At 50.8% G+C, this 69,671-nt stretch overlaps 2 protein-coding genes across 4 annotated transcripts; both read right to left on the reverse strand.

Moving 5' to 3' along the window:
- Nucleotides 1–4,806: 4,806 nt before the first annotated feature.
- On the reverse strand, nt 4,807–33,144 carry Foxn1 (forkhead box N1). 3 transcript variants are annotated; one of them, XM_063251183.1, is made up of 9 exons: nt 32,936–33,144; nt 18,756–18,892; nt 17,935–18,396; nt 15,773–15,883; nt 13,915–14,045; nt 12,494–12,590; nt 8,743–8,950; nt 8,098–8,592; nt 4,807–6,310 (listed from the first exon to the last, which is right to left on the reverse strand). In XM_063251183.1, the coding sequence occupies exons 2-9, from the start codon at nt 18,876–18,878 to the stop codon at nt 5,991–5,993; spliced, it is 1,947 nt and encodes a 648-aa protein (XP_063107253.1). In that variant the 5' UTR covers nt 18,879–18,892; nt 32,936–33,144; the 3' UTR covers nt 4,807–5,990. The 3 variants fall into 3 exon arrangements, with proteins under 3 accessions (XP_063107253.1, XP_023420823.1, XP_063107252.1); XM_023565055.2 differs by having other exon boundaries at nt 15,773–15,886; XM_063251182.1 differs by lacking the exon at nt 32,936–33,144 and adding an exon at nt 26,115–26,154 and having other exon boundaries at nt 15,773–15,886.
- An 8,747-nt stretch (nt 33,145–41,891) lies between these two features.
- Slc13a2 (solute carrier family 13 member 2) lies at nt 41,892–62,366 on the reverse strand. Its single transcript, XM_003469734.4, has 12 exons — nt 62,195–62,366; nt 50,169–50,297; nt 48,641–48,777; nt 48,359–48,558; nt 47,530–47,701; nt 47,300–47,422; nt 45,708–45,926; nt 45,407–45,495; nt 45,012–45,133; nt 43,762–43,923; nt 43,007–43,144; nt 41,892–42,520 (listed from the first exon to the last, which is right to left on the reverse strand). Exons 1-12 carry the CDS (start codon nt 62,294–62,296, stop codon nt 42,353–42,355), a joined length of 1,761 nt encoding a protein of 586 aa, XP_003469782.1. The 5' UTR covers nt 62,297–62,366; the 3' UTR covers nt 41,892–42,352.
- Nucleotides 62,367–69,671: the final 7,305 nt, after the last annotated feature.

The raw sequence follows: 69,671 nt of genomic DNA on the forward strand, positions 1-69,671 counted from the left end.
ACTGCCGGATGATGCTGTCAGCCCTCATCAGAGAAGATGAGAGGGCTTTGGCTAAGGCCTACAGCGGTCTCCTTGTCCTATGCAAACACTTCCTCATACCAGGCGTATACCTGTAATCCCAGCACTTGAGAGGCTGAGGCAGGAGGATTGCCATGAATTTGAGGTCAACTTTCCCTATGTAAGAAAGTTCAAGGCCAGCTTGCACTCTTTAGTGAGACCCTGCCACCAGGACAGCAAAAACCCACTGCCTCAGCCTCCACCCCTTCCCCAGGCCCAGAGGAGGGGGCTGCCTGATGGAAGTGATTCTGGAACTGAGGGAAGCAGGCTGTCTTTTTCCAATGGTGCCAGCCCTCTAAGCTGAGAAGCTCTGGTACTGAAATTCAGCTGGATTCTGTGGAACTCTTGCTAAGAACCAGTAATTCTAAAGTGAGTGGATACAGGCACAAATTCCTGTCCTTAGAACAAGATGCATGAGGTACACAAGGAACAAAAATTGTTCTTGCAGAGTTTGGGGCAGAGTCCCTGGAGAAGACAGCTTTGGAGCAGGCACTTAAAAATTCAGGATGATTTTTTTTTTTTTTTTGATCAAACTCATGACCGCCTGCTTGCAAGGCAGGTGCTTATGTCGCTGAGCTAGATCCCCAGCCCCATTCGGGATGATCTTGACAAGGAAGATTCGAGGAGAGAGCTTCAGGCACAGGGGACAGCTAAGCAAAGGCTTGGAGGAGGGTTTGTTGGGTGTGTTCAAGAAAAAGTAAATATAATGCAGAAACAAGACAGGACTGCAGAGCTTAGGCAGATGGAGCAGGAATGACTTGGATTGTCACTGGGAGCTGAGAGAAAGGTAGAATAGAAAAGAGACTAATCGTAGTGACTAGGATTTAGTGAGTGCTTGGCTTGGGGCTTGGGCTTTATATGTCTTTATAAAAGGCTCACAACATTGCTGAGGAAGGTGTTATGCCCATTTTACAGAAAATGTATGCCCAAAGAGGTCAGCTTGCCTAACCAGTACTGTGTAGGTGCTAAGTGGCAGAGCCAGGATTTGAATCCAGGCTGTCCACTACCAGACTGTAGGCAGGTAAACAGTGAGGAGGGTGTTGCAGGAATTGGGCTGAGGGATAGATGGAAGCTTGAATTGTGTCAGTATCAACAGAGACAGGTGAGCTGAGATTGTGAATGGTGAAATATTCAGGGTTGGTGGCTGAATGGAAGAAAGAGGAATAGAAAGGGCAAGATCAAAGCTAATGCTTCCTTTGTGGTCTGAGTGGTGGGTGGGTGGGGGTGGGATTGCTGGGTGTGGGGGCCCAGGTGGGGTCAGGTGGAAGCTAGGAGATGAAGGGTTCACCTGCTATGGTTTGCGTGGTACCAGCAGAAGGCCCTTGAGGAAGAATGTGCAAACCTAGGAGCATTTGGCAGCGAGGGGAGGGAGGGGAGCCCACACTGGCACCCTGTTTTGGAGCAGGTTCTATTTAATGCTAATATAGAAAGTGTTTCACCAAGAAGCCAGGGCTCAGGGGTTACTGGTTGCCACAAAGGTGAGGAAGAGGTATGTGGATGTGTGTGTGTGTGTGTGTGTGTGTGTGTGTGTGTGTGTGTGGTTTGCAGATGAGGTGTTCAAGTACAGAGGCTTGTACTCTTTCTCTTCAGATCCTGTACATCTTTTGCCTTTTACAAGTGTTGTTGTAATAGTTTATTAGGCTGAAGGTCGGTGGAGATGCTATAGCAAGGTGGGACCAGTGCTGGTGTCAGGAGCAGGACCCTCCCCCCCTACCCTGCTCATAAATTGTCTTCTTCACTACTGCTGCTAAGTATAACCCGCCTGAGGTTCCACCTGCTGGTATTCCAGACCTTGTCTGCTGCACTTCTGTCTTCCGACAGGAGGGGGCTCCCTATGCGAGGGTCCTCATCCCTGGAGCAGGCACCAGGTTGGCACTCATCCTAAGGACATGTGTCCCTTGAGCCCGGGAAGCCTGGCTGGGGAAAACCTTGGACTCTTACCTTCTTTTGAGTCTTCATGCTTCTGTCGCTGGCCCAATGGTGCAACTTGCGTTTAGTTCCTGGCACCTTCCCTAGGGGTCTGGAGGACCTCTGGCAGAAGCAGGTGTTGGCGCTGAGGTCCTTGAGCTACTGACTTGAAGGGGGCATTGGATTCTGGAGTGGGCCAGTCTTTTGTGTTTTGGCTTTTTCATAGTGTTACATCCGCTGGGTAGAGCGGCAAACCCAAGCCTTACTGGGAACCCCCAGCTCATGTCGTCTTGGGCTGGCCTGCGGAGTACACACTGAAACTGCCAAACCAGGTATTAGAACACTGAGATTCTGCTTCCTGCCACCTGGAAAGAGCTGCTGTCCCCTAGTCTGGCCCTCCCTGAGAGGTCACTCTCTACTTTACCATCCAGAAACTAAGGCAAGCAAACTTTACTTTTTTATGTGTCACAGATGCCTTTATCATCAGTCTTTAAAAATACATAGGCAATACAAGATTTTTGAGAGCATAAAATATATTGCAGCCTAGTATGTTGGCATGTGCCTATAATCCCAGTACTCAGGAGGCTGAGGCAGGAGAATTGCTGTGAGCCTGAGGCCGACCTGGGCTATTTAGTGAGCTCAAGGTCAGCCTAAACTTCATAGTGACAGCCTGTTTAAAAAAACTATCTGTCTATCTATCTAATATATATCCTATATATGCTCTGTAATACCGATAGTAGACTATAAAATATTTTTTTCTGTTCTTTGTTTTTTTCTGTGCTGGGGTTCAAACCCAGGACTTTAAAGCAAACATTCTACCACTTAGTCATACCCTAGCCTAATACCTGTGATTTCTCTTTTTTTCTTCTGATTTTAATTTTTATTAAAATATGTTTGCAGCACATAATATTTACATTCATCTGGAGTGTTGGTAATGTATATAACATTTCTCTCTCAATTTTTCTCTGTGTCTGTCTCTCTTGCTCTTTCTTTTTTAACACTTCATATACATGCAATTTATTCTATCATCAAACTATCATTTTTTGAAACCAGTGATTGAATTCATGACCTTGCACTTGCCAGGCAGGCACCTGTGCCACTGAGCTAAATTTCTGGCTCTTTCCTTTGACAAACTTGCTCTGTAGAGATGGCCTCGAGCTCACAGCCCTACTGCCACGATGTCCTGAGTGCTACAGGATTACAGGCATGTCCCACCATATCCGGTTATACCTGTGATTTCTAATGACAAAGTCACAGGAGTTGCTAAAATTACTACGATTTACTGCTGACATTCATAATCAAGGGAAATGTTAAATTTCAGGTAGAGGTGAGAAAAACAGAGATGTATTTCCCCCCGCCCCCCGCCAAATTCATGGATCCACGAATTCTAACCAGTTTTAGAGCCCTCTTTTGGATGTGCGTTTTGTGGGACTTAATTCCTCATAAAACTTGCAGACCCTGTGTGGGTTCCCACAGGCTTGTCCATCCTAGAGCAAACATTGTGCAGAGGGACGGATAACCAGCAGGGGGCAACATATGAGCAGGAGTATGGATTCATTTCCAGGTACTGCTGGAGCCTAGTGTTGAAAATTCAAGGGCCCCGTCTGGTTACAAACAAATGAAAAAAGTCAGATTCAAGAAACAAAACCAAACAAAATAAATCCACGCCACCAGATTCAAAGTCTTATCTGCTTGCCTCCTGTCATCTTTACAGAGTGATCAGCTATGCAACAGGTGTGCTGATTGGGCCCATGGGACAGCGACGTGCCTGAGGGCCCCTGAAGGGGATATGCACTGTTGCTCAGCTGGGCTGGGGTATAGGGCAGGTTTGAGTTTCTGGATTCTGAAGGTCTGAGGCAATGAAGTGAGTCCCTGTGAAGTTGTCCCAGGGAACCCTCCCTCTGTCCTTGGGGGCCTAAATGTCAGGATGCAAGCTAGAGGGGGGCCAGAGCTGGGTGCCATATCACCTAGGGACTTGGCATAAAGCCTTCTCCCTCTTCCTAGACAGCCAGGGCCAGACTGGGGCAGACAGGTCTCCTTCTAGGGTGTGCCAGCTGCCCATACCTCCTGCCACGCCCTACTCCACCTTGGTTCCATCCCTGGCCCCTGCCTTAGAGCCTCAGAGGGCGAGGTTCTATTATGGGATTGTTTGCAGAACCAGTAGGTGTTGGCTGGCCCCTACACCTGCCCCTCCCCACCGAAAAACTTTCCAAGTAGAGGCCCCACTTTCTACTAGTCCGAGACCGAGGTTCAAATGTGTGCTTTCGCTCCCGTATCTCCCATTCTTCTTGTAGGCCTGCCTTTTGGTGGCATCAGCCCACCTGGAGGTGACGGTTGGGTGGGGAGTGTGAGTCTGAAGTGGGACCCAGTGAGGTCCTGATCCTCCAGAGGCCACCGTCCAGTGCACAGCACCGGGCTGTGCTCTGTTCTTGCCACCCGAGAGACCCACAGCACCAAAGCAGATCTGCCATCTTCCTTTGCTGGGAGCAGGAGCAACTTGAATGGGACAGTGACCTCTTCTTATGTAAGGGAATTGAGGATTGCAGGGAGCGAGAAGCCGGGTCTCAGTGAGAAGAGGCAGGGTAGGGTATTCTCTCCTGTCCTCTGGTCAGGGCAGCCACATTCTTGCATCTTTTTGGCAGTACTCCTGGTAGGGGCCCTGCCTGCCAGCTCAGCCTTCACAGGCTGTTCAGGAAGTTGTTTAGCCTCACTCTTTGGCTTTGGAAACTTCACAGTTCTGGGTGGGGTGGAAGTGACATCACAAGCCCAGGGCATCGATGACCAGTGTGGCCTGGCCTTTCAACACAAGGAGAAGAGGTCCAGAAATTAAGGCTCAGTAGCTGAGACCACAAGGCACTTGCTTTATTGTTCCAGGACAGGGGACAATGGCAGGCCATTGAGGAATCTGTTTGTGCTGCATATGAGTCTGAGGCAAAACTTTAGAGGTTCTTGTCACCCCCAGGCCCAGGGTAGGGTGAGGATCCCACTTGGTGGATGTTAGGTACCTGGACCACAACTAGGACTCCAGGGACATCTTTTGTGCTTCCTAGATGACCTGGCTCTGCCAGTCAAGCAAAGAGCGAGGGCATGGGTGCTTTCCTCACCAGCCTGTACCGGGCTTTTCTGCCTTGAATGCCCAGGTTTCTGGAAATGGTCAAAGTAACTAGTAAGTTGGGGCCTAAACTACAGGAATTTCTTTCTAGACAAAGAGTAGGTTTGTGGTGACATGGAGGGGGCCCTTCCCACACCCAGGACTGGGAGGAGAGGACTTGTTCAAGTTTTTGAGGGCAAAGGCTTTCCAAACACTTTGTATTGGAATTGGGCTCAGTTTGTTCTCTGGGTGGACGTTACCCCTCCTGTGTGTCACCCTGGCAGCAGCCAGGCAGGGTACTGTGCTGAAGCTGGGTGGAGCCTGGCAGAGCAAGCTCCGAAGGCAACATGGGAGAAGTTTCACTCTCCTCCCTGCTGGGCTGATGGGACGAAGACAGGAGAATAAATACAGGAGGCTTCTGGGAAAGAACATGACTGGGGGAGGCCGAGGGGAGGATGGAGTTCCAGGGGGAACTATGGCCTGGTATGGGGCTCCTGAGCTTTGGTAACCAAAGCCCTTAGCTCCCAGATACCTCGGAAATGAAGCCAGGCTCTGCAAGCTGTGGTGTGGATCTCTCTGTGTGCAGTGTGTGTGTGTGTGGGGTGTGTCTGAGCCACTCCATGAATCTGCGTGTGCAGGAGAGCTGATGGGTGGATAGGAGTGTCCCGTGGAGGATTCGTTTGCTTCTTTCCCACATAGCTGCTCTCTGAGGTGCCCTGAGTGAGGAGCTGGACCACCAGGCAACAGAAATGTGTGAGGGGCAGTATCCTGGGTGGTGTCCTCTATACCTCAGCTGCCAGTGAACAAGCAAGTTGGTTGAATGGCATAGGGGACAGTTAGTGTTTTCCTTCCTTGACCTTTAAGGTGAGCCCGATGTGGGCAACCAGCCAGGACTTCCCGGCCATCAAAGGCTGGAGCTGATGCTGGGCACAGCTCATGCCAGGGCCATGGGCTTGGAACTGGGGCTGAGGTACACAGCTGGGCCTGCAGGGGCTGCATGGGGCGTGGGCTCCAGCTCCATGAAGGCTGAGTAGAGAGTGGTGATGGGCAGGTCTCCCAGGGCTCCGGAGCTCCCACTCACTGGTGGTGCCAATTCACCTGCCCCACTGCCTGTCTCTGCCAGACAGGGCCCTGGAGGGAAGCAGTGAGGTGGTGGCAGAGGTTGCGGCATGGAGGATGACGTTGGGGACGAGGTCACCAGTATCAGGGGGTCGAGGGTCAAGCTGTCATCCTTCAGCTGTTCCCACAGGTTTCCTGGGAGGAGGAGCAGGAGGAGAGAACAAACATCACTAGGAGGCACCAGGGGTGCCCTTTCCCCCCTCACCTAAGGCTGTCACATGCTGCAGAGAGCAGGATTGGGCAGACACTGGGCACAAAACCAGTAGGACCTGTGTGACCCTAAGCAGTGACTGATTCTCTTTGAGCCTCAGACTCCTCTGCATGAAGCAGAGTGAAAGTCATAGATCCAGACCACCTCTGTGGCGGGGAGGAGAGACTTTGGGAAGGACAAGATTTGAGGATTGCTTAACGGAGGGGTTGATGCAAATTTTGTGCTCTTGGAATTAGCCAGGGAGAACTCCCCACAAACTCTTCATACTTGCTTCGGCCTAGGCTCCCAGGGGAGGTGGCTCTGCAGCTCAGATGAAAGATTTTCCCACAGTGCACTGCTGGAAATGATGAAGTGTTATGAACATGGGCCATTTCTATTCCAGGGCTTAAGAACTGTGAATGGAGCCAGGAAGCACAATCAACAGTGCTCTGAGGCGCAACCAGAGCTGTTTCCTGACCCCTCTCTATGTCATGTGACCTGCATTGTGGCTGCCCTGGGCATTAGGGCTGCAGGGTCTGGAGGAAGAAAGTCTGACCAAACCCTGGATTGGCCTTGGCTGTCCGGGTTCCAATCCTCTTTCTAGCTAAGTGACCTTGGGTTGCATAATGTCTATGTGCTTCTGTATAATGGGTTTAATATTCTCTTGTGTCCAGAAGAAAAAGCAGATGAAGGCAACCAGCTGATGACCTTGTAAAGGTGCTTTAGGTGACCTTGGGTTTGGCAGGCAGGCACTTGTTGGCTAAATCCCTCACTCTAGTAGATGTTTATTGTATCCAATGTGTCCCTGGCTCCCTGCTCTCCACCTCTGGACTGGGGTGAGGATATTTATGAACTTATTTCTAATAGTAGCTTCCTAGGCCCCAGGCTGTCTCCCTTTCAGATTGGGACCTCCCTGAGGGCAGGCCACCTCCACCTGCTTGTGGATGCCCCTGTGCTGTGCATACACAGTGGGAGGCTGGGTCAGTAGCCCTCTCCAAACCTCTTAGCAACCTGGGAGTGCACTGCAGTTGAGATGAGAATGGGAAGGGGGCCTGACTTTGTTCAGAGATGGAGCAGGTAGGACCACTCTTTGGATTTCTATCCCCAAATATCTCTGTGACATGCTCAACTCTGTAGTCTTACATTCCTCCCAGATCTGAGATCTTACATTGCTCCCTAGGGAGTCTCTGTCTCTGTCCCTGTCCCTCTCCACTCGTGTCTCTGGCCTGGACCTAACTATATATCCAAGGCTGGCTCAAAACTCAAGATGATCCTCCTACCTCAGCCTCCCGAGTGCTGGGATTCTAAGCATGTGCCACCATGCCCAGCAAGAGGGTTTCTTTTCTTCTGCATTAAAGTGTGAACTCTGACAAAAATGCACATGCTTCTGGAAATGGTCAGCCTGCCAGTCATTCACAATCAAGTGTGAGATAAAACACTGAGCTCTTTCCAGCCTTGCCAGAGCTGAGGGCAATTTGAAGATGCGTCAGTTAGAACATGTTCAGGACAGCAGCGGAGGAAAATGGGTCAAGGACATTCCCCCCCACCCTGTGCTCCAAACGGCAGAGAGCAAGTCAGATGCTGGACACCCACTCTGGGTTCTTCTTCATTCAGGTGACCAGAAACCCAATAGCTAGTGGTCATCAGCCTGGGGGCTTGACAAGAACAAGCCACACTGCCAGGCTCACCCCTCCCGTGCTGTTCCACCTCCCCTTCCCCATCCCCAGCTCACCCTGGAAATCAAAGTCAGTGAGAGAGGGGTTGATGGCATCCAGGTCAGTACCAAGATCTCCGTCTGGCAGTAGGGTGTCAGGCATGGTCCTGGCTGGGGAGGGCTCAGCCAGCAGCTTGGCACTGTTGCTGGGTGGGGTGTGGGCAGGCAGAGGCGAGTCCTGGGGGGTGCCCGACTGGGCTCGCAGTTCAAGGTGCCCTTCTGGCTGTGGGAACAATGGTTGCTGCGGGGGTCCGGGAGGGGCCAGGCCCGGTGAGAGGTGTGGGTATGTCTGCCCGTAGCAGGGAGGTGTGTGTCCCCCAAGTAGGTCCTCCAGGGGGTTCTTGCCAGGAATGGGGCCTGGTGCTGGATGGATTGAATGCAGTGGCTGGGAGAGCCCAGGAGGGGGTGCCAAGGGCCTGATGGGGCCTGCACCTCCCAGCCCAGGGGGCGGACAGCCCAGCAGTGGGGAGCCCAGCTTCTCCCTCTTGTCTCCAATGAGGCTGTCCAGTTCTTCTGGAAAGGTCCAAGAAAGAAGAAACACCATGAGATCTCTGTCCTCCACTTGTGCTCTCCCCTCACTGGGCCTCGCTTGGGCCCTGACACTACCCTGTCTGGCTCACAGGTTCCCTGGTCTCTCCTTTGGGGGGGCCCAGCAAGCCTCACCTGGTTTGGCCATGCTTTTGCGCACAGCGATAGGATCCTTCCTCTTCCACTTCTGCAGCTCCTCCTGCATCTTGTCAATCTTGGCTGGATTGAGGGCCCACAGGCACCCCTTGCGAGAAGAACTTCCAGATTTATTCTCTACCTTCTCAAAGCACTTGTTGAGGGACAGGTTGTGGCGCACGGAATTCTTCCAGCCATCAGGTGCTGTCTGCCCAAGCAGAGCAAAGCAAGAATTCAGGCTGAGCTCAGGCAGCAACATCTGGTTCCAAGTCTGGACTCTAGAATATTCCTTGCTCACTCCAGGCACAGAACTGCTACCTCCTCAGCACCGTGCATAGGTGTGGCACTGTTGGTGGTGGGGAAGCCGCAGGCAGGAACTTTAACCTCACCTGTTTACTTTTTCTTGTCTTTTTTCCCCCCCAGTACTGGGGATTGAATCCAGGGCTCTTGCATCCCCAACCCTTTTTTACTTTTTTGAGTCAGGATCTCTTTAAGTTACCCAAGCTGGGCTTGAGTTTGCTGTCCTGTCCTCCTGCCTCAGTCTCTTGAAGTGCTGAGATTATAGATGCGTGCCCACCACACTTGGCTTCCCACATACGCTTTTCACCTGAAATGTGCCTCCTTCCTATCCTGCCCTTGGCCTGGCCCTCCAGAGGAGCATGAGTGGTGCCTAAAGGGAGAGCTGGCGGGCACCACAGAGGGCTCCTAGCCCACACACCCACCAGAGTGGGATCAGGCCTACTGGACCCCCTAGACTCCATGCCACTCCACCAAGTCCTGTCCAGCTGCAGAGAAGGAACAGAGGGGGGATGTGGAAAGCTCTCCTGGCTTGTCTTCTCTCTAGGGCAAACTCGGGAGAACAGAAGGATGGGTAAGGCTGGTGAGCGCTGGGGTGCGTGCTCACGTTTTACATATATTTGAGTATACATCTGGGTGTTGGTGCATGGAGGCACAGCGAGTGTGAACACACACCTGCATCCCTAGGCGTGGCTCCCCTTGTGAGCCGAGTCTCCCTGGGATGGGCCTGTGAATTCCTGAGTACCAGGATGTACGTGCCGCTGCGGATGGCTGTGGGAAAGTCTCCCTGGGTGTGTGTGTGTGCGCATCCGCAGTCACCTCGGTGTGTGGGTGTGTGTTCGCATGAGTGTGCCCGGAGGTGTGCCTTGGTGGGGAGGCCAGCCCTCAGGCAGGGGGTGCTCGTGCCAACAGAATAAACACCCATTAGGAGGCCCGGTCATGCCACCAGTGCAGTAATTGTACTCAGGGAGGGTTGTAAAAACCATTAGGCTGACTCAGTTGGTGAGAGGCGGTGGCGGGGGCACAGTGGGCCTCCCGGCCCACTCTCCAGCTCTGTCCCAGGCTCCACCACTGCCCTGAGCCCAGCTGGGGCTGACTGAGGAGAGACCTGCCACACTGGGCTCACGGAGCTCCTTTGCTCTCGTCCTCCAGCCCCTCTCCCTTTCACCCCATAGTTTCTGGGTAACAAGGGGTGGCCACTCCCTCCTCCCTGGCTCACTTGCCCCAGGGAGCAGCCAAGCTGAATCATGCCCAGCAGAACTGGGCCCTGATGCCAGCGTCACTGCAAGTTGCTGGCAGCAGCTGTTGGAGCCTTTCTTGGGGACAGTTGGCCAGACAAGGGGCTGGACTGCGATAATCCTCAAGGCTTCCAGTGTCATCAGGGAGGATTCTTGAGCCAGTAGACCAGACTTCAACTCCTACAGCAGTCTCCACTAGGAGTCAAGGCTATGTCGCCCTATGGGCAGAGTTAATGGGCACCCGGGTATTTTATAGCCTCATAAATCTGTAACTTGAAGATTCTAGGGCAGCCCACACCCCAGCCACTTCCTGTTTGGAAGAGGAATGGTCAGCACTAACAATTATGTCCAGTGGCTGGACACTTCCCCAGTCCCACATCCCTGACTTACAGGGCCATAGGATGCCCACCTTGGCTGCCTCTGTCCCTGTTCAGAAAAATGACATCCAAGTGGGGAGTGAGAGATGGAAAGGGAAGAGGATCTTGGAAGTAGTTCCTCAGGTGGGTCAGAGGGGAACTGGTTTTTATTTTTTGGTTTTTTTGGCGATGGTGGGAACTTTTAAGTTGGGAGGAATCTGTGTGCTGACTGGTCCAAATGCGACCATTTTACAGACTGAGAATCTGAGGTCCAAAGAAGAAAGGGCAGAAAAAAAGGAAAAGAAAAGGCCAACCCAGGTTCACACAAGGAAGCAATGACAGAGCCTAGACTCCAGCTCTGTCTTCTAGCTAAGGGTCCTGCCCAGGTCACCACATTGGGCCTGCGTTGCCTTCCGGCTCTTTCCTCTCCTCACAGATTCCCCTCTCTGAAGTTACATGTAAACTCAGGAGTGAGGGAGTGATGCAACTGGCTAAGAACAACAACTAGGACCAAAAAAAAAAGCTGTTAGACCTCTTCACTCTTCAGCCCTATAAAACAGGGATTACACGGCTCCCAGGAAAAATAATTAAGCCAGGCAGAGGAGATACAGGGAGGGGCTGGGGGCCAGGCCAGGAGTCGGCAGGGAGGGAGGCCCAGAGGTAGGGGCAGGGCCGTCATTTCCCTTTCTCTGGCCTGGCTCCTTGAGGCCCTGGAGGGCCCTTCAACAGCTTTAGAGTTAGGGAGATTGGGGCTCCCTGACCTGCTGGGGTATGGGGGCAGCCCCGGTTGCAGGCTTCGATACTTCTCTAGTGCCAGAGACAACTGTCCTCCCTTTCCTCCTTCTTCCTGGGTCAACATACTTTTCCACTCCTGGCTGGACACTCTGACCCTCTGGTCCATCCCATCTGGTAGCAGCTCAGTGGGTACAGACTCATTTGGACCTCAGCTGCAAACTATCCCCAGGCAGACAGTTGGGTAGATAGTAGAGTTAGAGTCACCTTCTGGCAGTGGAGCTGAATTTGGGGTTATCTGGGCCTCAGGCCCTTTTCTCTGCCTGGGGAGCCGTGGAGAACACACTCCTTAGACACAGGCCCTGGCCTCTCCTGCACCCACCCCAGGAGAAAGAATCTGTGCAAGGGGGTCTGGGGTGGCTACCACACATCAAGGGAGAGGCAGTGGTACATAGATAGGGTCGAGCAGCTTTGCCCAGCACAGCTTTGCCTACTGTGTGATCTCAGGTGGACAGACACTGTCTCTGATATATCTGCTCATTTGAGGATAGGGGCTCCTGTGCTACATCAATGGAAGGAGTTGAGCCCCCAGAATCCTCTTCTGCGACTGATAAGAACCAAATCCTGCACAGGGGTGAGGGCAGAGTCCGGTGGGCCAGTGAAACCCTGAGACTATGAAGCCCGAGCCCCACCCTCTGGGAGAGTTGCAGCTGGACCTGCTGCCCACGGAGGCGGATCCTAATGTCACCCAGGAAGGCGATAGGTTCTTTCACCCTAGTATATACCCTGTCACTTTGGCTGACCAGCTCTTCCTGGAATTTTCCAACCTCTCAGCATCCAGGGGTAAAGGTGGGGACAGACTCCCATTTCTCCCTGAAATGCCTCTCCTGGCTCAGGGTAAGTGGCTACTCCAGGTTGCTGTGAACTTGGGGCGAGATGCTTGGACTCTCTGCCCTTGTACAGAACCCCTTCTTCTGGAACTCTGAGCTTCCAATGTGGAGGTCAGGGAAAGTGCATTGAGGGGCAAGCACCCCCCCCCCACTCCGCTTTCATCCCAACTCCTCTCTCCCCTCAGGGTGGTGCCCTGTGGTTTGTCCAAGGTGTGAGGGAGACGGGTCTTGGACTCACCTTGAAATAAGGGAAGTGCTCTGTCATAAAATTGTAGATCTCGCTCACAGGAAGGCTTCCAGTTTTACTGTTCTTCAGGGCCATGAAGATGAGGATGCTGAAGACACAGAGAGCCCCTGAGAGCCTGAATCTCTGACCAGATCCTGAGCTCCCCACCCTCAGAGCACCCTCTCTTGGTGAGAGGCTCTGTGAGGTTGAGGCTAAAAGAAGAGGGGATGAGAAAGTGTCCTGGGGGTGGTTAATGAGGTCAGGAATTACAGATAAACAAAGGTCTTTTGGAATTTGAGAAACAGAGGTTGCTGCCTGCCTCAGCCACATACTAGCTGAGTGATTTTGGCTGAGTGCCTTAACTTCTCTGAGCCTCTGTTTCCTCAGCTTTGAAGTAAGAAAAAGTAATAGGCACCTCGGAGTTTGAGGAACACTGATGAACTATGCTGTACACACAGAAGCACTCATTACAGAGCAGGTGTCATTTTGCAGCAGGTCCTCAGCCTGGACAGAAGTGTGGAACCAAGGTTCGGGGTCGCTGGACACTCTACCCTCCATGTTCTTTACTCAGTCTTTCCAACAGACTGAATCACTGTCCCCTGATTTTTTTTCTCCCCCAGATGAATAAACAGAGGCTCAGAGAGATGAAGTAAGTTGCCTGAGTTTCATAGCTAGTAAATTCCAGAGCCTGGTGTTGAACCCAGCTCTGCTCCATTGCAAGTCTTGCCTTCTGCCTGCCCCTCTCTCTGCTCCTGGCTGATGTGTGAGTTCCTCATTGTCTCATTAGTTGAGGATCTGACCTCTGCCTGGGGCCTGGCACACATTAGGTCATCTGTCACTGTTGACCGAATGAATGAGAGCAGAGGCCCCTGAGCCAGGCTGTGTACTGCGGGCGTTTAAAACTCTAGTCCCAGGGAGGATCCACCGGACTCGGGGCATGGTGGATAACAGTCACGTCTGCAGACTCCATCCTGCATGTGTTTCTGGGGGAACACTGGGGTGAAGCCTTCTCGTTGGTTCTAGGGCATAGGGCCAGGCAGCGAGCATTTCTACTAAACTCTAGCTGGGGATTTAGCTCAGCGGCATAAGCACCTGCCTTGCAAGCAGGCTGTCGTGAGTTCGATCCCTGGTACCGATAAAAAGGAAAAAGACAAAAAAAAAAAAAAAGAACTCTACTAAACTCTAATCCTGGGCCCTGAGGCCCAGGAGATTGGACCTCTGCGGTCTCATTCAAGGCACCAGCATCTGCAGAGTCAATCCAGAGACATGACTCTGCAAACTTGGAGGAGAGATCAGCGGTCAGTTCACACCTTGCCCCAAGCTGAAATCCACTAGTATGATTTCCACCTCTCACAAGAAGGAAGCCATGCCTCAGTTTCCCCAAGGACCCTCTCGCCCCTCCTTGTCTGCCCCAGAGGCACTGGGAGATGTACCTGTAGGAGTAGATGGGTTTGGGGAAGAGCGGCTGGTGCCCGTCGGCGCTGACCTGGGGTGCAATCCGCTGGTATGGATAGTGCGAGGAACCCAGGTAGGGAACAGGGTAGCTGCCACCACCTGGTGAGTACTGTAGACAGAGGTCAAAGGGGACAGAGTGACCACCACCATAGGACTTGACCTTTCCAAAGCGGGAGGGAACATCCAGAGAAGGAGCCAAAAAGTTTCTCCTTCCTACATGGGCCCTGTCACTCCCCAGCAGAGCTGTCTGGCAGGTGGCCAACAGTGTGGACATTTGAGGGGCTGGGAGGAGAACTACATCCTGGAACTCAACTCCCAGAGTTCTCAGTCCTTCTCTCAACCCTTTAGGTGCTCTGGTTGCCATGGTGATGGCAGGGCTGGAATCTGGCAGGGCTGGAGAGAATGAGGAGCAGCCGTGTCCTTCCCGGCTGGTGTTCCAGGCCTCCCATCCCTCTCCTGAACTGTCGGGCCGGAAGTGGGATGTCCAGCCTGGGTGTTTGCTGGGCACTGCCATCTTTTACGAGTTTCAGTGGCTCTTTGAAAGAGCCGGTCACGGTGGTGGGCAGGTGGGGGTGGGAGGTGGTTTTACGGCAAAGGGAGTGGCTGCGGTGCCAGGGATGGTGTTTTATGGGGGTAGGGGATAGGATACTCTGACTCCCCCAGCTGCTCCAGGCTGAAGTGCTCTTTCCAGGTCACCGAGAGACACTCAGTGCCTGAGTCACCCTCTCTTCAGGCTCCATAAAGCCCTGGGTGCGGCCATCTTGTTCGAGAAGGGTGTGTAGACGGCAGAGGGCATCAAAGCAGGGCTAGGCTCGGCACAGTGAGGCCATTTAAGGTCTGGTGGACCTCAGTCCTGCAGTAGCTCAGTCCCTGGCTTCAGGAGCATTCCTTGCTGAGGCTGACCAGGACTCTCAGGATTGCTCAGCCATCACAGCCAGGCCCTTCGCGGAAGCGAGGATGTTCCCTTGTGCCATGTGTTCCCTTGTTCCCCTCTGTGTCTTTACCTTACTTGGCAGACTGCCCCCCCGCCACTGCCTCCCCGTTTGGCCAAGATTAGGGCCAATGCCAAAGAGCTGGGAGTAGAACCTGCTCCACAGGCAGGGCCTGTCTCTGTGCCAGGCTGCAGGTGGATGGAGCTGGGCGCTGGGCAGTCACTTGCTGTGTCTTGCCCAGTGACTCCAGGGAGCTGCCTGGCTGCATTGGGTTCTTTTTTTTTTTTTCCCTCTCTCTCTCTTTTTAAAAACCTCCATCTCTCACCAGTGTGGGGCAAGTTTTTGGCATCCTGTGCATTTGGGAGGGGCCAGAGCTGGGTAGTAGAGAAGGAGCCAAGGCTGACGAGGGCTTGAAGCCTTCTGGGGCTGGGCCCCACAGAGCCCTCACCCTACACCAGGTACCCACCTCCTCTAGGCCCAAGGGAAGTGCGAGGCCAAGGTCACATAGCAAGACGTGACCTAGACGGAAGCTCACTGTCCCCTGCCCTCCTTGGTCATACTGCTTTTCTCCCTGCTCTGCTTTGTCTGAGGTGGCTGCTCTGTTCCTTCCCTTTTTGGTTTGTAACATGGCCTTGCCTTACGCTTGGCCACAATCACTTCAGACCTTTCAGGCCCTGTCAGGGTTTCAGGTGAGCCCAGGCCACCTTGAGAGAAAGGTGATTGCTTCCTATCCTATTAACCACTGCTACCCACTCCTGGAGGCCTCGCTTGAGGCTCAGGGCCCTGCTGCCTTCACCTCCCACCTGCACATGCTCCCGTATGCTCACCTCTGCCCCTCACACAGCACGTACCCATGTACTCTCCTTAGACCCCTGGGAAGCATGTCCTCCTGCCCCAGACCTACCTGGTGAAAGGGTGGCTGGGAGGGGCAGTACATATGCTGCAAAGGGGGCTGGTAGCAGTACATTCCAGGGCCACTCTCCAGAGCTGGGGGCTTGACCTTGACCTCTGACCCCTGCTAGAAGAGAAAGCAGAGGAGCAGGTTGAGCCTTATTTTTCTCCTTCCTCTTTCCATTGTCTTGAGCATCACACAACAAGCAACCCTTCCCCTTCTTTCTTCCCTTAAAGTTTAGCTCCAAAGAATAAACTGAGAACAGAGAAGGGCAAAGATTTCCCCAAGGGAACTCAGCAAGTTGGTAGCAAGTAGGTGGCAGAGCTAAGACCAGATCTCAGAGTATTTATGACATTCCACCTGACTGCAGAGGAGAGGTTCAGGTTGGGCCATCCAGAGAGGTGGCAGAGAATTATCAGTGGCCATACTGGGCCTGCGACAGGCCTAGCCTGAGGTTCAGGGATCTCTGAACCAGAGGTCTCTTGAGCCAGAGATCTCTGTGAGGTTCATACAGCACCTCAAGACCTAGCACAGAGCTCTACCCTAAGCAGGAACAACAGGGATTCCAGCTAGGTGGACAAACCCAGGAGGAGGTAAACCGCTTTTCTCAGTGTTACCAGGGGCTTTGGGAAATCAGTACCTGGGCCAGAGGGGCAAATCAGCCTTGACCTACTTCTGGGTGTGCCCTGGGGTTGCTGATGGAGAGATTGCCATAATCATAGAATCTCAGGCCTGGAAGGGCCAAGAACACTTGGGTGCAACCCCTTCATTTGACAGATGACAGAGCCGAGTCCTCGGAGGGGAAGCCACGTGCCACAGATGACCCAGCTAGGAGTCTCTGGGCCTGAGCGCTCCTGTATGAGGCAGGGTTAGTAGTGTGCGGTCAGTCTAGGCCTCACCACTTCCGGGCTGAGAAAACCTTAGCCAAGTCACTTTACTTGGCTTCCATGAGCCTCATTGTCTTCCTCTACAAAATGAGGATAGTAGGAATATGCTAGAGAAAAGGAAGTGCCTGCAGAAAGGCCAGGAGCTGGTACTGAGTGGACAGTAGTTGAGGGCAGTGGTGGATGTCATGGTATCCTCACTTGGCTACTGCCATGTTCCAGAACCTGAGAGTTGGAGAGTCAGGATAATATTCTATCCTTGGCATAGCTGATAGGTATCACCTGCCTTCTGTATCTTCTTGGGGAGAGGTTTGGAGACAGAATGGGGGGCATGTTTGAAAGCAGAGACGAAGAGGGCATCTGGAGTAGGCACAGCCCGGGCCAGGCTACTCCGTCCCCATCTCGTGGACCTCCAGAACAGAGCTGAGGAGTGGCAAACAAGCTCCCTTTTACTTCCCAAAGCAATAATCCTGCAGGGCCAGGTGGCGCGTGCCTGTAATCCTTGCACTCGGGAGATTGAGGCAGAAGGATCTCTGTGAGTTCAAGACCAGCCATAGTGAACTGGAGACCAGCCTGAATTGCATAGTGAGATCCTGTCTCAAAAAAACCACCCAACCAACCCAAAACAATCCTATGAGGTATGTACCCCTAAGTTTGTGATGAGGCTCAGAGATGTTAAGTGACTTGCCCAAGGTCACATGGTGGCAGGAATAACTGGACTTAAATGCTAACTTGCCAATGCACTTTCAAAGAATTTCATGAATATACCCAGGCACCATTCTGGGCAAAAAAGAGGGCTGGGAGGGGCCCCTTGAGATAATTTAACCTTTACAAAATCTCTCAAATCTGCACACTGATGCTGGGGCTGGGGCGGGGGGTGTCTCACTTTGTGGCCCCTCCCTCAGCCTCTTCTCTGGCCTCTGAATGTGTTTTTCTTCTCACATTTGCATGTGGGCGTGTTGGTCTGGCTGGGGATTCTTGACACTTAAACAAACAAAGAAGTCACACTCTGGAATCCTGACTCAGGAGCCTCTGGGAAGCTGCCAGCTTCCTTTGCCTGACCTGCCTCCACCACCTGCCCCCTCCACACCCCATCAGACCAGCATCCTGCCCCAGCTGACCAGCAGGTCCAATATGGAGCCAAGAGCCCAACTCTTGAGCTTGCTACTTGCTCTTGAGACACAAGGTCTGAGAAGGAAAGGTGGGGACTTTTAACTCAGACAACACTTTCTCAGCCACTAGAAATCAAGGCCCGAGTGGGGTAGATTGCTACTGGCTAGTGGTACTCACCAGAACTTGGCTGGGCTCGTGGCCAGCGTAAGAGAGTCCATTGCACCAGGCTTCTGCTGCAAAGCCAGGCGGGAAGGCCTCAGCCTCCCTCACGTCCACAGGGATCTCCTCAAAGGCCTCCAGGGCCCCTGGGGTCTTAAAAGAGTGTCCATCAAGGACCAGGGCGGTCTGCGCCTCTGGGAAGATGTCTTCGTGGAAATGCCGCTTGTACGGGTGGAAAGACACGTGGTTGCCCTTGAGGAAGCGCCCGGGGCTGCTTGCTGGACTCTCCTCAAAGCCGAAGCCAGGATACTTGTCTGAGGGTGAGAGCTGAAAAGGGCCCGGGCCAGGGCCAGCTGGACAGTGACCCTGGATTTGCTCAGGACCTGGTGACGCAACGCTTGGGCTGTGTGGAGGCAGCGAGGGTGCCCTCTCAGCAGGGCCTTCGGGCACGAATGATGAACAGCTGAAACCGGCATGCTTCTGGGTAGACAGAGGGCAGAGAGTCCTTGAGTGGAGATGGGACCAGGCTGTGTTCCCTGACAGGTCACTACTGTGTGCTGGGGAAAATGTCCTGTGGCTGAGCTCTGGGGAATACCAAAACAATGCAGAAGACACCGCCTGTCCTTGGAAGGCTGATGAGGACATACTGCCCCTAAACCTGGGGTGCCCCAAGGCTGATAGGAAACCCAGAGTGAACAGAGATTTATGTCTGAACCCCTCTGGATCTTACAGTCCTGAAGCACTTGTTTGTTGATGGAAGGCATAAGACAGACCCAGGGAGGTCCCCGTGGGGTCAAGGGGACATGTCCATTGTTGGGCCCTGGGTACCAGACACTTACGTTCTGTGGGGCAGGGGAGCCAGGGAGGCCTGGAGCCTGCATCAGGTCCCCTTGTGGCTCCCCTTCCAGTCTGGTGGGACCCGGCAATGTGACGTCAGACTGCGGCGGAAGTAGTGACACCATCACCCGGTCCTGGCCTTGAAGAAAGCCGGCTGCGATGAGAAGGAGGACCAACATCTAGGGGCGACCGACCCTAGGACCACCACCTCCACTCCCACCCCACCCCTGCACTGAGAAGAAAGAGAAGAAACACTGAGAGAGAGCAAAGCGAGCCAGGTTAAGAGTCCTCTGCGGAGACCTCAGCTCCCTATGAGACCCTGCATCTGTCTCCTTGTGCTTGGTCTCCCGTGTCTGCAATGGGGGGCCAGGCTAGGTGACTTGATTCAGCAGCCGAACAGACCCTGAGAGCCAAGGGCAGGTCAAGCCTAGGCCTGGAGTGGTGGTATCTCCAGTTACGCAGAGGCTAGTCTTGTGGTGTGACCATAAGGGGTGTGGCCTGGCTGGCATGACCACAGTTTGCGTTGGGGACTCGAAGGGTCCTGGTGGCACAGTGACCTGCTAGTCCACCATGGAATATCCAGAAAGTACTGTTTTCACTTACATCCTTCATCCTCTTACTTCCAACCATGCCAACCACTGCCTCCCTCCTTCCCCTTCTCATCCTTTCCTTCTTTCTTTTCTTCCTTCATTCTTTCCTTTCTTCTTTCCAGGGACCCTTCCTTCCTGTTGAGCCTAGCATCTTGGACTAAGCGTGTGCTAAGAACGGAGCTACACTCCCACCCCTGGCCATTTGCTCTTTTCTGAAATTTTCTGTTTCCCTGTGAAAAGTTAGCAGCTTGGATTACAGAGCTGAAGTTCCCACCTGGAATTATAGGAGGAAAACCCTGAGCCCAGCACAGTGGAGTGACGAGGAGGCCAGGCTCAGCCCTTCTTTCCTGGCTGAGTCAGCAAAGGTCGCTGCCCTGCAGCAGCGGCATCTGCAACACAAGGCTAGTGACAGGACATAGTTCACAGGGCTGTGTGAGTATGCTAGGGGCAGGACCTCTTAAATTCACTCCCCAGTACCCCAGTGGTCTCTGATTAGAAGCTACAACTTGAGCTGGGTGCAGTGACATACACCTTTCCTTTGGTCTTTTAAGACAGGGTTTTGCTATGCAGTTCAGGCTGGCCTTAAACTCAGTGCTCATTCTGTCTCAGCCTCTCAAATGCTGGGATTACAGCATGGACCACCATGCCCAGTAATGACATATATCTTTCCTCCTAACCCTCTGGGAAGCTGAGGCAGGAGAATTGCAAATTTGAGCCCAGTTTGGGCAACTTAGGACCTTAGTGAGACCCTGTCTTGAAATAAAAAAATAACATCTGGGAATGTAACTCAATGCAAAGGCACTGGGCTCAATCCCTAGTAAAACAACAAAACAAAACAAAACATCCCAACAACAAAAAGCTTCAGTTTACTGACAGCCTTCTCTGGGCCGACTCTTGTGTAAATGCTTTGAATGGTTCTTTCTTTGGTTTATCAGAACAAGTCTGTGAGAAAGGTGTGTTACTTCTTTTAGAAGAAAAAAACAGGCTTGTCCAAGACACACAGCTAATCCTGAGAGTCAGAGCTGGAACTCGGACTTGGTTAGCTGGAGTCTGCATTCCTCTAATGGCTTCTTTATTTGGCGTGGGTCAGAATCTGGTAGGGTACGCTGGGCGGGGGGTGGTCAGGCATTGGCAGAAATTCAAGGTTTAAATTTATCCTTTCTTCCTACAAGCCCCAGGATAGCCAGGCATCAACACATCGCGGCTGAATAAACCTTTCCTGTGTTTCACCCAGGGACAAGAGAGAAGGGAGGGCGTGTGCCCAAAGTCCCACAGGGGATCAGGCCAGGATAGAGCCGCTAGCTGGGGGAACCTGGTGGACAGCTCTCCCGCCCCTTGATGAGTCCCCACCGCCCCTTCTCTCCCCTTCTCGATGTCCCGAGCGCCTGCTCACTCGGCAATGCTAAATGTGGCGTGACGGGGAAGCGCCGAGCTGGCCGTAACTGGACACCACGAGGGAGCAGGCAGGGGGCCTGAGGTAAGAGGCAGCCCAGCTCCGGTTCCGCATGACCGCCCCAGCCTGGCCCTTGCTCCCTGGACAGCTCCTGGACAGCTCAGGAGTGCCTGCCACACCCCTCCCCAAGGTGGTGCTGCTGGCTTGGCGCCCCCTTCAGAGGCAAGGCTGGGGACCTTTCCCCAGACTTCCAGCTCAGTAACCTGGAGAGGGGACACCGTTAGCGCGGTGAAGGTGGGCTGACCTGACTGAGTTTCAGCCTTGTTACTTTCTGGGCATATGACTTCAAACACACCAAATTTCACTTTCCTCATCTGATAAAAGTGGCCCGTGGACCCCACCCCCCCAGAGTCCCCCAGGGATTAAGTGAGAAATACAAAGTGCTGGCACAGGAAAATGCTCAAGGACACGTGCCATGCCTCTGGCTCCCCGGCCAAATGTGACCTATTGCCCCAGGATCCACAGTTTCCTGATGGTTCTGCTGCTTCAGGTCTGGCAGCCCAGTGGAGACTGGCTAATGCCCCATGCTCCATTTTCCTAGCCCTTCCCGCCCACCCAGCTTCAGGAGGCTCGGACCCCAGCCCTGCTCGTTTGCAGGTGTCAGCCAGGGGAGGCCTCCCTGCGCTCCGGCTCCAGCCTGCCTGCCTGCTGAGGTGTCCAGAAGCGGCCCTGCAGCGGTGGCCTCACCTGTGCTCACCCTGGTGCCTGTCCCCAGCTCAGTTATCTGTAAGCTCCTGCTTGTCAGAAGGCTTCCACTCTCAGCCATGACTTCATACCCTGGCTTGGCCACCTCACCACCTCACCTCCTCCAAGCCCTTGGGGGACAGGATCAGAACCTGGGAAGTTCTGCAGATATCAGAAACCTGACCCTTAATTTGCACTGAGGATACAGAAGCCCCTGAGTGGTGCTGGGTCTAGGATTTTCCCTGGGCAGTCTTTGTGGATTGTGATTCTTGATTTGTACCCCTACCTGATTCTCAAAGCTGAAGCTCTACTCATTCTACAATGAATCCCAGAGAACTGACTCACCTTGGATCACACAGCCCAAGACAGAGCGCACCCTCCAAAAACTACCCCTAGTAAGACATGATGGTGCTGCCTATGATTCCAGCACTTGGGAGGCTGAGGCAGGATGCTCATTGTGAGTTTGAAGACAGCCATGGCTGCATAGTGAGTTCAAGCCCGGTCTGGAATATATAGCAAGACCCTGTCTCAAAAAACACACACGACAAAACAAAGTAAAATGAAACAAAATGACCTCCTCAAAGTCTCAATCCAAAAATCGGCATCTGAGAGGAACATACACTTCTCCGATAAAGAAGCACAAACAGGAAACATATAAGAGAAAATGTCCAACATCACTGGTCACTTGAGAGATGCAAATTAAAATACTGAGATTCCACCTCACCCCAGAAAGAATGGCCAGGATTAAGGAATCAAGCAATAACAAGTGCTGGCGGGGCTGTGGAGAAGAAGGAACCCTTCTCCACTGTTAGTAGAAGTGTAGACTGGTGTAACCACTGTGGAAATCAGTGAGGAGATTCTCAAAAAACTAGATCTAGCGGTTCCATTTGACCCAGCTATTCCCCTTCTTGATATCCTCCCAAAAGAATTAAAAGCATTGTCCCACAGTGATATATGTGTACTCATGTTTATAGCAGTACTATGTACAATACCTAAATCTTGGAACTAACCCAAATGCCCATCAACCAATGAATGGATACAATATGTGGGTTTTTAAAAAATACAATGGAGTACTAGTCAGCCATAAAGAAGGATAAATTTGAGACATTTATAGCTAAATGGATTTACCTTGAGACCATGCTCTTAAGTGAAATAAGTCGGATATGCGTGTGTAAATATTGCATTTTCCTTCTGGTGTGAGAAACTGAGAGTATAAATAAGAACCAAAATGTAAACTAGAAATTGTGAAACAGAAATTGTTCAGAAGGAAAGGGGAACTAGAGAGGTAGATGGGGAAAGGAAGGGAAAAGAAAAAAATGAGAAAAGAAGAATGAAATGAAAACAAAGCTTTGTAAAGGAAGGAAGAGGGCTTGAAGAGAGGAGGGGGAAATGGGAAAAAAAGGATTCAAGTTATACAGGTACAGGTATCAGAAAAAAAAAAAAGCCCTCCTGCCTTAGGTATCGGGCAAAGAGCATCTGATTGGTGTATTTGAGGGGGTTATTGAGCGCAAGGGAAGATCACTGCTTGGATGGAGAGAGCCTGCCTGCTCCAGCCCCTCTCTGGAGCGACCAGTAGAAAGCTCTTGAACCTGGATGGGCTGGAATCAGGGCTGCGTCTGAATCCTAATTGTTGTGGGAATTTGGTTGGACAAGTTGTTGAACTTCCTTCCCTGGCCTCAGTTTCCTAATCTGTAAATTGGGGCTAATAATACTTACCTCTCTGGAGGATTAGACGAAATATTGCTTGTAAATAGCTGAACACATAGTATGTGCTCAATAAATGATAGCTATTATTAATAATTAGCAGTGGCACAGAGTTAATTTAAGGCATGAGCTTTGGTGGGGGGGGGGAGGGAGTGCAGAGGGAACTCCCCTTTCCGGCCCACACTGCTGTTTCCCTGCCCTCTCCCTCCCCTTTGGTGGAGGCTGAATTGCCCTCTGCTGGATTCTCGATTCCCTGCAGTAGAGACAGTGCCCATAGAAACTCCCAGGAAATGCACAGGAAAGAGAGGGGTGGCCCTGTGGCTTTGGGTCCCTTGGAAAGCCTCTCTGCTAACCCCAGGGGCTTCTGCATTCAGCAGGAATCTTTCATTGTCATCAAACCTAGAGCCTCCCTGTTCTGGTTTCAGGGAACACGAAGGGATCTGTGAACAGCTATGCTGGAAACGATCTTCTCCTGCCTTCCAGAGCCTGCCCAGAGCCCTCTGTGGCCTGCAGCCTGGCCTTGCCTGGGCTGTGGGCCGGGGCTGTCAGAGGTGGATGGTGTCCTCAGGTCCCTTACACTGTAGGGACCCTGATAGTCACAGCTGCACATCTTTAGGGCATTCCGCGTTTATTCTGCACTTTGGTGTTGTTCCCTCTGTCCATGAGAGCAGTGGACAGTGGTGTCCACCTCTTCCTAATTTCGTGTCCAGTAAAATCAGGCTAAGTTTTCAAAAAGAGTTGATGGGAAAACATTTACCAGCACGCTGCAGGTAAGGAGGCAAAGCCAACACCTTCACTTTTCAGGGGGAAATTTGAGGCCCCTGAGAGAAAATGACATGTCCAGGTCCACACAGCTGAAGGGGAAAGAAACCTCGACTCCTGACTCTGCCCCAAGACCCCCAAGGCATTCAGCCCAGGGAGGCAATCCTGGCACAACCTGGCTGCAGACCCTCTTCCGGGCATCCTGTCATCCCTGTGTCCTCTGAGTTTCTCCTCCTTCTATGCTCTTGGGCAGGAGGGAGGTAGAGTTGGGACTAGAAATAGGTTCAATCTGCCCTGGAGTCAGGGAAGAAAGGCCCGGCCTCTCGCTTGAGTGGTGCAGACGTAAATTAGCAGGTTTCCCTGGAAATCTGGCGGCCAGATGGACAAAAATCATCCCGCATTCCTGCTCTGTGCCCTTCTCACAAACAACCAGGCCAGCGCTGACTCTAGCCATCGCATTAACACCTCCATCTCTCCCCGCTCCCTCTCCCTGACGCCTCAAAACACAGGCAGAGCTGGGCAGGAGGATGCAGGTCTGTAATCCCGGCACTGTGGGAGGCTGAGGCAAAGACCATGTCTCAAAATGTATAAAAATAACAACAAAGGAGCAAGAGCTATAGCTCAGTGTGAGGGCCTTAGGGTTGAACCCCAATAGTAAACAAAAGATCCAAGAAGAAGGGACCGTTTGGGAGTCACACCAGTGGCCACCCCTCTGTTGGCTGTGTGACCTTGGACAAGTCACTTCTCCTTTCTATACTTCAATTAGCTTATAAGCAAAATGAGATGGAGGGACCAATGCATCCGAAGACGTTGAGGCTGATCTTGGGGGTGGGCATCCCTATTCTGCCTTTGGGGGGCCAGGGGACCAGGCAGAGCTGGATGAGTTACTACACCTCAGGAAGGAACCACACTATCATCCTCTTTTATGGTTTAGGAAACTGAGACTCAGAGAGGTTAACCTGACTTGTCCAAGCCACCCAGCTAGTAAATTTTGTTCCTGAGGATTCAGACCTAGGCTTCAAAGCCAGTCTCCCTAACCACTGCGCCACACAGCCCCACCTTGGAAACACCTCAGTCTCTTGGGAGGATCTGTCCCCATCCCCTGTTGGCAACTAACTGAGTCACAGAAGCCAGACAGGCACAGGGTACCGAGGGCCCTCACGGGGCTCTCCACGCTCAGGGCCCCCTCCCACCCGTCGGCCTCCTAACTGCCCTTTATGAGCCAGGTGGAGCCGGCTCGGTTCTGCCTTAATGGTTTCAGTTGCCGGCTGTGGCAGCATGTTTTACGAGGGGTGGGGCCCGGCCCAGTGCTGGCCTACAGCCCCACCCAGGTGCCACCCCACAGGGCTGCTGGGAGGGGTCCCCTGGAGCATCTTGGTAATTACCTCCTGTGGGGTGGCAGGGAAGGCCCTGGGGGTTGTGCCTGAGGCTTGGGCTCCTGGCTACTCAGGGTCTGGGGGTGCCAAGAAAGAGAGGTTTCTAACTCCTTTCCTCGGGTCAGAGTTGGGAGTTCTGGGGGCAACACTCGGCCCTGCCCACTCTGGATCCTGCCTGGGTTCCAAGAACTGGGTCAGCTGCCCTGGCCTAGAAATCCATGCGCAGGGCTCCGAGGAACACAGAGGGATGGGATGGCAGGGATAGAATTGGCAGGGAGAAAAAGGGATGCCAAGCATCCACATCTCCCAAACGATGTTCTCCTCCAAAGTGGGTCATTCCTGTCCCCCACATCAGGTGTCTCCAAAGCCACCTCAGTCCCCCCTCCGCCCTGCAGGGGAGCATCCTTCCCTTCCGCAGCATCCCTCAGTGCCCCCATCCAGAAGAAGCATTTGAGCCACCTCCTCTGCCCTGTGCCACCAGGGAGTTCTTCCAGATAGTTAACCTTAATTCTTAAACTCTCAGTCCAGTTGCTCTGCCCTTCCTGCTGCTCACTGCAGGACCCTATAGAGCTGTTAAGGACAATGGACTCATCCTTCTTCGGGGATGGGAGGAATCCCAGTTTTGCTGTGGATGCCTGACTTTGAAAGCTTCCTGGTTTCCCACTCTTCTTTGCCCAGCCTATTTCCCTTTCTACCATCTTGGCCACCTCTGGGCAGCTTCCCAGATCTCCGCCCTTCTCCAGCTCCTGCCACCCAGCCTTGGCCCCGAAGGAGCCAAATCCAACCACTCACAGTAGGCTCCTGGCCATGGCCGCCATCCTGGCTTCGGGGAGTCATTCTGCCTGTGGCTCCTCAGAAGTCTCATCGACTATAAATACTTCCACGCGCCTGGACCAGCCCCCTGCCCCTGGGCTGGGGCGGGACTGTTTCCCTAGGCTAGACGGTAAGGTCACGTGTCCCATAAATGCCATAGTACCTGGTCCCTTCCACTCAGCCCTGACCTTTTGGGATGGATGGATGGATGGATGGATGGATGGATGGATGGAGGGATGGGTGGGTGAATGTATAGATGACCAGTTGGATGGACGATGGATAGACAAAACTGGAAGGTGGAGTACATGGGCAGATGGACATACGGATAGATGAACGTTCAGTAGAACAAAGGAACGAATGCTTGTGACCTACTTGTGGGTGCTTATTTGTCAGTGGTAAAGAAGAGATTTCAAGGAAATGAGAGATGCACTCTTTCGAAGCCACTCATGTTTTGCTGAGATACAGCTTCAAATTACCTTTTCCCCTTGCTATGACCAGCAAGTTTGGAAAATCGACTCTGCTGAGCTCTCTCCCCTTGGATACCCCTTCCCAGAGATTGTTCACCTAACCATCCCCAGGCCCCTAACATCTTTACTCTTCTTGGGTGTCAGGAATGGTCTGCCTTTTCCTCCCTCCTGCCCACCTGCCTCTTCTGGAGTCCATACTCTGAGGCTGGGAGCCCACTACCAGATCTCTCTTCCAGATGCAAGACCGGCTTGGCCTCCAAGATTAGCAGGGGGAGGGGCATTCTTAATTTCAAGAACAGGAAACTCTTGGATAGGCAGCTTGGGGAGAACTCCTGCCCCTACCCCACATCGTTCCCAGGGAGTTTGACATTGTGACTGGTCTGATGGTGAGGACAGTCCTGGCAAAGGACTTGAAGACAGAACTGTCTGGGTCTGACTGGGGAGCTAGGAGGTGGAGACTCTTTTAGTGCCTGCCTCATCCTCCCAGGGACATTGTGGAGAAAGCAGTAATCTGAGGCTTTAGACAAGGATTTCCAGAGCAGGAATTTCTCTCCCATCCTTTGTCTGCTGAGTCGCGGAAGGGGCTAAACACTGGGAAACGGAAGTAGGAGTGACTGAAAGGCCAGGAGGCTTTTTCACAGAATAAGGAAGATCATCTTCCTGCTTCCTACAAGTTCCCTCCAGCCATGCTAGCTGGAAAGGATGGATGTGGGCTGAGGGACTGAATAGAGTGGCTGGCCTTGGAGTACCCATCAGCAGAAGCTCCGACTCACTAAGGAAATCAAAGCTCAGTCTAGTGCACCCTTCTGTGGACACAGAGTTTGTTGGCTGTAGAAGTGATGGGAAGCTGAGGATTTGATCAGTGAGACCCACAGGGCTCATGGAGCCTTTTCCCACCTCAGCCTCAGCCTGCCATTGCCCCTGGAGCTCTCGCCTAGCCCAGAGCTCATCCCACACTCTCACAAAGCCCCCCTTGCCCTCACGGAAGTCCTCCTGACCAAGGACCTCAGGAGAGTCCTCTCCTATGAGTTCGTCAGCACAGGGCAGTTACAGAAATAAGCCCAGTTTCCTCCTTTATAGAATGAGACCCTCATCCTTGTCCTCCACACTTTACCCAGGTGTCAGGGGACCCAATGAGAACCAAAAAGTACAAGTGCTCAGAGGAAGGTAGGGAACAGCACCTTGTTTGGTGGCCCTGCCTCCTCCCTGGGTCCCCTGGGGTCCTGGGATTTCAGGAGAGGGGTGACACTGAGTGATTGGGGGCCCTCCCAAGGGTGATCAGGAAGGCTGACATGCTACTGGTGGTCCCCTCCTGGAGTGCCCACCTCAGTAGGCCAATAGATAGCCAGGATCCCATCCTTGGCAAGGCCAGGGGTCACCTCTCATGCTCTGTACATATCATTATCAGAACAGCTCATTAGCATCAATCTGTTATTAGGGATATTAATTCTGCCACCACCACTAATAACACAGATTTAGAACAAGACAAATACACTCTGAAGAACCTCCTGCCAGACGCTGTGCAGCACAAGGCACAGGGAAGTGGTTTTCTGCTGGGACTTCTCAAACCTGGGAGGGAAAGGCACAGTGGAAAGGTCCTCTCAATCAGGGCTCTCTCTGTTTGACAGACCTGGAAACTGAGGCCCCCTCAGGGGAAAGGATTGTCCCTTGTTATCAAGTTGCTTCTTCCAGGCAGTCTTGCCTTTGAGAAGCAGCAGGCTCGGAGGGTGCCTTTCTGAACCCTTCCAAGTCCTTGCCTCCAGCCTCTCTCTTTCTCTCCTGACCTCCCCAGATCCTCCTGGCCTTGGCACCACCATCCCAAAGAGATTTTTCCCCAAACGTCTCCCACCTTGTGAACATTTTGAATGTTCATGGGAAGGCCCAGTGAGCCAGAGTCTAAGGCCACATGGTCTGTGGGGTCCATCGCGGACCCCAGGAACTCCATCCAGGGAGAGATCCACTCACTGTAAATGCTGCTGTGGTCACCTGGGCTCTGTAGGAGGAGGGGACTGCAGAGTCTTCTAATTAAGTTTTCTGATCACAATGGTGTGTGTGTGTGTGTTTGTGTGTGTGTGTGCGCAAGTGCATACATGTGTATGTTGGTGTCCAGAGTGGTTACAGTTTGTCAGTGGTTTCAGGTGGGGTGCCCCTGAATGTGCCTAGAGGGTGCACGAGGACAAGGCTTAAAGTCCAATGACCACAAACTCTCCCATGAGATTAGGGTGGAGGTTGGCATCCAGCTTCCCAGTGGGCTCTTGATTGCACAGGGTGAGGATCTTGAGGCATGCCCAGCTCCTGGAGCTTCCAGAGTCACTGCGAGCGCACAAGTTCCCTTTTCTCTGTGACTCACTGCAGGCTTTAGGTCTAGTTCCCTGAGAGCTCCCGATTCAGCTAATTCTCTCTCGGGCCCCATTAATCTAGGCTGACTAAGCAAGAACCACAGGTGGAGCAGAGACTGGGGGATGCTTGTGACAGTGGCTGTCATTCCTTGCTTCAGCCTCTGTCCGTCCCCTGCCTGGGTCTGGCCATGCCTGATCAGATTAGTCATGTTCGCAGCCCTCTCAGAAGGGGTGCCACCATCTCCTTTTGGGGCCCTCTGAGCATGTTTCCCTCTCTTGTCACACACTCAAAGTAGAGTCTGTCTGGACAGCAAATATCAACTTGGCTTGTTGCATCTGAACCCTTTTTTGGGGGGTGAGGGGTACTGGGATTAAACCTAGGGCCTCATGCATGCTGAGCATGTACTCTATCACCGAACTGCACCCCCAGCTAAAATCATTTTTACTATTTGGCCAGCATCCAGCCTTGAAGGCCCGAATAGGATCAGGAAGCTGAAAGCTTCCTGAGCGATGATCTCACACAATCTGTTGTTCCAGGTTGTTCTGTGTGCTTTGCATCCATACTCAGAGGATTTGGAGGATGTAGCCACACTCCTGGCAGAGGAGCTAAGGAAGGATGCTGGATTCCCAAGGGATCTGTGGCCTAAAGGGAGACCTGGGAAGGTGGGGATGGTGTGGATGAGAAGCTGTGGCTAAGAAGAGGGTGGGGCTGAGGTGAGGTGGGGGGGGGAGGCTGGGGCTGTAGAGATAGAGGTAAGGTTGGGGATGGAGACAAGGAGGAGGAAAGGAAAGGAACTGAGCTGGGATTGAAATGAGCGTAGTGCTCTTGTAACCCCACATAATCAGGGAGCTGGGGCAAGAGGATTGTCTGAGCCCAGGAGTCTGAGACCAACATGGGCCACATAATGAGACCTTGGTTCTAAAGAAAACAAACGAAAAACAAATCAGGCAGTGAAATTACTGGAGATGTAGATCTTAGCACTTAGCTGTGAATGAGGCCCTTGTTTCAGTCCCCAACACACAAAGTGGGCAAGGGACTAAGGTTGGGAAGAGAAAAGCAACGGATGAGGGGATGAGGTGGGAGGGTCAGGAAGGAGGTTGGGGGTGAGGTAAGAGGTGGCACAGAGATGGCAGAAGGGGCATGGGAGGGGATGCATGTACTGGAAAGACCCAACTTATTCAGGCATCATTTGATTGGTGCTTCTGTGATGCACCCTCCCACAGGCCATCGGCCCTTCCTCTACTCTCAGGCACATTGCCAGCCCAACCCCAAGCATCCCAGATCAGTGGCTGTCTCTCCACTCAGGAAACCACCTCCTGGGATCACAGTCCCTGCAAATTCAGTTTAAAATGCTGAAGCGTTTCCCGGAAGTCTCAGTCTCTCCTGCCGAGGAAGCCGAACGGGCCATAGCAAGATAGTGGCAGACTTCTGTCCTCTCCATCCCTCTGCTATGGGGAGGGAGGGGTCCTGAGTAGAGATGGCCCCCAATCTCCCAGTACAATAGAAAATGACAGACGGCAGCAGGTACAAGGTCTCTCCACAAGCCCTGAAGACATTTCAACATGATTTAAGAACACTTGCTGGCTAGGAGCATGGACTTAGTGCAGGCAATGGGGGTTCTGCTAGTCCATGAAGATCAGGCTCAGCTCAAACCAGAGGGCAGTGGGAGTTAGACTCAGGAAGGGCTCCTGGCTGTGAAGGATGGAGAGCCCAAGGGCAATGGCATTAGAGAGCAGATGGGACTTTCCATGGTGGCTAAGAAAGGCTTTCCTAGAGGCAAAGGATGGCATATGACAGAGGCCATTTGCTAATGATGGGCTTTTCAGTTGGGCATAGTGGTGCACACCTGTAATCCCAGCACCAGGGAGGCTGAGGAAAGAGGATCGTCACAAGTTCAAGACCAGTGTGGGTTACAGAGTGAGTGCAAAGCCTGCTTGAATTGCATAGCGAAAACTTGTCTTAAAAAGACAAAAACACAAAACAAACAAAACAAAACAAATGGGCCTTTCCCTTTGTCTTTGAGTTTCCCCAACTTTTTTTTTTTTTCTCATGATGAAAGATGAAAGCTTGGTTGGAGGAAATAAAGGGTCAGTGTGTGGATGAGACAAAGATGGAGTGCAAGAATGAGGTTGCAGGTCCCCAATCTTTCTCTTGCTTTGCCAGGACCCACTGATCTAGAGCATTCTAGGGCTCCCTGAGCCCCTGGGAAATACAGTCCTCTGAGAACTCCCTGGCATTCCCGGGAGAACAGGTTCCTGGCTCTGGAGGTGAGCGAGGCGCCGGGCCTGGGGGTGCAGCGTGCCTCAGCAGGCCCTGGAGCTGGGAGCTGAGCTCGGCAGAGGCTGCACGGGCGGGGCTGGGCAGGGATCTGGGAGGACATGTGCCTCTCCCAGTGTCACCTTCGCCCCTGAGGATCCCAACCTGTGGCAGGACCTGGCCCAGGACCCAGTCCAGCTCTGTTCCTACCTGGCCCACCATAGGCTGTACACAGGCAGGCGAGCAAAAGAAAGGGCCTGGGGAAGGAGGCGTGGCCCACCCTCCATCAGTCAGGGATGCCCCTCAAGTCTTTTCTTCCTGTCCTGCTCTGCAGGTCTGGGAATGACCAAGATGGTAGAAGGATTTGAGTTTGCCCATTGGGGATGGGGACAGTGTGCAGTGCACCCTCCCATCCAGCTGTCTGATCAGCCCAGAGGCACTGGGGTTCATCAGTAGGGAAAAGTGAAGGATGGGGGCAGGTAGATCAGGACCCAATGGCACTGGAGACTTCAGAGAGACCCCAGAGACTACCAGGGAGCTGACCAGACTTCCTTCTGTGGGGCATAGGGAGACTAGGATGAGCAGCCCTGTCTGGTGTGGGAAATGAATGGCCCAGACATGGGGGGTGGTGGGTGGGAGTGGGGGGTAAGGGGTGGGGATGGTGGGGAGGTGGGTTGATTGGGGTGAGTTCTCAAGAGGAGGACCCCTGTCCTCCAGGTCCTTTCCCACTGACCAGCTGTGCTTTGCCACTACATACATCCAAGTCTATTCCCCCCCCCACACACACCTGTAGGTGCAGAGACAGAGGCAAACACGCCCACTTAATAGTCTATTCTTAATCCAGCAAGATTCTTGGGACATTTAGGGAGGGCCTGGGGGGACTCCGAGGGGAATGCCAGAACCTAACCTGGTCAGGTAGGGACAGGGAGAGCTGCAGGAGCTGGAGGGGGCTTCTTGCTGCTCAAGCTGTTGCCCTTAGAGTTTTTACTTCCCAGACCACCATCCCCCACCCGGTTCTAGGCATCAGAGGTCTAAGAGCTCACTGATCATCCCAGGTCTGCTGCTTGCCAGGCTTCTTTACCTCCGAGGTCATAAGGACAAGAAATGTCTCCTTGGGGGGACTTGGAGGGACTCTGTAAAGTTCAGCATCAGCTCCTGGCCACAGCACCTGTCTTGCCACCTGTCTGCCTCTCCACCAGATGCACTGTCTCTGTTCTGCAACCCAGACTCCCCCAAGGGTTCCAGGCACCTAGAGCCCAGCCCGGGCTGCCCAGAGAGTTTGAGAGGTTCCTTGATCTATGCATGCTGGGCTCTCCTCTTTCACCGTTTCTGGAATAGCCACACAGCTAGGAAGCTGCCTGCTCATTTCTCTGTTTTCCAGTTTTGGCGCTTCTTGAGTTGTCCTGCTATCCCAGCACAAGGTGGACGAGTACACTTACGAGCACACAGGGATAGCACAAGCCTCCAAGCCAGCCTAGAACGAAGATCCACGCTGCAGCAAGCAGGCTTGGAGTTGGACAACCTGGACAGCAACGAGAGGAGGAGCAAGGAGGAGGGTCCCCCTCCGCTCCAGCACTCACCCTGATCCCGAGTCTCCCTTGAGCTGCAGCGAGAAGCTGGGGAGCATCCAGATGCTCCTGTTTCTGCTGAGGCCCATTAAAAAGGCAAGCCCCCTCCCCACGCCCTGGCCCGGCCCTGCTGGCCTCCACGGCTGACTTGGGCCGGGTCTCCTCTTACCTGCTCAGTGAAGCAGGTCGGCGTGGGGGCCCAGGTCTAGGGAGCCAGGAGCTCCGTCCGTCTGTCAGTCCGTCAGCTGGGCCTTCCTGGGTCTGTGCTGACATCAGGTGAGGGGAGGCAGCTGCTGAGTGAGCCAATAATTATGATATCAGCTTCCCCTTGCCCTGAGGGGCTGCTGCCAAAACGGGGAGAAGAGAAAGGTGACTAAGAAGCTAGTTTGCTCCTTGGCTCTTGTTTGACAGGTACCGGCTCTTGTGCCCGCCCCAGCCGCGCCCTGGCCCCCCCCACCCCTCCCTTCTCCCAAACTAGCCTGGACCCCCTCCTCTTGCCAGCAGGCACAGCCTGTGGCTTGCGGAGAAGGGGGTGTCCCTTGGTCCCTACCTGCACCCAAAAGGGGGGATGTCAGCCCCCCCATGGGTGGGGCACAGGCCTGTTGGGGCATGCACGAGTGTGTCAGGAGAGCCGGGCTGCCACATATGTGTTCATGGAGCTGGTAAGCGGTTCTAGGGAAGTGTGTGGTGGCGGCTCATGGGTCTGAGGCGTGCAGTGGGTGGCAGCACTGTGATCTCTCAAGGGCCAAGCACCCTACAGAGTTTCTGGGACCTGCCTACAGGGTCTGCCTTCTGCCCACGATCCACAGTCTCTCTGATACCTTACCTGGGGGCGTGTGCACCTACAAGCTACCTATGAGACACTCCCTTTTACATCTGTGGTACGTGAGTCTCTGGGTTAGAGCATGTCTGAGTCCCTGTCCTCTCTATGGATCTGGGTCCCTTGTATGTCACCTGTATGTAAACCGTGTGTCTGTGTGCATGTCTCTGCTGTGGGTCAGCAGCTCTGTCGGGACCCCACAAACATCCCTCATGCTCAGAAAGATGAAAACAGAAATCTGTGGGGCTATGGCCCTGGTCTCTGGTCTGAGAAGGTTAGGATTTGACCACCTCTGATCCCACTGGGACCTGTCCCTGGCTCCTTGCAGTCCTTGCTGTGACCTCAGACTCGTGCTCACCTCCTTCTAGTTACTTAGCATCTGCCTGCCCCGCCTCTGCCTCCTGGCCCCAGTTATCCCCTCCCCCCAATTTCCTCCCCTTGCCTGGACTCTAAGCCCAATGCAGCTGAGCCCAATTGCATCTGGCACGAGTGGTAAAACCGCCACCCAGTGAGGCCTGCAGGTGTGGGCACTCGGCTCCTCTCCAATTACGCTCATTCCAAGGGCAGAGGTAATGCCAACCTGTGCCGGCTAGGGTCGGTGGTCATCCACACAAGGACGGAATAGACTAAACAATTTGGTGGCTCTTAGTCTCAGCAAAGAATGTTTAACGGTCAACAGAAAAAGGGTACTGGGGTGCCATTCTTATCTAAGAATACCCATTTGTAAGAGATGGTCTGGCTTCTCCCTCTGAGCCTCAGTTTCCTCATTTGTTAATAATGGAATATTACCCATTGGATTAGTGCAAAGATTAAACAAATTTATATAATTACAATTCTTAGTCCCATCCCTGGTATAGTGTATACACTCAGTAGATGTATACTCTCTTCACCAAACCCTGGGTGCTGGGTGGGAAATAAGGATACAGGAACAGATTCGTGAGTATAAGGATTTTTCTAACTGGGCGTGGTGGTGCACACCTGTAGTCCCTGCACTTAGGGGAGAGAGAGAGAGAGGCAGGAGGATCGCCATACGTTCAAGGCCAGTTTGGGCTACACAGGCCAACCTGAAACTGAATGAGACCCTATTTTTTAAAAAATTGTTTTTCCCTGAGGTTAGGTCACAGGACCTGGTTCAGTCTGTCTTTTTTTCTGGGACTCGTGCCAGTAATCAAAACCCCGCTCCCTTAAGCCTAATAATGGTACGCCACGGTGAAAGGGCAGGTACTGAGATTGTGTACCATGGTATTTACTAATTGCTCCTATCTGATATATTCAAGGCTGATTGTTATTTCTAGACCCATGTATATTTCTATATGGATGCTCTGATCATAGAGAACCAGGAAAGGTATAACTTCAAGTCTTCCATCATTGTTGTTAATTGATATTGTTCTGAAGATCCTACCCAGGGAAGTATGTCTACCAACAGATGAAAGGAAAAGAAAATGTGTTATTTATATGTAGTGGAGTATTATTCTGCCATAAAGATAAACTTTGAGTCATTAGTAGGAAAATGGATGCACCTTGAGACCATGTTAAGTGAAATAAATCAGACACACAAGCTTAAATATTGCATGGTTTCTCAATTTAGCTGTCTGTGGTTGTGCATGTTTTTAATATCAGTACTTAAGAGGCTGAGGCAGGAGGTTCTCTGTGAGCTTGAGGCTAGCCTAGTGACATAGTGAGTAGATCAGCCTGAACTACAAGGAGAGAGAGAGAGAGAGAGAGAGAGAGAGAGAATCTTCAAACAATTACAAATGAACCTGGAGTGGTACACACCTATAATATTGGCACTCTGGGAGACTAAAACAGGAAAATTGCAAATTCCAACCCAATCTGGGCAATTTAACCAGGTAGTGATGCTCTGTCTCAAAATGAAAAATTAAAAAATTCCAGAAATGTACCTAGTACGAAGGACCTAAATTCAATCCCCAAGATTGAAAAAAAAAATAAGAAAGAAAAAAGAATTACAAGTGATGCAATTACTTATTTAGAAACTTCTAGAGAATAAACTGAAGGATGATTTAGAATTAATGAGAAGCTGCAGAAAATATGTGAAGTGTATAAAATTCAAAACCATTGTTTTCTTGAGACAGTCTTGTTATGCAGCCCAGGTTGGCCTCAGACTTACAGAGAATCTCCTGCCCCAGTCTCCAGAATGCTGGGATTACAGGTGTGCACACCACGTTCAGTTCCAAACTACTTCTATACAACTAAAACAGCCAATTAGAAAATAGAGGAAACACATGCAATTGCGACATTACAATACACACAGAAGACCAGGAGTTTAGCTCAGTGGTGTAAGTGCCTGCTTGGCAAACATGAGGTCATGAGTTTGATACCCGGCACCAAAGAAAAAAAATTTTTTTTTGTCTTTTTTTTTTTATCGGTACCGGGGATTGAACTTACCACCACACACTTGCAAGGCAGGCACTTAAGCCGCTGAGCTAAATCCCCAGCCCCCCCCCCAATTTTTTTTTAAATACACGCATAAATATTGGAAAAGAAACACAAAATTCACATTTAAAAAATAGAAGTTTACTGACAGACATAAAATAACACTTGCATAAACATAAAAGTGCATAATGTTCCTTAAGTGGGAAGCCGAGTATATGTAAAGATATCGACTCTCTTCAAAATAATTCATGAGCACAATATAATTCAAATACCATATCTAATGGTTTTTCTCCCTCAGAACTCTACAAGTGGATTCTAAAGTTTGGGGGAACAGTAAGTATATGTATATCATCTAAGACTTTTTGGAAAAGAAGACAAGTAGGAATTTACCCTGCTAATCTCCAAATGTCCAGCAAAGCATGCATAATTAAAACAGTGCAATTTGGGTATAGAAACAAATAAAAAAATTAATAATTGGTATAGAGTAAACTTGAACATTTGCAAGAACTGGGCATATGACAATAAAGTGTTTGAAAAATGCAAAGAAAATGTGAAAAGTTCAGTAGATGAATAGTGAAGCATTCAATGGAATTGGCATACTGGACTTTCCGTTTCAAAGAAATACAGTGAAATCCTACTTCATGTTATACGTTAAAAAAATCCTAATGCACTAAAGATCTAAAGCAAAATTGAAAACCATACAAATACTTAGGAAAAAAGGGACTATTTTAATTAAATTCTAGAGTGGAGAAGACATTTTCAGGGTGTCATCAAACCCAGAAGCCATATAGAACAGCTTGACTAAGTAAAAAGTCAAAATTTATTTATTTATTTATTTGTTTTTTTCGTTATCAGTACCAGGGATCGAACTCACGACTGCCTGCTTGCAAGGCAGGCGCTTTTGCCGCTGAGCTAAATCCCCAGCCCCAAGTCAAAACTTATTAATAGCAAAGTATCGCTAAAAGCCAAAAACAAAAACAAAAACACCACTGGGAAGAAAATGCTACAACACAGAGAGCAGACAAAGGGTTAATACTGGCACTCTATAAAGAACTTTTGTAAATAAATGGGAAAATGACCTTGCAGAAAAGATTAAAAATAAGCAATCCACAGCCAAAGTAAAAAATGGCCAAAACAAAACAAACAAGTGCAAAGATCTTAAACTTTGTTCAAAATTAAGAAAATACAGATGAATTCAGGGGTCCTGTGCCCTGGCACGGTGGAATGCACAGAGAAACCATGGCTGTGTCTTTCCGCAGGGAGCTCTGCTTATAATGAGAGAGGAAATTCTTTCTCTTCCGAAACAAGCTTTACCTCTGCCCCAGGAATGGGTGTGTGTTTTGGCTCCTTCTTTTCTTTGGGAAGCATAACTTCCTCATTTGCTGGAGTTGGAGCAAGAGCCTTGGGAATTCCAGAGTTTGAACCAAAAGGATTTGGGAAGTCTTTCTCCTCTTCTGTGTCTCTGGCTAGGACCATCCTCTCCTTCCCTTGTTGCATCAGCCCCTCGGGGTTCTCTCCTAGCTGAGAAATTCTGTCCTAGCATCTGGCTCAAGTTTAGCTTCTGCAGTGCTGGCTCTTCGGGAAGAACTTCCATTCGCAGGTCTTTCCCCCCATTCCCGGACTCTTTTCAGACGTGCAGATGGAGCTGAGCTGGGATCAAGTCTGAATGGACTATAGCTGGATGTTTAAACAGGCTGGCGCCAGGGAAGGAGCAAGACTCTGGGGGTCCTAGAGGAGGAATCTGCTCCCACCCCCGGAACCCCGGTGTGATGGAGGAAGGGCGGCCTCCCACGCATTCCACATCAAGATGGGCCATCTCTATTCCCTGGTGCTCGTGGAGGCTGGACTATCTACCAAAATGAGTTCTCAGGGTTTAGTCTGCCTCTCCCAGGTCCTCTAGTCTCACTCCATGAGCCTGGAGACACTTAATGTCCACAGAAGCCAGCTGCAGTGGCGCACACCTGTAATCTCAGTACTCAGAGGCTGGGGCAAGAGGAGTGCAAGTTGAAGGCCAGCCTGGGTTATGTAGTAAGTTCAAGGGCAGCCTGGAGTATATAGTGAGACTGTTTCAAAATAAAAAACACCAAAACTCCCCAAAAGAACATCTACAGAGAGAGGCTGGGGGTAGTGTTCAGTGGTGAATGAGGTGATTATTATGCTCCAGCTCTGGGTTCAATCCTCAGCAACCCCTGCCCCCCAAAAAAGAAACATCTGCAGAGGAACAAGACCCCACAACAAAGGAAGGTTGGAGGGATCTGGGTCAATCAGGGTGTGCTCCCGGGGTCAGCAGGCAGCTTGGCTGTGGGTCATAGAGAAGCTCCATGTTATAGGGTGTGTGGTAGGGACCCGAGATAGGAGGTCTGTGCCTGTTCTGGTTGGGTGACCCCCTGGGAAGTTTAGGGAGTTTCCAAGCTTGGTGCTGGAGGGCCTGAGGGGGGAACTCAGAGTCCTGGTAGGTGGGGAGGGGTTCTGTCCTCTGATCTTAATCCCTTCTGCTGAAGGAGGCAGGTTGCAGGTTGTGGAGGTTGGAAGAAGCAAGCAAGTGTGTGTTTGTGTGTGTGTTTTCACTAAGGTCAGTATCTGTGTATAGTACAGTGTCAATGTACTCTGTGTGAGTGTGCAGGCATTGACATTTCTACTCTCACACTCATAAGCCACCGTGGTGTACAGTAAACTGTGGAGGGATCGTGTACTGCTAGATGTGTCCATGCCAGCATATGTGTGGATGTGTACATGAGCATCTGTATACCTGTGAGAACACTCAAGTCAGGCTTTGTGTGCCGAAGTACTGAGTGGTTGTAGGCGTACACGTGTCTGTGACTCTGTCTGTCTATATGGGTTTTTGTGAGGGATTCTGAGAATCTGAAAGGATTCAAGAGCTGGTAACTTGGTGCAGAGGAGACTCAGGTGTGAGACTGCGTGCACAGGTGTGCATGCCTGTACAGGTGTCGGTGGATTCTTTTGTACCTAGGCATGCATGGTTCCGTGTATGCATGGCTAGGGGTCTCCTCAGCCTTAATAGCACCTCCTCTGTGTCCTTTTCATGATTCTTGTGCTCTTTTTTTTTGGTTATGAGGAATTGAACTCAGGACCTGGTGTTTCCCAAGCAGGTGCTGTGCCACTGAGCCCTCATGATCTTCCTGATCAGCCTTCTCCATCCCTTTTCTTTTCTTGACCTCTGTGCCACAGACCTTCAGGCCTTGCAGAATGGGGGGTTACCCTTTTGAGGTCTTCAGCCTCCCTGCTCCTTGGTACTATGGGTATGGTGGTGCACACCTGTAATCCTAATTACTCAGGACTCTGAGGCAGAATTGAAAGTTCGAGGCCAGCCTGGACCACTCAGTGGCACAAAATAGCAAGTAAGAAGGGTTTGGGGTATAGATCGGGGTAGAGCACTCTTGGGTTTGAACCCCAAACTACCTCCACACTAAATAAATAAGAAAAAAGGGAATAAGTAAATATCTCTGTGGTTCTGAAGATCTTGATTAATGGGGGAATGGGGGCCAAGCTGTGGGTGCCCAGGTCACAGCTGGTCCTCCACCGGAGCTGGTCCCCCCCAGAGCTCCACCTGTCCCAGTCCTGTTCCCCCTGCCCGCACTGTGCCCTTTGGCTGTACCACTACCCTTCCTTCTCCAGGAAGCTGCCTCCCCTCAGAGACGTCGGGGAGACTGAGAACTTACGGTTCAAGGACTCTAACCCTAGAACTGCCCTGTGACCTGGGATGCAGGTCAAGGTGACCCAGAGCGTAGGGTTGACAGCCCTGCTCCCATCTCCCTAGATGCTTACTTCTTCCACTCTACAGGTTTCTCCTGCTTGGGTTTGATGGCTACTTCCTCGTGCTTTGAGTTGCCATGCCTCCCTCCGGGCCTGGCAGGAGGACGTTGGAAACAGGGAAGCCCCAGGACCTTTGGGGACAGGGGCAGGGGAAAACAGTAAGAGCTGACCCAGAAAACGGGGCTTATCTTCTGGTTCTGAAGTGACCGTGGCCCCCAGGATCCAAGATGCTGTTTCAAGGCACAGAGCTCTCTGCACACAGCAGTCTGGACAGGGGCTTTGAGGGCGCCTGTTCAGCCTTCCTCCAGGAGCCAAAAGCTTCTTGGTGTATCCAACGAATTCCTTCATCTGTGCACTGTTCTCTGTACCAGGCCCCTCGTAGGAACCGGGGATGCGGCTTCTGGTTGTTTCCAGCCTCGCCGATTTCCTTCTCCCTCTGTCCCCAAGGCCCTGGGAACTCACTACCTTAGAAGTTCTTGAGTTCCAGCACTGACAAGTTCAGCAGGTAGGAGACACTCAGAGCCCCTGGTTAGATTCAGGAAACCATTTGTGATGGGGAGCAGGTACTCAAGAGAGAAGTCAAAGACGCTAATTCCAACAAATCCTTATCCACCTGCTGTAGCTGGCATGTGTGCACACAAGGGCCTGAGCTACTAGGTTGCCCGTACATGCCTGACCCAGGCCAACAGGCCTTTCCTTCAAAGGCTGGCCCAGTCCATGTACTTTATTGCCCAGCTAATGATGGTGATTAGGCTGACAGGTGCCGCCTGCCACCTGGCCACACTCCTGCCTACTAAGCAGGGTGCTTTCTGAGCATTTGGGGGAGGCTTGATCCCTGAGTCCTGTGAGGGCTCCTGCCACCTAGCTGGCCGCTAGACCCTCGGCTGGCTTTTGTATACCTTCCTCCAAGCACTTGGGGCAAGCTTGCATAGCACCTAGGTTGCTATGGAACTGAGAGTAGTGGATGGGGCATGTGCACCCCAAGAAAACTTTTCCCCAGCCAAAGATGGGCTATGTGTACTTATGCAGGGTCCAGGACAAAGAGTGGCAGAGTAACAGAGCACCTTATGGGGGATGGGGGTCTCTGCTGCTTTGGGGACCCACTGCATTGTGGGTAAGCCACTGGGGAGCCCCACCATTCTGGGGCTGGCCACACCCAGTTGGGGGACTGTTGCCTGGGGCCTGGAGGGTCCTAGTGTGGGTCTGGATGGGAGCCCTGATTTACAGTGTGCTTCATGCACCAGGAATGCCAGCCTGGGGGCCAGGGTGGGGGTGGAACCACTTGCCTGACACTCCTCACTCTCCTGGATGTCTGGCATGTCCTGTCAGGATCCCCTGTCCCCTGGGGACAACAGTGTTCTCCCCTGTGCAGTAGCCCCCTCCTGGCTGCACTCCCCATGAACCTCCAGCTATGGGAAAATGGAGTAAAAGCCCAGGCCAGGGGGAAACCCAAAGTAAATCCTTTTTGATTTTTTCTTTTTTTGTTGCACTGTGACAGAGACTTAGGATAGACACAGAGATGGACTTCCAGCCAGGAAGGGATGCTGAACTTTCAGAAGGGATGAGGGGTGGTGTCACCCCCAGATGAAGATTCTGGAGTCTATGAGGATGTGGAAAAGGCAGAGGAAGGGCAAGGAAAGGAGGCAGAATCATCCTCAATTGTCTGCTTTTGACTCTGAAGGCCGTAATAGTTTTGAATCTGGCCTGCATCTGTTTTGCTGTAGCTGGCATTGGCGTGAGGGTCCATCTCTCTGGGCACCTGGCATGGGTCGGCCTGCCTCCCCTGGGCTGGTGGGACTGGTTTTTCCAGCTGGAGGAAGGGTCGGTGAGGAGTTGGCAGAGAGAGAGGGTTTTATGTAAATGCCCAGGGAGTGCTCTGGGAACGGGGGAGGCCGGTTTTCCAGAGACACGCAGAGACTGGCAGCTCCCAATTAGCCAGTGGGTGATGTCAGTGCTGCTTTCTTGGGTGGCTGCGCCCACTCTGATCGGCCCTGGCAGGGGTGCCCTACCATTACCTTCGCCTGGGGTTGGGAGGGGTGCCAAGGGAGCTGTCATGGAGGACAGAGCCAGGCCCCTTCCTGTACCCTCTAACCTGGGCCAGAACCACGTGGCGTCACCATGAAAGACCATCTCAGACTCTACTGAAAAACGCTTTAATGTGGCTGACATCTGAACCCTTCCCAAACCCTGGGGAGGCTGGGCTGGAGTCCCAGAGGCTGGGCCCATGGCAGGCTTGCTTCCAGGGCCACTCTAACCCCAAGTTTCAATAAATATGTGCAAAAGAGTCTGGTTCCCAAGCTGGGAAGACAAGGAAGGACATGTGTGTTTTCTGAAGATGCACATGTACACTGTCATGCCTGCACACGAAGTCCCACAGGATGCTCTCGTTTGTACACATGCATGTACACACAAATGCAGACACACTCATTTTCCTCTGACACTCTGGAGAGGGTGCACATGCCTTCTCATGGACATGTATGAGATTGTACACACACGGACCTTCCTCCTGGCTCTTGGCCCTGGGCTTGGGGCTTGGAGTGTCTCCTCTTGGCTCAGAGGAGCAGGATGCAGGTGGGCTTGGCCAGGCTGCACCCCAGCCTAGGGGCTGGGTATGGTGGAATTGGTATGTCCAGGGAGGCAGTGGGTGAAGTTTGACTGGGCCCAGGACGGAAAGGTGTGCAGGTTGAATATGGGGATGCTCCAGCTGTTAATGGCCAGCATGATGACCAGCACCCCGATGATGTTGAGCAGGAATCCAGCCTGGGCCTGAGATGAGGAGGGTTAGTTTGACTAAGCAGGCATTGAACAGTGCCAGTGCCCATCCTGAAGGCATCTGGGAGGGCTGAGGAGCTCGCCCATGAGCTAACCTCTCCCCAGCAAGTCCTGCCTTTGGTCTAACCTGCAGTGCTAGGCAATGCCCTTACCCCTTGCTTTACTGCCAGTCCTAAGGGAAAAGGGGGCCTCATGAGCTTCTGGGGTCCAGGTATTGTTCTCTAAGTTCATCTCTCTGAGCACGGGTGCCTGACCCTGGACCTTCATGCCCTCCTCCTCTCTTGTGGCCAGCACTGTAAGGCTTGACAATCTTCCAATGGAGGGATCACATCCCAGTCCCCTTTCTGTACCCTCAGCCAGAGTCCTCCTCTGACCTCTGAGTATTTTAGAGGCTTTCAGCTACTTTGTGGTTTGCAGAGATGGAAGACAAGCAGGCAGGTAGGCAGGAGGGGAGAGGTGTCTGTGTTCCCTGCTACTCACCATATCGGTCACTTTGAAATCCCCGAAGGAGAAGACCAAGGCATTTGGCGGGGTGGCCACAGGCAGCATGAAGGCCAGGGAGGAGGCCAAGGTGCAAGGGAGCATGACGTAGAGCGGATGGATGCAGATGGACTGGGCCTGTGGGGCGGGGGGCAGTGGGACAGAGCTGATCGTGGCCCCCATGCTGGGGAGTGAGACATGGTCCCCAGTTTTTGCTTTTCTGGGTGACAACTCCATCCCCCAACATGCTCTCTGGTCATGAACCCACCATTTCTGCCAGAAAGCATTGCGTGACCTGGGAAGGGCCCCTTGACCTCTCCGGAAGGGATGAGTGTGCAGCCCTGCCCTGTGGGGCACGGTAAGGGGAGGGGCCCATAAAATGGATCTCAAAGGGGCTCTGAGGTATCATCAAAGGCTGTGGGGAACGCGCCTGGGGAGGAAGGGGCTGGGGACGCTCTGGGGAGCAATTTTACCTCGTCACCTCTGGAATGACCAGGACAGGGACTGGGGTGGGGAGGTGGGTGAGGCCACCACTGAGCCCCGTCGGGATACCCAGAGAGTGATGTCACAAGAGATGGGGTGAGTCAAGGGCTAGAGGTCCTTGAGGCCCAATAGCACGAGACTGGGAGAAGGGTGGACATTCAGGAGCCTCTCCAGGAGAGGGGGGAGGTGCAATGGCAGGTCCCTGTGGGGACCTCTGGAGGGAGAAGGCAGGAAGACTGCCTGGAGGAGGTGTGTCCACAGGGCCAGCTCACCATGGAGGCCAGGATGGGCAGGAAGAGGGTGGTGGTGGCCACGTTGCTAATGCCCTCGGTGAAGGCGGCAGTCAGGAGACAGACAATGATGGCAATGGCAGGAGGTGGCACGTGGTGCAGTGGAGACAGTTTGTCCCCCACCCAGTCCGACAGGCCGGATCTCTGTGGGCACAGGAGCAGGATGTGTGTGAGGCAGGGCTCCCTGGACTCCAAGCCCTCTGCTGCCCATATGTGTTAGTCTTCAGAGTCGAGGCAGCTCTGAAGGGAAGACTGGATTCAGATAGAATCATGGCCCTTCTGCTGCTCTTGGGGCAGCTGGAGAAGGGGGAAGGGTCTGGTGAGAAGCTAGGAGAAGGATCCAAGGGCCTTCTTGGGGGGGCCTGGGGCTTTGTGGAAGTAAGAACTTTGATCTCTAGCTGCATCTTTCTGACCCCTCTCAGAAGTTCTCTGGGCAACCATAGCCCTCTGTCTGTCTTCTCCCAACCCAATGGGTTGGAACTCCTGGCAGGGAGGCCGCATGAAGTGAAGACCCTTCAGATGGAAGAGGTCAGTGGTCTGGTGGGCAACAGGTAGCATTGAGGTCTTGCCCTGCTCACATCTGTAAAACATCTGTAAGCCTGGCTGCTAGGATTGCACCGGTGTGCAGGGAGCTAAGGCTTCCCCTCGTTCCTTGCTGCTGGCCCCAGGCATGGTGTCCGGCAGTGAGGGAATAAAGACCCTGCACCATCCCTGACCTGGACAGCTGGCTCCTCCTGCTGCACAGTGAGTGCGCTCAGCCAGAACTGGAGGCCCAGGGCTACAGGTTCAAGAATTTGTTTCTCTTTTGGATGGAGTCTCTAGAGAAAGATGGCCTGGTCCCAAGAACCTGGAGGGGGTGTGATCATGGCGCCCCCTAGTGGCTTTCAGCAGGACTGTGCCAACCAACGCCAGCTCCGTAGAGGTGTCATAGTGAACGCAGTGTCTGTCAGGTTTGGTTGAGGGGCTGTAGAGGGAGCTCACCCTCTAGAGAAACCTGCCTTCTCTTTGGCATCTAGAACCCCACTGGGCACAGGTCCTGAGGGCTCATATCTTTCTCCTTTTTGGCTGGGGCTGTCACCTACTTCCCTTCAGCTTCTGCAGAGGTTCTGCCCAGTGTGGTGGCCTCCTGTTAGTGAGGATCGTGCTTCCCCTGTGTGGGACAGAAACAGGGCCCCTCTAGCCTGCCATGAGCTCCCTTCCAACAGGCCTGGGAGGAGCCGGGAGTCTCTCACCTCACTACCTTTGGCCAGGGCAAAGCCACCCCCCAGCATCATCAGGATGTTCCAGGGCATCTTCTCGTTGGCTGTCTTCCAGTTGAGGAGGGCAGGAGGGGCCTTCAGCCTTCCTGGGTTTTCTACTCCCCAAGCAGAGAAGAACAGGTTACTAAAGAGTCACAGGCCTTCCCCACTCCCCTCTACTGAACCTCTCTGAGTGGGTCCCTAATCAGAGCTCTCTGAATGTCGCTCTAAACACCCCGACTTTGTTCCTGTATTCCTGTACCCTTAGACAAGTCACCCTAACCTCTCTTGGCTTTGTTAACTCCTGCCAAGAGTGGCCAAATGTCTGTCACATGCCTGAAGGCAAAGGCTACCTGGAAAACATTCCTGGGTCCAGGCCAGGTGCTTACCTGGGTCCTGGGTCAGGCCTGGGAACTCAGATGGCACAATGAATAGAATTACACCGATGAAGATCGCCACGGTTCCGTCAGATGCCATGCTGTGGGTAGGATAGGGAGGGCAGGCTTAGTGGCTCAGGGATACTCAGAGTGGAGGTTTGGTAGAGAAGAACTCTTCTCCTAGACAAGCCTGGTTCGATCCCCTCGCCTGCAGAATCACCCTCGGTTCTTCAGCAGAGGCTCTGATCCCTTCTTGCCTCCTGTGGGATTGAGCCCCAAGTGTGTTCCCTTCCCTCCCCCCAGAAACTCTCACCTTTCCCCCTCGCTGTTGGCAAAAGCCAGATTACCCCAGCCAGGGAAGAAGCCTGGCTCTCTGGTGAACCAGAGAACCACCAGGCTGACAAAGAGGACAGTGACAGCCTTTTCAGCAAAGCTCATGGGGCCCAGAAGCTTGTGTTGCGTGTAGATGACTTGAAAGGCTGCCTGCTTTTTCTCCTTGCCCTGATCTCCAAAGCCAAAGTTCTTCTTGAAGCTGTGGGCAGAGAGCAAGGGTAGCTCATGAGTGACCTGCCCCAGACAGGGAGCGAGATGTTCTGAGGACCCACATGTAATGCCTGGGAAGAACAAATAATGACTATAGTGTAGTACCACTCATACAATTACTGCTGGTCTGTGTACCCAGCAGACATCACTAATCAATCACAGACTTGATTAAAACAGCCTTAGCAGTATGTCCAGTGATTTTCAACTGAGAACTACAATCAGTGACTATGAGAAACCCAGGGTTGCAAGTAAAATACTAAAACCCACTTGCTACCCTTGGCCTCAACTCATTTTTATTTAACTTTTTCTCCCAGGCAGAGTCTTGCTACGTAGTTTACGCTGGGCTTGAACTTACTATGGTACTGGGAATTGAACTCAGGACCTGGTGCTTACCAGGCAGGTGCTGTGCCACTGAGCTATATCCCCAGCCTTGAACTCATTATGTAGCCCAGGTGATTCTCTTGCTTCTGCTGTCCATAATGCTGGGATTACAAGCATGCACATCATTCTCAGCTTTCCCTTGATGCCTCTTGAGCTACAAGCCCTGATACTCTTTTATGATGTGTCTGTTTCATCACCACAGAACCAGAGATGCTCCCAAACACATCAGGATTTTTCTTGTGGGTGAGTCTCTTTTCTTTTTTTCTTCCTTCTTTCCTTTCTTTCTAAACTTTTGTTTTCGTTTTTGTTTTGAGACGCATTTCACTAAATTGCCCAGTCTGGCCTTGAACATGGGATCCTCCTGTCTCAGCCTCCCATGCCCAGTGCCTCTGCTTTGCAGTTGTTTTTTGCTGCCTGGGATGCCTTTGCCCCATTCTCTACCTGGACGACTTGTGGTCCTACAAGAGTCAGATCAGACATTACCTCCTTTAGGAGCCTTCCTGAATCCCCACTACCCTGAGTGCTCCCCAGGATCTCCCAACCCGTATCATCCATCAGATGGGGAACTGCAGAGACTCTGTGCAATGCCTTTCAGTAATCTTACTGCCCAAATACAGCAGGCCAGACTTGCCGTAGGAGCAGAACAAATGCTCCTATAACTGACCACACTCAGTGCTATCCTCAAGCATTTATTCAGGGACTTTGGAGCATTAGGGGACAGGGTCGGACCCGGGTATCTGAAAACCTGGTTTTCAGTCTCAGCATTGACAAATCTGAGTTGTGACCACTCAAGACTCAGTGTGTTCATCTGCTAAATGGGGTAATATTTTCCTCCAGTAATTCCTTCAAAGGAGCACACAAGGAGCCTTGGGAAGCAGAAGCCTTCTCATTGGCATGGTCTCTTCCCTCATCTAAGCACAACAGGAAGCCCCAGGAGTATGGGCTAGGGCCTGAGCTTCTCGTATCCATCCCATTACTTACTTGAAACCCAAGAAGAGAATCTGTAGCCATATCCAACACAGCAGCAGCAAGATGACCATGGTGGGGAAGGCGAAGCCAAACCAGGAGGCAAAGTTCACGATGTTAGGGTTCTGGGGGAAGATCCTGAAGGGGACACGAGCTGCTGTGTGGCATTGCCCCAGTCCCTGCCCCACTTGCCTCCCAGTGGGAGTGCATCCCTCCACTGCTGAGCACTGCTCTCTGTCACTCACGAATTCATCTGGCCTTGCAGCACCAGGTTGGGCGTGGTGCCGGTCAGTGTGGCAGTGCCCCCGATGCTGGCCGAGTAGGCGACGCACAGGGTCAGGCCCTGGGTGAAGCGGATCTCCTCCTTGAGCCTCTTGGTACTTGGCTCTGAAGGAGCAGTTTCGACCTGTCCATTTTCTGGGAACAAGGGAAAGCTCAGGCGGGGGCAGGCACAACGACAGCTCCGGGGAGTTTGGCTGGGCCTCCATGGCCTCCATGGCACCTTGTTGGTGGACAGCCTAGAGCCAGGCTGGGAGGAGCACAGGGGCCAGCTCCGAGTCTGAGCGGTGCCTCAGGTTGGGAGCACCGTCAGATACTGTCTGGCCCAGCCGCTTTTGAAAGATGGGAAACCAAGGCCCAGAGAAGGGAAGAAAGAATGGGAAGAAAGGCAGAAAGAATGGAGACTGGACTCCTTGCTACCCACCCAAATTCCAGCTCTCTGCCTGTTGGAGTGACCAAGTCTCTTGGGCTGTGGAATTCCCAGAGCATGAGTCTTAGTATTTAAAAATTAAATAAATAAATAAGTAAATTCACTTGTCTATGGTCCTGTGGATCAAACCTAGGGCCTTGTCCATGCTAAGCAAGTGTTCTACCACTGAGCTACACTCCCAGCCCAGGAGTCTTGGTATTTTAAAGCAAGAAAAGTTGCGGGCAATCTGGAACAAGTTGATCCCTGAGGCTCTTGTCTGACTCTCCTTTCTCCAAGTTCCCAAGATCATCACCCGTGGGGATGGAGTCTCTCAGACCTTCCATAAGAACTGAGGGATCGGGCAGGATCTACCTCTTCTGTCTTACCAAGCTTGGTCACCTCCTTCTGGGGACAGGGTTCCTGGAGCTCAAAGGTGGGGTTGTCATTGTCTCCTCTGATGTCCTTTTGTGTATTGTGCAGCTGCTCCAGGACTGCACGCGCAATGGGCACCATCATGGCTGAGGTGGCCGTGTTGCTGATCCACATGGACAGGAAGGCCGTGACCACCATGAAGCCCAGCATCAGCCTAGTGATGGGCAGATGCACACAGTCATACCAGCTTCCCTTCAGGGACCCCGCTCCTTCCCTCCTGGTTGGTGAAAACTCACAGGGCGGGGCGCACTCCAATGAGGAGGAGTGCCCGGAGGGCGATGCGTTTGTGCAGGTTCCAGTGCTCCACAGAAGCGGCCACCATCAACCCCCCCATTGTCAAGACATTGGTGTCCCTGAGGTACTCAAGGCAGACCTGCCAGGGGAAACATGATGGAGATGCAGGAAGGTCTTGGGGTCTCCCACAGTGCCCTGGGGTGTATGAGGTGCAGCCCTGACCTCTCCCCACAGTAACACTCCCCTGGGCTCTCAGATGGAAATGGCCTTTGGATTATTAGCCTATTGATATTAACAGGGTCCCCTTTACTTGTCAAACTCACGCTTTCTTTCCTCGGGATAATTGGGGAAAAACCTAGCCTGATTCATTCATGTTTCAAGCCTTGGACTGGGAGATAGAGAGACAGAGCATTCCCTGCTCTTTTGAGAAAGAAGAGCCGGTGTGGTGGTGCACGCCGGTACATCCCAGCACTCTGGAGGCTGATGCAGGAGGAGTGCCACGAGTTGGAGGACAGCCTGAACTATACGGTGAGACTGTCTCAAAAAACAAAGAGCAAACGAACAAAAAGGAGAGCAGTGTATAAGAGTGAGCGATCCTTGGGCAGGGTCCTTAGCATTACTGGAACTTGTCAGGAATGAAATGCTTAAACCCCACCCCAGATCTACTGAATCAGAAGCGAAGGGATGGGACTGAACCAGAAGCGCAGTCTGCAGCCAGCCCTCTGTGTCTGTGCATATAGCCAAACTTGATGGAAAATATCTGAAGAAAAATCTTGTTTATACTAAGAATGCACACTTTCTCCCCACCATTTTCCCTAAACAGTACTATATAGCAACTAGTCACACTGGATTAGGCATTGCCAGCAATCTAGAAGCAATTTAAATATAATAAGGATAGGCATAGGCATAGGTCATATGCAGTACTGTGATACTTTATCCAAGGGACTCGAGCGTCCTGGGATTTTGGAATCAGCCAGTGAGCCAGAACTAATCCCTTGTGATATCCAGGAAAGATGCTATAAATGCTTCAGCTGGACTTTTCTTTTTTCTCTTCTGTTCTCTTCTCCTCTCTTCTTCTCTTTCTTCTTTTTTGCATGTGGTACTGGAGGCCTTTGCACTGAGTTCTATCTCTAGCCATTTTTTATTTTTAATTTTGGATCAAGGTCTGGCTAAGTTGCTAAATTCCCCCAGCTGGGCTTGAATTTGCAACCCTCCTGTCTCAGCTTCCAGTGTTGGGATTATAGGCGTGTACTACCATGTCTGGCTTCAGCTGATTGTTGGGGCTCTTCTCCTGCACTTCCCTGGTAAGGCTAACCAAACTTCTTTGGATGTGCCACATGCATTTCTAGACTTCTCTCCCCCTGCTCTTCTAACTGACTCCTTCCTCAGTGCTCTCTGAGCTGTTAGCAGAGGCAGGGACCCCTCTTCTATGAACCCTGCCTATGATGAAGCATTCTCTGTCACCAGGGCCCTAGGGAAGATTCCACCCCCAGCCCTGGAGTCTTTCCTTCCGTGCATGTGAGGACTCACCTCAGAGGCTTCCATGATGTCCATCAGAGGGAACATGAAGAGCGGAAAGAAGGCAGTGACAGCCAGGGGCAGAGCCTCAGTACACCAGAAGAGGGCCATGAGGATGAGGGTGTAGGCACAGTAGGCTTCCTATGGGCGAAGGGGAGTAGAAGGCTTATTAGAGGGACAGACCTGGGTCCCTCCTGCTCCACAGAGAAACCAGGCCATTTGTCACAGTGTGGGGAGGACCTGTGAAACCCATGGATTCCCAAGCCTGAGGTCACATTTTAAAATGCTGGCGGGGGTAGGGGTACATCCTATCTTTTGTTTTATCTTTAGGGGCCCAGACATTATAATCCAGCCACACCAGTGGCTCTGAGGCCTCATCCAGCCCAAGGAGGCTGCAGGGCGCCCAGGTGAGGATCCTGAGATGAGAGTGGCCAAATGAAAGAGTGGGCCCACTGGACACCCTGGCCTTCCCTAGCTTTTACCACTGTGTGCAAGAATGTGTTTATTTGTGTGACTATTTAGTATTTGTTTCCTCTACTAGGAGATAAGTTCAGTGAGGACAGAGTCAGTTTTGTGACATCTAGATCCTTAGAGCCCAGGACCCAGGAGGTTCAGAGCACATCTTGTCTGAATGAATACATCACAGGCAGGTCTTGGGAGTGCTGGCCCAGGGATTCCTTTCTAGCAATGCTGGCCTGGCTGCTGCATGACACCAAGGCTCCATTCACATCTCCTGGCTATGTGAAAGGTTCCCCCATCCCTGTGTTACACAAGGAAGAGGGGGAGCAACCCGAGGGATCACCTTGGGTACCAGAAAGCACGCTTTTCCTCACAAGGTCTTTGAGTCCAGAGGAGCCTGACCTCAGGCCCTCATGAGGGAAGGAGGGATGCCAGACAGTCAGGCGCCAGATGTCGGGGGCCTATCCTCCTCAGCTCCTCTCTGAGGACTGAGGAATCATTAGCCAGAGACCTCTGGGAGAGGGGGCACCTGCCCACTCTGTTTGCCTAAAGAAAGGCCAGCAGGCAGGGATTAGTTGCACTGGGTGGTGGCCCCTTCTTCTCTGGCCTGTCTCAGTTGTACTGCCCTCTCCTCTCCACCTAGTACACCCTAGCCTCTTAGCACCTCACAGTCTCAGTGCCCTGGAGCTTGAAAAGAGTCTCCTGGGGTGGGCAGAGGTGGTGGCCTTGGGGAAGAGGAAGCTGCTGTTTAATGAGCAACTCTTAGGAGCAACTCTTGCTTGGGGTTGAATTCTTAACAGCCATTAAGGTGGGTGTGATGGTCTTACTTTATGGATAAGCTCAGAGGGTAAGTGACTTGCTCAAGGTCGCAAGACTAGGGAGGGGCAGAGTTGGGATGGAAACTCAGGTAGGTTTCTGTGTTGCGCAACTCCAAGGTGCTTCCCGAGATTGCTATGGACGGTAAGGTGCCCCTGGAGCTGTGCAGGGTGAACCCCATACAACGGCACAGAGCTTGCTGTTGGACCAAGACTCGCTGACAGCAAGCTCTCTTTCTGCTACCCCCCGCCACTCACCCTGGACTTGAACTCATCAGCTCCGGGATGGGGCCTCCTTGACCCTCGATCAGCAATCCACCCCTCTCCTCCCCCAGTAGGATTCTGCTGATGCCGGCGTTCCTTCACCCACTTCCTTGCCTGTAGCAACTTGATGACCAGTTATTTGACCTCCCCTTGAGCTAAGGGCAGGTCACTCCCCTAGGCCCTAGAGTCCCCTATTCCCTCACCCAGAACTCTCTGGTCAGACGCAAAAGGGGGGCGGCGCGGGGGAACAGTCACTGTGCTGATTCACGAAGAAACTTCTGGCTGGGCTTGAAGTTTACCCATAATTCCAGCACTTGGGAGACTGAGGCCAGAGGATCACCACAAACAGGTGTAACTTTTGGGCTGGCATCCTATGAAGGAGGGATTACAGGCATGTGCCGTGCATCTGGCTCAATATTTGATTGAGGTTATCAAATATTGGATACCTGCCCAGATCAGTGGTTATTGTTATGTTGGAATACATCTCAATATACTGTTTATACTTATTAATATTTCACAGTTATGGTAGTCATTATACAAATGCTAGATCTTTCATTTTTCTTTTCTTTTTTTCCTTTAGTGCTGGGAATAGAACTCAGGGCCCTGCACCTACAAGACAGATTCCCCACTGAGCTACATTTCTAACCCAGTACTAACCCCTTCTAACGCACTGATAAGGACACATATATACCCGAATTGCAGTATATTTTTCTGCATTTCAATAACCATGTCAGAATAACTGATTTCCACTGTAATTCTATCCATTTTATTTTGTGCATTTCAAAGCAGTATTCTGAGAAGGACAGAAACCAAGATATCAAGAGGCCTAGCATTGCCTCGTTGGCGTTCATCGAGGCCGCATGGCCGTCAGTGTTCAGAGGTGCAACCTGGGTTAGGTGCCAGCCCCATGGGCACCCGTGAAGGGGACAGCACTGAGGATCCTTTCTCCTCAGCCCCTTAATATGTCTGAATACAGGCTGAGTAACCGTGCTCTGGAAGTAGGATTCAGGGGCCAGGACTGTGTTTCCAGGCCACCTTTGTTTTCTCTCTTACATCTCAGCTCAGTAGAACTCAGTCTGGCCAAGGCCAGCTGGTCACCGATGGCATAGGAACTAACTAGCTTGCACACGGGCCACTGGCAGCTCCCCAGAACTGCCACAATGCATAATCCCAAGGGCACCATTTATATTTAGTTATATAAGGTAGAGCCTGGACATCTATTTGCAGCGGATCTATTCAGGTTCTTATTTTTTTGTTTCTAACACAGGGTCTCATTATGTAGTTCAGGCTAACCTTGAGCTCACTATGTAGTCCAGGCTGGCCTCAAACTCACAGGGGTCTCCCTCCCTCAGCCTCCCAAAATGCTGGGATTCCAGGTGTGCCCTACAATACACCCCAGCTGGAGTGGCCCTATCCGGAGCTCGGAAAATAGCAGGGAAGCTTTCTTTCTCCCAGCAACTAGTTCTCTTCCCTGTACCCATCCCTGCCTCCTCCTCTGCCAGGCTGGGCAGTAGTTCTTTTCAGCTCTATTCCTTGGTTGTAGCATTGCGGAGTTGACTCTTCTTTCAGTATCTGTTTTACTGTTGTTTTTGGTGCTGGGGAATCAAAGGATTGTTCATGCTAAACAAGTGCTCCACCACTGACTGTATCCCAGTCCTGTGTACTTCAGGCCTTACACTCTGCACCTGGCTGTCTCTGCTGCAGCCACTCTGGTCCTCTTCCAGTTCCTGCAATATTCTGTCCTCCCACTGGCCAAGGGACCTTTGAGAATAATGTCCTCTCTCTGGATTTCCTTCCCTTCCCATCTTGATTAGCTGATAGCTATTCATTCTGGATATCTCAGCTAAACTCTTCCTTTTCTGGGCAGCCTCCCTGGCCTCCTGGCTGGGGCAGAATCTGCATTTCGTACACTGAGCTCTTGGCTCCGATTCTGCACAGCACTCCCTGCATTTCACAATGAAGATTTTGTGTGATGAATGACATAATGAGATTATTCACTCTGGGGAACAGACTCATCCCAGCCTGGCACCTTTACTGAAACCGTAAACCTCTCCCTAAGCCTAATCCTGCCCCTACCCCTGCCCTTAACCCTAACCCTACTCCTACCCTACCCTACCCCTAAACCTACCCCTACTGCTACCCCTAACCCTGAGTGAATGTGTGAATGATACAGGCCCTAGGGTGACAGGCCTGAGTAAGGCCCAGCTCTGCATCCAGGGCTCTGAGTGTCTGTGGGGCAGCAGGGCCGGGCAGGGTGGGCTGCCCTACAGAGTTAGCATGAGCAAAGGAGATAAAGCCTCAGAGAAGTTTCTGACCCCACCAGCTTGCTTCTTTTGCAGTGGAAAATTGCACGTCTTGATACCTAGGCCCAACTTTATTGTTTTCCTTGGGAAAGTTCATTAACTTTTCTTTGATTTTTTTCCCCCTAGGAACATTGAGAATTTCCTGCTGTACTCACATGTATCTCTTTAAGCAGTTTGTTTATCTCCAAGTGGGAATAAGAGAAAGACTAGCGTGGCTGGGCTTGTATAAGGAGGAAAGAGCTATCTGATGTGAGGATGTGCAAATATGCTATAAAGCACTGCACCCAGCAGGGCTGGTGCTGGGAGAGAACTGTGCTCCTGGCATGTTTGGAACTGGGGCAGAGGTGTGAGGCAGAAACGGAATAGAGATGTCAGGGAACGCAGGGCAGACTCTGGCTCCTGAGTGAGAGGCAGGTATGGGGGAGGATGAGGCTGTCAGACTGGATCCTGGGTGCTGCCAGTCTCAGAGCCGCACAGTCCTCCTGGTGACTGAAGGTTGACACCGAGTGGGGACGAACTGGCACCTCATGCCCCGCTGCCCCTGGAAGGAGGATGCTGGAGGCAATGAGCACTCTCGGGGCTCAGAAACAAGGGTGGGACACTAAGTGGCAGCTTGGCACGTACTAGTGCAAAAGAGAGAGTGGAAAAGTAGAAGCCCAGAGGGGAAAGGCCCCTTCCCTGAGCCTCCTGCCGTCTAGACTGAGCGAGGCTTCCAGAGAGGGAATGCTGACAGGGCGCTGAAGGCTGAGTAGCTCAACTGCTGAGCAGAATGGATTGGGTGAGAAGAGAACTCACAGAGGAGACAGTGAGGCACGAAACACCAAGACACGTTCAAGACTTGCAAAGTGCTGGGGGTTTAGCTCAGGGGTAAGTGCCTGCTTGGCAAACACGAGGTCATTGAGTTCAATCCCTGGCACACACATGCAAAAAAAAAAAAGCAAAAAGGGCTTGGAAAGCATCTTGTCCTCCCTGAGAGGGCTCTGGACTTTATCCACAGGTAGGAGTGAGAGTAGGAGGACTCTGAAGGGTTTTAAACTGTGAAGGTGTTTTGTTAAAATATTACATCGGGTGCCAGGTGTAGAGGTATATACCTGTAATCCCAGAACTCTGGGAGGCTGAGGCGGGAGAATTGCAACTTCTAACCCAGCTTGGGAAATTTAGAAATTTAGCAGGACCTTGTCTAAAAGTTGCTTTAATGGGGTCAAGGATGTATGTATGAAGTGTGAAGCCCTGGGTGTGATCCTCAGCACTGGGAGGAAGAGAGAGAGAGAGAAAGAGAGAGAGAGAGAGAGAGAGAGAGAGAGAGAGAGAATCTGCTTAGCATTCAAAAATCCATGCGTTCAATCCCAGCATTTATAAAAAAGAAAGAAAGAAAGAAAAGAAAAGAAAAGGAAAAAAAAAGAAAAGAAAAAAATCCAGACATTATACTTATGCTTTCATGTGTGATTGAAAAAAATACTCCTAAGAGGGTTTGTCTCACAGGAAAATCTCTGATTTAGGAATTCATACCCCATGTTGGACTCCAGGCCCCTCTTAGTAGGCTAATGAAGCCTTAAAATCTCTTAGAATTCCCTACTATATATAAAAAAAAACCTCTTAGAATAAGGTATTAAAATGCAGTGCACAAAACACATAAGACTACAAAGGAAATCAACCATCTTGAAATCCAATTATTAAAATATGAAAAAAACACTGGGGGAGATGACAGCCTTCCCAGGAATAACAGGCAGACGTCCAGTGCCTCATACTTTTGAGGACTGCATGCAAAGGAACAACAGCCAGTTCATTATGAGAATGCGGCCCACAGTCTCTGCAGAAACCAGCCCAGAAGCCAAACCACAACCCTTGTAGCCACCGGCCCTAAAAAGTCTGAATGTGTTCAGGTTACCAGCTTCCCTCATTTTTGCCCTATTCTCATTTCTCATTTTTAACTCAGGACCAATTGGAAAAAGCCAAATCTTCTCCCCCCACCAATCAGACAGTGTGCCCAGATTCTAGGCACGCTGCTACAGCCTCCTACACCAGCAGCCTGCAATCAGAACATCACCGAAACTTCCACTGAGTCCCTGTGAGTCCTCAATCCACTGCCTGCCTTGGAGGCTGTGCCAAGTGCAAGTGATGGTGGCTGACTTTTCTGATCTCTCGTCCTCACTTGGGGAAACACCACTTATTTCTGCTCCTTGACATGAACAATTTTGTCACATTATCTTCTGTTCCAAGGTACTCAGAGGACATGACAGATTTCTTTCTATTTTTTGGAGATGAAGGTCTTACCATGTTGCATAGGCTGACCACGAACTCTGGGGAACCTCCGGCCCCTGAAGAAGGAGGGAAATAGGTGTGTCTGGCTAGACAATTGATTTAAGTGTTAGAGAAAACAAGGAGGTGGGAGGAAGAGTCCTGTCCTCACTGTTGGGCAGGAGCCAGGTCTGCAGGGCCCACTAAAGGGTGAATACAAGCCAAGCCAGAGTGACATGAACAGAGCATTCCCATGCTCAGTGAACTTGATCTTGACAACAGCCCCAGGCCTAGCTGCTGAGTTATAATCCAGCATGGTTTTTAAGATTCTGCTTTACTTTCCATCCCTGGCCTTCACCTTAAAGGTGTTGATAAGCAGAGACATGATTGAGTAATCTGAAAACAAAGTTCTAACTCGGAACCCTCTATCTCTAGTTCACACATTGCCCTGGCCTCCAAGGCCGGCTTCTCTTTCTAATCCAAAGGCCAGGAAATATAATCACAGACAGCCTAGGGACTGCTTGGGGCTGTCCTTGGAGAATGGCCCTCACCACTCTCAGGGTGTCTAGGCACACCTTCCTGTGTCATAGGCTGGGACATGGCAGGGGGAGCCCCTTTGAGCAGAGCTATGGAGAAGTGAGGCATTGTCCCGTCTACAAGGACAGGCTGGGTTTTTGAGGAGTCCAGGAAGTCAGACAAGAGGCCAAGTGCAGAGAAAGCCCTTGCTTATGGAGCCCTAGATGCACATTCTGGGAATATGGGTTGTTTTACCTTATCTTCACAGGACAGCCCTAGAGCTGGGAGGGTTTGGAGAAGCTCAGAAAGGTCACATGGTATGCATGCTCCAGCATAGGTTTGAACCCATATCTATGTGGCTCCAAAATCCACTCATCACTCTCTGGACTCTGCTTTCCCAACCAAGAGCCAGAGAGTCTCAAAAGATAGAGGGTCCAAATTCCTTCCTGTCGGCAGTGAATCATCAGAATCCCCCTTTGGACTTCAGGAACAGCTTGCACTAAGGGTGTATGGCACAGGCATTAAAGGGCACACATACCATTTGTGCCTTTCAGGAGTGCAGGTGACTCAGAGGAAGAAATTCTGTCACCTTCTGTTCTTACTGTATACACAATACTGATTTTTGCGCAGCTCTGTCCTGACCAACACATGCTGCTGGGAGACTTTATATAGGTGGTCCCTATAGGTCCTGGGAGGCATTTGCATTTTTTACTCTAACTTATTAGCTCTCTTATTTATCCTTCTTTGCTTACAGCATGAACTTCTTGCTCATTCCCCTGGCCTCGTGAGCCTGACGTTAACAGACTTCTCTGATCTTGACTTAAAAAATTTTGCCCACACTGACCTTGTTTATCCCTTTCCCTTGCCAAGCTCCCCAGTGTCTCCGGCCCTTTGACTTGTTTCTTGTTCTGCCTGGACAGCTCTTCACCCAGGTCTGTGTTTAACCAGCTCTCACTGCTGCTCAGGTCTCAAGGTGAGCATCTGCCCCTCAGGAGGACTTCCCTGAGCCCTGCATTGAGAACAGCCCCTCTCCAATCCTTTGCCACAACCTGCTGTGTTATTTCTGTGGCTTGTGCAGCTTATATGGGTTTTGTGTATCTTTTGCCCCTCGCACCCCCAAGATTGCCAACTTCCCTGCATCATCTCACTGGTACCCCTAAGCAGTAGCTATTACATGGTACCAAACCTTGGTTCATCCGTACATGAAAGAACCAATGAATGAATGAATGGATGGATGAAGGGATGAGTTTCTGGCTATGGATGGTGCTTTGGCTGCGTGGCTGGGGAACCAGGAGATGTCTGGCCTTTTACCTCCTCCATTATCTGAGACCATTAGAAGGGACCAGCACTTCAAGGATACACTCTTCCTGTTTCTAGCTTTTCACATTTTCTCCTGCACTTCCTTCCTGCCCTCTGCTGATACTTTTGCCTGCTGAAATCTCATGTAGCCTTCAGGGCCCTGCTCAAAGACATCTGCTTTAGATTTTCACTTGGATCCTTTGGAAGGACTGGCTCCCTCTTGTGAATCCTGCAGCTTTCTGGCTACCTCTCTGTGTGGTATAAACACCTGTCTTCTCTAGACTCACAAGCTTGATGATAAGACACCTGTTAGGAACTCCTAGCCCAAAAGAAAAGCTCTACAACATCTGAGATGGAAGATTAGAAGGCTTAGCTGGATGGGCATGAAGATGGAAGCCAAGAAGGAGTCATAACTGGGACATCTGACTTCTGGGCACAAAGCTTTGCACAAAGATCTTAAAACCAGGTTCTAGTCTCAACTTTGTCTTCTAGATGGGACATTGCCTGACCACTCTGGCCCTCACTTTACATGTCCATGAAATGAAGAAAGCTGTGATAATCTCACAGAGACACAGAGGCTCTTGTGAGAAGTAAGTGAGCTAATAATGATTTGAAGCGCTCAGCTCGATTTAAAGCACACAAAATATACTCCGTACCTATCAATTATTATTACAGATGCAAGGCGGAGCCTAGTGTCTGGCTCCTTCTTTCTAGGTTGGGCCATGGGCCTAAGCTTAGAGTCTCAATACAGACGGCACAGACTCAACAGGAATTCAAGAAAGGATCTTCTTTGCCCACAAGGATCTCCCTTCCTCCATTTATTCACTCAGCGAGTATATTTTGGTACATTTGCTATATGCCAGGGCCTAGGAGTCTGCATAGAGTAAGACGGGGTCCCTGGCCTTCTGGGCTTATGTTCTAAGGCAGGAGAAAGGAAACAAATATATAACTCTGATTGTGAATGTTTTATAATAAAATAACAAGGGTATTAATGAGAGTGACTGAGGTTTCCGGAGAGGCTTTTATGAGTTGGATTTAAGTGGAAACCTGAGAAACAAGAAAGAGGCATTGGGGAGAATGGCGCAGGTGGGGGCTGAGCAATCGGAGAGCAGCGAGGAGGCTGCAGAGCCGGCAAAGCAAAGGAAAGGAGAGGCGGACGGAGCCTGGGGACCGGCACAGGTGGAGCCGCAGAGACCCAGGACCTGCGGAGAAGCTTGGATTTAATTCAAATCTCAGTGGGAAGCTGGTGTGGGGTTATATACAGAGAAGTGATAAGTAGTATGTAAGACTTTGAGATGATCACTCTGACTGCTGGGTAACAAAGGTTTGGGGAGGAAAAGGACAGGCGAGAAAAGACAAGGTATAGACCAATTCCACTTAGAGTGTGGATAGTTCAGGTTAAATTTTCTCAATTTAGGATTTTTTTTTTTTTTAAACTTTAGGATGGTGTGAAAACAACATGTATTGGATAGAAAGCATACTGCCACCTTCAAAATGTGATCTTCCCTAGGCCAATGAGATCCTCTCCAGTGATCCTGAGCAGTGACAGCTGCAAGCAGCAGCTCCCTGAGCCTTGAGACCACCAGGGCAACACATGTGTGTCACAGCGCTCTGCATACAGTGCCTGTGCTGCTGAGCTTGAGGTGTGGCAGTTTGGGTGCATTAAATGTATTTCCTACTTACAAAATTTCAACTTAGGATGAGTTTATGGGGATGTAATTCTATCCTAAGTCAGGCACATCTGCAGTGTTCTGGGGACAGTGAGTGCCCAGGACCTGCGGGTACACATGGAGCTGAGGGACAGCAAGCACTCCAGAACGACTTGTGAGTTTTGGGCTATCACCCACAAGGGCTGAAGCATTTCTTGGCAAGACTGCAGGAAGAGCCCGCTGGAGAAGAATGTGCAATCAGGTTTTGATTTGGACATGGAGAAAAGGAGGCTGTTTATCATGCAAATATGCTCATGGGGAAAGTTCTCCTGGTTAGCTGGCTGACTCAACAGTAGATACTAGAGCTGGGCTCACAGATTGGGATTTCACAGGCATAGAGATGCTTTTATGGTATGAGACACCATCAGATCAAGGGGTTGGGAGATAGGCAAAAGGAACCCTAGATAACCTCAACTTCCGATGGAGGAGGGACCAGGAAAGATTGGGAGGAAAAATCAGGGGAAGGTGTCACCAAATCCAAGAGAAGCCAGTGAGGCAAAGAGTGTGCTATGGCAAATGCTGCCAAGGGCCTGAGGAAGGTGAGAATGGACCTCAGCATTGGCACCATGAACGGGGGCGAGGACTTGGCTCCCAGAGGCAGGCGCTGGCCAAGGAAAATGCATGTGCACTGCAGATGGTGTCTTTGAGGCTGGCAGTCATGAGAGATCAGAGAATGAAAGTGTAAGAGTGAAAGGAGGGTTTGGTGTGTCATGTTTGCTGCTTAAGATAAGAGGAACGACAGCGTGTCTGTTTGTAGATGAAAGAGATGAGGAGTCAGAGGAGAAAATGATGGTGCAGACAGAGCTGATAATTGCCCAAGCAGGGTCCTAAGCAGGGGCAGGTATCCAGAGCCCCGCAGAGAGGTTGGCCTCTTGGGACAGTTCTTGGAGTTAGGACCTTGCAGGTGGCATCTGGGAGACAGAGGTGGGCAGTAGGGCCAAATACAACAGACGGAAGATTAGGACTTCTCAAATATCACATCCGTATCAAGAAGCATGGCTTTTCTCACTGTACAAGGTCTTCCTGAGTGACCTTGGGCAAGTTGCTAGAATCTTTCTGGGCTGTGCTTCTTCTGGGGGGAAAGTTATTACACTTGACCCACCCTGTCTGGCAAACCAGTACAGAGTCTTCACTGGCTTTGGCCTGAGATGAAAGGTCATCCAGGATGGGAAAGGTCATCCAGGCCTTGTCACTCCTTATGTGTCAGGGGCCTAAATGCTGTGTTACTATGACCCTCGTCCCTTACCCTTTGGGGGCACCATGAACAAAAAGTTTGCCTTTATTAATCCTACCTGTGACAGAAGACAGAGAAAGGCTCAAGGGGCAGTTCTAGGGGCGGAAGCGGGAGAGAGTCACCATTCTGTTTCAGCTCTCAAGGGGCCACAGGTTGGGCAGGAGACAACACAACTGTGGAGCCAGGCCACACACTACTCTCTGCTACTTCGAACTGTGTGATTTGTCACAGGCAGATGCTCTTAAGCTTCAGTGCCAGGGGATGGGGATGCAGCTCAGGGGTAGAGTGCTTGCTTAGCATGCATGTTCCATTCCTAGGCCCAAGGGCTTGTGGGAGATGACCTCCAAGGCCCTCCTCTTGGATGCCCCCCCCAAGTCATAGGTTAATTTAGATTCATAATTTTCTATCCTTTTTCTCACAGAGGAGTCCAAAAGGATATAATAATCGAACTCTGTGAAACAGGATCTGACCTGGGACTTTGAATAAAGGCCTTTCTGTCACTTTCTGAAAATATCTGTACAATGGGACAGTGGGATCTGCCTTGTGGGATGGGGAACAGGATTTTTGGGTACATAGTATGGGTTATGCAGTGGAGGCTCAAATGAATGCGAGATAAAGTTCTGACTTTTGCTGGGTGCAGGGCAGGAGGCCAGGACAGTGCCTAGGCTGTGCACATTACAGGGGTCTCTTTTCAGGTTCCATCATCCTCCTTAGGAGCAGGAACCAGCCCTCGAGATTGAAAGTGAACTTTTCCTTCCCTTTATATTGGTGAAGGCACAAACTGCCTGAGGCTAGTTTCTCCCTAATCTCCTTTCATCTGTCTATAAACCTGGCCACCAATCTTCCTCTCTCTGACCTCAAGTGAGCCCAGTCCAGGGCTGGGTAGACACATGATAAGCAGATCAACTCCATCTGCCCCCTCCTGCCTCTGCTTTACAGAACTGGCTTCCCATTTGCCAAGCAGTGGATCTTCAATATACTTGAGTGATTTGCATGGGGTTTCTACTTCTGGGTGCCAAGCAAAAGCCTCTTTCACTTTTTAAGCCCTCAGCCCTTGGGAGGACAGGAGGTTATAGCCTCCCCTTTGGCATACAGGAAGAGATAAGGTTATGCTGGGATCTAAGGATGCCGCACTCTGGCCCAGACAGTTAGTCTCCTACCCCCCCTCGAGTTATCTGTGCCTCGATCCCCAAGTTCTTACCTTGGTGGGAACGAGGATGGGCAGAGGCAGTAGCAAAATGGGCAGAAGTAATGCAAGCAGGTAGGAGCGATAGGCCCACAGGCCCTGCCAGCAGGAGGCCATTGTGTGAACCAACTGAGGCGCCTGGAGCCAGAGAACTGAAGGACCAGAGACAGGCCAACCGGCAAGGTGGCCCGGGGCAGGCTTATATAAAGCCAGCAAGTGTTAACCATTGACCCACCCTGGCAATCAGAGTGTTTTTGGAGTCAGGAGGTGGGAGTAAGGAGGAGGGGCCTGAAGGAGGAGGAAAGATCAGGAAGACTGCAAAGAATGGGAGGGGAAAAGACCAAGGAAGAAAAGCTTCAGGTTCCTTCAAGAAGTTAAGCCCAGAGTTAACTCTTTCTGTACACAGAGATTACTAAGGGCTGTTGCTAAGAAGGAAGGTCCTCAGGGAACCCCCAGGTGGCCTCCATAGGGCAAAAGCCCAGGTCCTCCACGCAGCCCAGCCCACTGCATGTTCTCAGCTCCGCAGTTGACACAGGACTCTGGGAAGGGTGCCCCTGCCTAGGCTATAGAAGTATTTTGCCCTCTAGAGTGAAGGTAGCATGGCTTGGAACAGGCCCGCCCCTTCCCTCCAGGTGTTAAGAAACTGTCAGTTATCTGTCCTGACAAAGTCATACTCACTATATGATACTCATGTACTAATTTGACCTCTCAGAATAGCCACTTCCTCATTCTGCAGCAATCTCTCTCTTTTTTTAATTTTATGGAAAAAAAGGAAAGCAAAATTTTATAATAGAACAGTAGAATAACAACAGTTAATATAAGCAATCTCTTCTTGTGAGGCTCAGATTAGACAATTTATGAATGTTGACAGTTGCTGTGTAAATATTTAGATTCTTTCAGTTCTTCCTGGTCCCCATGCTGCACCTCATTTCCCATTTCTATAGAATAAAGGTATCAACCAAGATTATCTCAGCTGGGCATGGTGGCACAAGTCTGTAATTCCAGAATGCTGGGAGTCTGAGGCAGTGGGATTGAAAGTTTGAGCCCCACCCGGCAACTCATTGGTTTAATGAGATCTTATGTCAAACTTAAAAAAAATTTTTTTTAAAGATCTAGGGACAGGATGAGGTTTAGCTCAGCAGCACAAGCACCTGCTTGGCAGGTGCAAGGTCCTGAGTTTGATCCCCACTAAAAAAAAAAACAAAAAAACCCCCCAAAGTCCAGGGATGCAACTCAGTGCAAAGGCCCTGGGTTCTATCCCCAGGAACATATGCACACATTGTCTATTTTGGAGACATACTCAGTCTCTCTCTTATCCATCCTTCAGACAAACATTTGGCACTAATTATGCCCTTGATCCTGTGCTCCCACTAAGGATACAGAGAATAAAATTCTACTGTCCATATCGCAGTTAACATTCATTTGGCACTTAGTATGAGCTGTTTATATATTCTCTCACTGACCATACAAGTACACCATGGATAGGTGTTCCTATTCCATTTTATAGATAAGGAAACTGAAGCCTACAGATGAAGCCAGTCAAAATGCAAACACCCATTGTAAGTAGTGCCCGAGGGGAAGGGGCGCTCTGAGGGAGAAGATGAACACTGGAGAAATGCAGCAAGGATGCCTGGAGGAGGGGACATCCGGGCCAGGACTTGAGAGTCATGTGTGATGGAGGCTGTGCTCAGCAGGAAGAGTGAACCAAGGCCTGGAAGGGCGGCTGGTGCACATGTGGTGTGTGTGTTACAGAGGTGGGTGGTGGTCTGGAAGACGCTTGCATCATCTCTCTGGACAAAGCTTCTATCTCTTGGTTCCCTCACCCTCTCCTGCCCTGATCTGCCCACAGAAGGGGTTTGATTCATGTTTCTGATAGTCATCAGAGTGTGGTGATCTGTGTGTGCCAAGATAAGATGCAGGGAGACTGTTTCAGACAGTCTGGCAAAGACATAGAAGCATGTGGAGTTCAGAGAACAGACGGTTCCCTGTGGTCAGTATGTGCAGTTATGGTTGGGAGGAAGGATTGGGAGCCCATAACCACATTTCCAGGTGTACAATAGTGTGGTTGTTAGGCCACCAGGTCCTCCTTGGGTCCAGGAGGGTCTGTGTGAGACAGACCTCCAACCCCCTGCAGGGTGGTCATAGTAGTGTGGATGGATCCAGAACCAAGGACGGCAGGGTGGGGAGCTAGGTAACAGACAGACCTGCCCCAGTCCCAATTCACTCCCACACGGTCAGCCTGCCACCTGCTCAGGGAAACATGAGCAAGAGCCAGGAAGCACTGGAATGGACAAAGGGTTTCAGACATGGAGGACAATACCTGATTCTATTTTCCCCAGGAGGAGGCCTCTCCCATGGCCTGAGGCTCTGGAGGAGCCACCAGAGCCACCAGGCTGGGCTTTATCTGCCAGAAACAACATTCACCATGTGTGAAATTTGCATCCCGGTTCATGTAACTCTCCAGGTCAACCTGTGATGTAGGTTCAGAGCAGTGGGGTGTTTGTGCAGCATCACCTAATATTTGAGCAAGCAACAAAACCTGGGCTCATTTCCCAGACTGTCCATGCCCTTAGTGCAGCCCTCCACGCTCTGGAGTGAGACAAAGTTCAGTGTTTCCAAATTAGCTGGCCGCTGCTTTCTTGGCACCCCTGGCCTCCTCCTGTGGCCCTCCTCAAAGCCATAGGCTTTTGAGACCTTTGCCGATTCTCTTTGAGGCTTCATGCTGGGGGACTGCGTCACCAGCAGCACCAAGTCCCCCTCCATGATGAATTCATCTTGAAGTCAGTGTCCCAAGGCCAGCAGAAAGCCTCCAGCTGTCACACTCAGTGCAAGAACTTACCCCTTACCCAACAATCACAAGGCCCCATTGTGCCAGGCTCTGTTCAGTTCCTGGTTTGCCCTACCCTTTCTTCCTCAATTACTAATAACAGGGATCCCGATGGACTGTGAACAGTCCACAGGACACAGGAAAGGAGCTGTCCTGCAGTCCTTGCTGGAAACTTGCCTATAACAAGTTTCCGTGCTATCTCAAGAGAAGTCATAACCTGGAAATACCTCCCTTGTACTTTGCCCATTGACCCTCCAGGAGCACCCATCAGAGAACAACTGAAAGTCTAGGACTGAAATGTGCCCGGTTTGTGAGAGCAGCTTGTCCTCGGAAGCAAATGGCTGATAAGGAGGCAGAGCTGGGCTGGGACTGTGTTCAAGGTGGTGTTTAGGAGGCTTGGACTAGAATGAGGGTCACCTGGTGGGAGCAGAGCCTGGGCCTGGAGCCCACAGGGTCTTGAGTGGTCCAGGCATGGCAGGGATAGCTGTACCTACCAGACCAGGTGTAAATTGCAAACCCTGGGACCGCTCCATCTACAAGAGAGAAGACAAGGTGTAGAGACTGTGGTCAAGTCCTTGATGGAGGAAGAGAGCAAAGATGTTCTCAAGGACCGAAGGTCATGGGTCAGCAAGGCTGAGGAGGCATACTAGGGTTGTTTTCAAGAAAATCACTCCCCTTCCAAAACAAGTGCCCTTCAGGGTGACCAGTTTGCCTGGAGACATTAGGGTGAGGGACGGTAGAGGGCTGGGCATCTCGCCTATAGCTCTGAGAATCCTGGACCTGGAGTCAACTCCAGCACCCTGATTTCCCTTTCTCATCTTCCATCGCCTCTCCGGCTGTGGTTTGTCACACGCGTGTTCACATCCTCGCCTCTCAGCACCCGACGAAGTGCTCTGAAGGCACTTGAACATCCGTCCAAGAGCTGGTCCCTATTTTTCCCTCTGGCTCAGCTCTCGCTGCTTTGCTCTCACTCCACAATAAGCCAGACTCAGTTGTTTTCAGATCCTCAATTGGTCTCTGAGTTTCTAAAACTTCCAGGGAGTTCCCATGCCCTTGTGCCTTTTAATTGCCCATGCCTCCTCCTCTCCACTTTACTGGGTCAGGCTTGTTTGTCTTTCAAGTTTCTAAGACTGAACTTCTTTTGTGAACTCTCATCACAGACTGGCTGAGGTCGTCTGCTTGGTGCCCTAGACATCTGTGTCACAGCACGTATTACATTGCATATGAGACACTGCCTTCCCCCAATAACCTGCCCGTACCCCCACCAGACCACCAAGGAAGGGACTGTCTGTTTGGACCTGGAACCCAACACATATGTGCCCAAAGAGCGGAGCAGGGAGACAGGTGTATGGGATGCCCAGGAGATAGTTCATAAAGTTCGCAGCAGAGAGCCAAGCCCTGCTTCCAGCGTATTTTAGAGCTGGTCCCTGGAGCATCAGTTAGGACCCAAAGGAGTACTAGTCAGTAATGAGGCAAAGAGGTGAATGGGCTTTTACCTCCATTGAGATCAAGATGAGGGCCTAGGGATTCACCTTAGAACCAGCTTTGCCCATTTGTTTGGTGGTTGGAGGCTGGACAGGGATCCAGGGACCATTCTGAGCCTAAAAGGGACCTGAGACCCACTTATAAATATATAATAGTAGGAAAATTATAAATATATAATGTTATAATTTATAATATAATTTTACTTTGTTTTGAAAATTATTTATACTTCAGGCTTCTCATGTAAGAGAAGTTATATGACATGTAAGCTTGTGTGTTTGATTTATTTCACTTAACATTATGGTCTGAAGGTGCATCTATTTTCCTGCTATATTTATATATTTATAATAAATTTATATATTACAATATAATGTGTAAATATAAAGCCCAAGAGCTACCAAGCAGCAAGCTCCATCCTATCTTCTCCTAAGTCTCCATGCTCTTTCTCTTTTCCTTTTTGTTTTTTGGTACCAGGGATCGAACTCACAACTTCACGTTTGCCAAGCCGGCACTTATGCCGCTGAACTAAATCTCTGGCCCTCTTTTTAAAACCATGACACAACATAAAATTTACCATCTTTGTCACTCTTCTGTGTACAGCTAACATGATTAAGAATAGTCACTTGTTGTGCAACCTCCTCCAGAACTTTGTCACCTTGCAAAACTAAAACTGCATTGATTACCCAGCTGCCCATCTTTCCTTTCCCCAAGTCTCTGGCACCCACCCTTCTACTTTCTGTTTTGGAGAGTTTGACTGTTCTTGATACTTCACAGCAATGAAGTCACACAGTGTTTGTCTCCTTGTGCTGACTGGCTTGTTTCCCTTAGCACAGTGTCCCCGAGGCTCATGGATGTGTGGCATGTGTCAGCACTGACTTCCTTTTTAAGGCTGATGGCATCCCACTGTAGGTGGTGACTGTTTATCCTTTCGTCTGTCAACAAATGCCTGAGCTGCTTTCAACTGTGGCTATTGTGAGCAAGGCTCTAGGAACATGATGAGCGAACAGACATCTCTTTGAAACCGTGCTTCCATTTCTTTCAGATGTGAGCTCAGCGGTGGTATTGCTGGATTATACAGACATTTTGGTTTTTTCTGAGGAACTTCAATAATGTTTTCCACATTGGCCACACCATTTACATTTCTTCTGACAGTTCACAAATGTTCCAATTTTTCTAATACGATATAGCTTTTATTTTTTTCCATTTGTGCTATTATTTACCCAGGTTAGTGATTTTATACATTTATTTATTTGTCTATGTTTGCAGTACATGTTTATGTTCATTGTAGGGAACAGGTACATGTCCTGAACATCTTAAATCTTTTTTATTCCCCTTTCCATTCCTTCTCTCCCCCACCTCCATCTGTAGATCCCTTTTCCATTTGCAAAAGATCTATCTCCCTGTTTCCTATTGTCTATCTTTTTTATTTTGTTTTTAAAATTATTTGTAACTTAGGCTTCTTATATAAGAGAAGTTATGTAATATTTAAGCTGGTGTGTCTCATTTGACATTATGGTCTCAAGGTACATCTATTTTCTTACAAACAACTAAAATTTGTCCTTTTCATGATTACCAAATTATTCTTTTATTTATTTTTTTATTTTATAGGGATAAAACCAAGTAAAATAAAACCATTCAAAAATGTGCCAGTATAAGTGATACAGGACATCACGACCTTATGAAGTCAACAATAGCTACCATAACACCTTTCGTGGTCTTCCAAATAGCTGCAGATACCTTGCATGTGGTAAAACTCAAACAGAACAGAATAGAATAGAAACAATAAAAACAAAACTATGAATGCAGTAAAGGACTTCAAAACAAGCCAATAGTAAATCTAAAATTGCTACCATAATATGTCTTGCTATCTTTTAAGTAGCTGCTTATGCCAGCAGATCTAACATAATCAAACAAAACAAAAGAGAATAAACCCAATCCAACAAAACAATGAGAATGATACGGTTTCCAGGAGGGGAATGGCTTCCTAGTGCGGCCTTGTTCTCTCCCTCCCAAGCCTGCGAATGTTGCTGACTCACAGAGACAGGCTTGAGTCTGGCTGTCCCCACCCCAGCAGTGGCCCACACATGGCGCTGGTTTCCCGGCACTCACTTCCTGATGAAACCTGGTTTTCTCCCTCCTTCTTTGTGACTTCATTATACGTAAAAGACCCCTCTTCTTTGTCCACTCATTTGTTGATGATTATATTGGCTGCTTTTAAGATTTAACTATTATTGTGCTGTTATAAATAAGGGCACGCATGTATCACTGTGGTATGACTTCGGGATAAATACTTGAAAGGAGAATATATGGGTCAAATAGAATTTCTAATACTAGATTTTTGAGGAATTTCCAGGCAAGTGCTATGCCGCTGAGCTGTATCCCTGTCCCTTGAGGAATTTCCATACATTCCTACTAACAGTGTGGAAGGGTACATTTCCCCCACAGCCTCATCGGCATTCATTATTGTTTTGATATTTTGTTTTGATGATGATAGCAATTTTTCCAGGGTGAGATGGAATTCCAATGTTGTTTTAATTTGTGTTTCTCTGACGGTTAGAAATTTTGAGCATTTTTTCCTGCATTTATTGGCCATTGTACTTCTTCTTAGAAGTATTTATTTATTTCAATTGCCCATATTTTAATTGGGTCATTTATTTTGAGGGTTTTTTTTTTTTAGCTCTCCATATATTCTAGAGATTAGTCAGTTAGAGGAGTAATTAGCAAAAAAATTTCCCATTCTGAGGGTTTTCACTTCACTCTGATTTTCTTTGCTGCAATAGAAACTTTTCAATTTGATATAATCCCACTTGTTGATTTTTAAAATTTATTCTTATTGTTGTTGTTTTTCTGTTTTTCAAAACAAGGTCTCTGTGTAGCCCAGGCTGGTGTTGAACACATGACAATCTTCCTGCCTCAGTCTCCTGAGTGCTGAGATACAGGTGTACACCAACATGTCTGACTTTTTTTCTTTTGGTTTCATTTTGTTTTGTTTAAATCTGGCTTCAAACTCACTATGTAGTGCACATTGCTCTTAAACTCATGTTCCATTTTTAAATTTTTATTTTATTTTATTTTTTTGTCTTTTTGAGCCAGGGTCTTGCTGTGCAGTTCAGGCTGGACTTGAGCTCACTTTGTAGCCTAAACTGGTCTCGAAATCGCAACGATCCTCCCGCCTCAGCCTCC

This window comes from Cavia porcellus, unplaced genomic scaffold (genome assembly GCF_034190915.1).
Source record: "Cavia porcellus strain 051 isolate PalLab524CR breed Dunkin Hartley unplaced genomic scaffold, mCavPor4.1 scaffold_6, whole genome shotgun sequence".
In the NCBI taxonomy this organism is placed as follows: domain Eukaryota; kingdom Metazoa; phylum Chordata; class Mammalia; order Rodentia; family Caviidae; genus Cavia; species Cavia porcellus.

Bases quoted from the DNA above. Each gene is read 5' to 3' on its own strand.
- Foxn1 (XM_023565055.2), bottom strand. From the start codon at position 18,878: ATGGTGTCACTACTTCCGCCGCAGTCTGACGTCACATTGCCGGGTCCC. The intron at 18,397-18,755 runs GTAAGTGTCTGG...CTGTCTACCCAG, and splicing joins GCTCCCCTGCCCCACAGAAC to AAGCATGCCGGTTTCAGCTG. The intron at 8,951-12,493 runs GTGAGTCCAAGA...CTGCTTGGGCAG, and splicing joins AGCACTTCCCTTATTTCAAG to ACAGCACCTGATGGCTGGAA.
- Slc13a2 (XM_003469734.4), bottom strand. From the start codon at position 62,296: ATGGCCTCCTGCTGGCAGGGCCTGTGGGCCTATCGCTCCTACCTGCTT. The intron at 47,423-47,529 runs GTGAGTGACAGA...TGTCCCCTTCAG, and splicing joins CTGCAAGGCCAGATGAATTC to GATCTTCCCCCAGAACCCTA. The intron at 43,145-43,761 runs GTGAGCTGGCCC...CCCGCCCCACAG, and splicing joins TGCCCATCCTGGCCTCCATG to GCCCAGTCCATCTGCATCCA.